General features: G+C 40.4%; 1 protein-coding gene across 2 annotated transcripts; it reads left to right on the top strand.

Annotated features, from left to right (window-relative positions):
* Positions 1–18,029: 18,029 nt before the first annotated feature.
* On the top strand, positions 18,030–49,717 carry Slc30a8 (solute carrier family 30 member 8). Of its 2 annotated transcripts, none has more exons than XM_041672652.1 (8): positions 18,030–18,100; positions 26,617–26,813; positions 35,114–35,260; positions 39,749–39,902; positions 43,804–43,954; positions 46,748–46,853; positions 47,927–48,061; positions 49,440–49,717. In XM_041672652.1, exons 1-8 carry the CDS (start codon positions 18,030–18,032, stop codon positions 49,583–49,585), a joined length of 1,107 nt encoding a protein of 368 aa, XP_041528586.1. In that variant the 3' UTR covers positions 49,586–49,717. The 2 variants fall into 2 exon arrangements, with proteins under 2 accessions (XP_041528586.1, XP_041528585.1); XM_041672651.1 differs by having other exon boundaries at positions 26,614–26,813.
* Positions 49,718–72,089: the final 22,372 nt, after the last annotated feature.

Genomic DNA, 72,089 nt, shown 5'->3' with positions numbered 1-72,089 from the left:
AACCTCGAATTTTCTTAACGCTAATGAGAAAGGAACGACAGCAGCAGAAAGACATTGGATAATGGAAAAGTCTGCTGAACTAAATCAACCGATTTATTTCAAAGATGTGCTGACCTCTCAGTGGAAGCCAGGAGATGTGCTACGTTGGGGAAGGGGTTTTGCTCTTGTTTCCACAGGAGAAGAAAAATTGTGGATACCATCAAAATTAATAAAGTTTCGATTTGAAGAGGAGAAACCTCTTGGAAAGGAGAAATGACAACTCATCCACAACGATGATATTCATACAGGTGGTAAGAAAAACATATAGAATGGGGGCAGGGTTCTGTTCTTATCTCCACAGGAAAACACTCATCTTTGAGAAATTCAAGGGACCCTGGATGTTTGGATACTGACAGATGGAAAAATACCTGCCCAATAGGAAATATCAAGACAACTGAATGGGTTGTGTAAGTAATATTAAACCATATTTCTAAATTTATAAAGCTGGTTTTGAAGTTGGACTCTGGCTCAGTCCCTCTCCAATTCCAAGCCTGTTAGTAAGAGAAAAACCCAGAGTTTCTGGAGTTTCTGTCTCATGTCAAGAGCCATGATATGGGACAGAAAGAAATATGAGTTTAGAAAACATCTTTGCTTCTCTTCATATCTATCACATTTTTCATTGAATATATCTATCATGTCTTTCATTGAATATATATATATATATATATATATATGTCTACATGATTAATGTTTAAGTTTTTCATAATGAACAATGAGTTTTTCCTGAAGTGACATTTGAAGTTTCCAGGAAGAAGATGGGGCCCCATAACAACAACTCCACCTGGTTGATATGACGTCATGATACTGATAGCGCTACTACAAGACCTGCTTTTGGTACCAGCTGCACAAGACAGTTCCAACTTGGTTAGCTGAAATGGTGCACATCTTATACAACATTTTGGCCAGACCTGCACGAAAATACTCAGAGACTATTTGCAATTTTAAAAGACATTATCTTGAAATTTAACCATCATTTTACTTTCACAGGATCCCCCAGAAAGAACGTCGCCCCTATGACAGCTGGAAGTAATTCTAGAGAACGACGTCCCCTCTCCCAGTAAAGTTTGCCCTTGGGTTTAGGGACATCATTTAGGGGTTGATTATAATTAGTATATGATTGAGGGTTGGGAGAGGAATTTTATAAGCTCAAGGATCATTTTGAAAAAAAAAAAAGAGGGAATGATGGGATAATAGATTTATAATTGTGAGTTACTGCTTTTAGACAAATATATTGGTATCAATTCTTGTATATTGAAACAAAGTTAAATTATATGGACTATTGTACGCATGCATGTTTCTACCTCTGTTTAAAACATTTTTATGTATTGACATATATTGTATTGATATATATTGTATATATTTACCATATTGCAGTGTACATTTCTACCTCTGATTAAGATACTTATATAATATTTGTGTATTGATATATATTTACCTACTGCAATGTATATTTGTACATTGTTTATATTTGGAGGTCATTGTCCTCATTTGTTTCACAGTCGTTTATTGTCTTAGTCTTTAAGTTAGATAGATATTGAGAATTATATAGACTAATTGTCATCTAAGTTTGTCATTTATAATTAGACTAATCAGGTTCTTTAGATATATAGAGATTATACTCAGTATAGATAGATAATCTTCAACCTCTTCAAAGAGCTGTAGAATATGGCCTTAATCTAACTCAGAGTTTTGTGATAGTGAGACACAATTGCTCCTGGCAACACCGCTCTATTCCCGAGAGAATGTTGAGCACCAAAAACACTCCACCTGGAGCCTTTCTATTTGGCAGAACTGGCCTTTGGGCAAAGAAATGCCCATACCTCAACCACTGACACAGATACAGAGCGTGCATCAATGGATAAAACAGGACTGTCATATCCTGCCAAGACAGGGTAAGATAGTTTTGAAAAGTTCCTTGCCTTTAATAATGGTATGTCAGTTATGTTAGGCCTTAGCCAAAATTGGTTGACTCAACGTTGCAAACGAGACTTTGGGTGATTGCCCAGGTAGTCAGTTGTCTCTGTCAATTGTTGCACATTTTGGATATATCTCGTTTGTTGAGTAGTGTTTATTCCCTTCTCAGATCTTTGACTGAGTTGAAGATTATATAATTGTAGTTACTCTTTACATTATTTGGACTCCTTGAGATAGAATGTTTAGCAAAGCTTTTGTTCTCAATATTGTTTGTTATATTTATTATTTGTTGTTATTGTATGTAGTTGTATTTGGTTTAGTTCTGTCTTATTTAGACAAAAAGGGGAGATGTAGGGATAAGTCCCGCCCCTTAGGGGGCGTGTTCGCCTCGGGCTAATGTCTGCCTATAAATTTGGCGAGCAAGCTCCGAGCGCTTGCTTCTGCTTTCCTGGTCTCCGCGGGAACGGTGGTTCTGTAAGTCTATTTCTACATTAAAGCTATATATATATATTTACACTCTGTCTGCATTCATTTACGCCGTTACAATTGACAACTGATCTAGTTTCAGTGGCTGTTTATAAAGTCAGGTTACTTACTTATTAGTAAATATCTCAAGTGATGGTGGTGACTTTTGGATAGCTCCGGAGATGCTTCAGTCAGCAGCAGGATCCTAGAGAGGAAAATGCAGTTAGAGACCCGCTTTTTTTTTTCAACATCTAGGCGCTGGCAGCCTTTAATACTAATAATAACATGTCATGAAAGCATGTAGATTCAAACAGTGTTTGAAGCAGTGTTCACATGTTGCCTCATTTAAATATTACAGCTACCCCATAAATGAAATATAGTCAGGACCATTTAACCCTTGCATATAAGGAAACTAAGCTACCTTCCCAAAGATGCGTAACTAAAAACAGCAGAACTGGAATTCAAGCTCTAGGTTTTCCAAAGGCCTTCCCCAATTAACGTGGAGTCTGCGAGTAAGGCCAGTATCCTGTGAGGGCTTCTGGGTCCCACTGAAAACTGTTCTCTTCTGCTGCATAGATATTTACCCCACAGAGGACCTTACTGTCTATTCTGCTCCTTGGGTCTTTTCCTCTACTTAGACATTCTTTAGTCAGCCTTAATGGTGTTCACCATATAGTTCTCCTTGTGACCAGACATTCCTACATATCAGTGAGATACACACCCAAAAGAGAGGGCCTTGGTGGGGTAACTCATTGTGCCCTGAGCAGGTTGGGTAGACAAGCAGGAAACATGTGTGGGTTCCTGGAGAGTGTGTCTGGTTTCAGAGCCCTCAGGCCAGGCTTTATCAGTCTCTTCCACCTTCAGTATTTGACCCTTGTCATTCAGACATTAGCCATGCTCTTCAGGGCCGATGTTTTAATACTTGATAATAGAATACACCAACATTTCAACTTTCTCATTTATTCAGATGACACCGAGACTAAAGATCTACCCCCCAACCAAATGAATGCATGTTTTAAAATGTGACCTCGTTGATTTAATGCAATACATAAACTGACATCAAAATGAGACTAATGGGTGGCATTTGCATAAATCGTCTATCATTACTAAAATAACAAGGAAGACACTTTCAATACAGCATTAATTAGAAACCTGAACTAATTTCACTATTAACCATTGGTACCCTCAAAACATGATCGTACTCTTTAAAATACTGAGATAAAAGTTTGTGAGTTATATTTTATGTGTAGAATAATATAATGATTTAATAAAATAAGGCAATATTTTATTATTAAACTTATACTTTTGTAAAAGAAATCACATGCTTCATTTTGTTATTTTAATAACTTTTTGAGAGATAATTCTTCAATGCAACAAAGTTAACTTGTCTTAAGCATACAATACAAAGATTTTTAGTAAGTTCATAAAATTATATAATATTACTAAATTACAATTTTAGTAGAGAATATAAACTTCTTAATGTACCTCACACATAACATAGCCATTGACTTTAATTCCTTAATCTGTTAATAAGCCAGAGAAAAGACACTGAAAATATTAAGAAGTATTGATGAAGACACTGAATAAAAATTACATTGAATATTGTCTGTAATAGTCACTGTGAGAAAACCATCTTTCTCATATTTTTTTTGCACATTTTCATTATATATTTCAGAAATAATATACAGGCACCAGTAACTTTAACTTGACAGCTTAACACACACACACACTCTCTCTCTCTTCTCTCTCTCTCTCTCTCTCTCTCTCTCTCTTTCGACAGGGTATTGCTATGTTCCTCAGTTTGGTGGTTTGAAAGAAAATGCCTCCCAAAGGGAGTGGCACTATTAGGAGGTGTGTTGAAATAAGAGCGGCCGGGCTGCGTCCCCAGCACCCCAGCAGCCCACATGGCTTATGCCCCGAAATAATTACACGGAAACTGTATTCTTTTAAACACCGTTTGGCCCATTTCTACCTAGCCTCTTCTAGGCTAGCTCTCGCACCTGGACTAGCCCATTTCTAATAATCTATGTAGCCCAAGAGCTGGCTTACCAGGAATGATCTTAGCCTGCGTCTGCCTGGACTGGGAGAATCATGGCAACTCTCTGACTCAGTTTCTTTTTCCCAGCCTTCCGTTCTGTTTACTCCACCCACCTAAGGGTGGGCCTATCAAATGGACCTAGCAGTTTCTTTATTGCTTAACCAATGAAATCAACAGATTGATATATGACACTCCCCCATCAGAGGTGTGGCTTTGTTGGAGTATTTGTGGCCTTGTAGGAGGAAGTGTGTCAAGTGTGTCACTGTGGTATGGGCTTTGATGTCTCCTTTGCTCAAGCTATTCTCAGTGTGGTTCACAGTTCACTTCCTGTCACCAGTGAATCAAGATGTAGAACTCTCAGCCCCTTCTCCATCAGCACCATGTCTGCCTGCAACTGCCGTGTCTTGCCATAATGATAATGAACTGAACTGCTGAAGCTGTGAGCCACTCCCAATTAAATGTTTTCCTTTATAAGAGTTGCTGTGGTCATGGTGTCTCTTCACAAGCCTAACTAAAATAGTCAGCCTGGTCTTGAACTTGTTATCCATGTGCCTTACTAAAGGGCAAGTGTCATTGTTGTGTGTTATCACCTTAGCTTCTGACAGATGCTCACCTCTCTTCTTTCTCCCCTCCCCTCTCCTCTCGTCTCCTCTCTTCTCCTCTCGTCTCCTTTCCTCTTCCTTCCCCTCTCTTCTTTACACTGACTGCATGTTTACAGTATTAAAAATTACATGTAGCCCCTTTTAGTTAAAAAAATGTTCTTTCAAGACAGGCTCTCACTAAGTTACCAGGTTGTCCTTGAGGGTACATTACAGTCCAGGAGCATTGAATTTGTAATCTTCTTATCTCAGCCTCCCGAGGGGCTGGGAGGTATAGGCCTATATCACTTGTCCCAGATTTTGTGATAGACAACTGATGGAAGATATCCAAGGGAGATGCAAGCTGTGGAAGGATGGAAATAGCTATAAAGACTGACAGAGTCACACGAACACCACCACCACCAACCCAAGTAATGCCTTTCCAGACACTGAGAATATCTGAAGACTATGGAACTTTTGAGTGCTAGCTGTCTTAACAGTAAAATCTATACAAGGGGATGGGATCTTTGGCCAGAGGGTAATCAAGGCAAGGAACCGTGTCAAACGTTTATACTACTAATATACTTTATGTTGCAGACTGATAAACAACACAAATTTAGTTGTTTAAATTGTAGCCTCTGAATTCTTTGTAATAAGAGCAGACTTTCTATTTGAAAAACTACCTTGATGGACAGCTGGGTCATAACGTTAACAACTACCAAACAGGTGAAAAAGGAGCGTGCCGAGGGTCTCTGAGTGTGTAAGTTGCATGTCTGCTCTGAATCTATGAAAAGAAAAGGAAGTGTTTTATGAAAGGAATCACGTAGAAGAGGGTAAACCAGAAACCAAAAATAGCAAACATCTCCAATACATAAGTAGAACAACTGAAGTACTTTGGTTCCATCTCACACCATCATCTCACAGGTCACATGATTGCCAGTGAGCACATCCTATGTTATCCCTCCAGTCTCTGTAAATTAACCACATTTAGCAATTCCCCGTGTGCAGAGATTTCTTTTGTGAAGGACCCGAGCTCAGTTTCTTTCCTGGCTTATGGCAATAGCTTGCACGAGTGCTTGGATGGAGACACCATCTCTTTCCCTTTTGTTCTTTCTGTTTTCCCAGGAACACTGTTAAAACATACACACAGAGAAGGCTTTGGGTTTCCATAGTCTATGAAATTCATGGCTAAAGTCAAAGAAAATATGGCCAGAACCTTTTATGAGTTTTGATACCTTGTAAATTTTTCTACTGCTTTATATTTTTGTATTTCACATGAAGGTGTAGGCCGCCTGCTTTTTCAAGACTCTTATGGGGGGCAGCAGAGGAACCAGGAGTCTGCGCCGTTGATTTTCATTGCTATTTCAGGATCGTCAGCTATATGCCCTATAAGAGTTTTTTTTTTTCAGCTCAAGAGTCACCAGATGTTGTTTTGAATGGAGACGTTCTTGGAAAATTTTTATTGTCTGCAGAGACAACATAGAGGGGAATACAGGCTTTCTATGAACAATAATTTTCAAGGCTTTGGAAGTCAGTGGGGCTTGGATACTTGAAAATCAAAAGCCCCCGCACCAGCATTTGCCAGGTGGTTGTGCCCATTACAAATTTCAGTGGCGGCTATGAGAAGGATAAAATGGAAAAATAAATATTTGTGCAATGGCTAGAAAAGCCAATCAGTTCTGCACCAGTGAGGAATAATGCAGAACTCCTCATGTCTAATAATAAATTGGCTCTTTCCGTATATGTTTAAAATTCATGTTTACTGCACAATTTAAGCATCACAGGAATAAGCATAGTTTGTAAGCTTTATTGTAAGATGTAAGGCTATGAAATACCTGAAATTTAAGACTAAGAGTAATGAAAACAGGATCTAGGTCTGTATTAATTTATGTAGCCAATGTCAGAGCTAATTTGTTGTTTTTGTTTCTAAAATACATGAACATCAGTTCTACTTTCCTGTTCCTAGCTGTCTCTCCTTCTCAAGGAAGCATACAAGCAAGAGTTGCTAGTTATCAATATCATTCCATTCTTAATATCCCTGACAATTCCACGTAGTGTTAGGTTTTAAAGATAGAAAAGTTCAATTTAATGTAGGTTTTTCCTCCGTGTTGCTCGATTTCAAAGCTAGCGCTGAAAGTGTTTGATGAGTGGTTCCATATTTAATGACACATCGTTGCCCATTTAATAACAGACCAGTTATGTATTTGAAACGTTCATTTGACTATCATTTGTATAGTGAACAATTACTTAGAATGCTATTTGTAAAATGATTCCTACATACACTATTATATTTAATTTTTATAATAAGCCTAAAAAAGTTTTGAGTAGAAAGAAACCAAATATCGCCCATCTTATAATCAATCATATAAATTCTGGAAGTTTATGGAAGTCCAGTTGGTGATATTTAAGCTTCTATGAGTTCAAAGGCTTTAGCCTGAATCACTGTGCCATGGTGTTGTTCTAGTATTTCATCTCTTCTTCATCCACCCATCCATTGATTTCTATAAAAATGTTCTGCCTCCATGATAAGACAGATATTATTTACTAAAAGTTGTGGGTACAACAGTCGGGAAATAGGCCAGTCCCTGTGTAGCAAGGCCTCACATTTTCATGGGTAGGCAAATGAGGAGGCAAACAAGCAATTAAACAAAATAAAATAAACAACAAAACATATAGCAGAGGTTTTGCAAGGAGTAACTGTAATTTCCTAAAAAGCTGTAGAGGCCACCGGTCATGATCCTCAGGTTTTTATTTGTTGCATTTGTACTGCTTTCTTCCACAGGTGATCATCTTAGCTGAGTGCTGCCTGAATAAAAAACTGGAAAGGGCCGGCCTTGCGGTCTCCTTGTCACAGAAAGACGTGAGGATGGGTCTGGCAGGAGGTAGAGGCAGCATCCCTCTGCATTGTTAGAAAGGGAGTGGTCTAGAAGAAGACACGCTATTTGCAATTGCCTAGCAGTGTTATTTCAAGCCAGCAGAGCCGTACTCTCTTGATTGCCTGTTTTGAGAAGAAGGGACTGAGTATTCCAGGAACGATCTATGAGCAGTGAATGCTACCCTTTCTTTTACAAGAAACTGGGGATGTAGAGAGGTGGCAGAATGCTTGCATAGTATTTCTCAGTACTGGGTTCAGTCCTCAATACTTAAAAAAGAAAACGGAGCAGCAGACACAGTCCTTGGGTTCTTCCCGATCACATTGAAGTCACCACTACACTCATCTTCGTTGGCCCAGGATCTCTAAAGTCTGATTATCATGTGTGCCGCATTTATTTCTGGAACTTGGTAGGATGGAGTCTCTTGCGGACGTTCTTAAGGGAGAGCGATGGCCAACTCACACTTCTAATTAGTCTTTTCACATTACTTAATGTCTTAGCTAAATTGCTTTCTCTTTGGTAGCCTTCCCATTTCCTCTCCTCGGCTGAATAATAAGTTGTTGAGTGTTTGTAAACACCATGCTGCGGAAGAATAACTAAAACCCTCAAGTAAATGAGAGCCTCAATGCGGAGATGCAGGCTAATTTTGCCCTAAGGGTGTTAGAAGAGAAATTATGTCTTGAGAAACTGTCATCACTCCCACAATTAGACTGAGCCAGAAAAGATTCACCTTCTCGTGACATTTTCTAAAAGATAGGAAAATATTTGCATGCATGTGACAATGTGAATGCTTCGTTTTGAGTCATGTCACAATGAAGGATAGTGTTGTTTTAAGTTTCAATGTCTGTCATCTCAGGCGGTAAGATTTCCCCTAAGCCATGCAGAACTGTAACTGTAAGATAATGTACGATGTCTGACATCCTTTTTGATGGAGAGAGTTGGGTTTAATAGCCTGGGGGGGGGTATAAAATAGAAGTTCATGATAGCTACCATTGACATTGGAGGTACCTAGATCGGTGATATTTACTTGTTGGGGCCTTAACTCTTGGCTCCAATTTTATGAATGAATATTATAGACTTTATGGATAAAAGGCTGGCATTCAAGTGACAACTTTGAGATTGCTGGGTGATATTACTACTGAATGCATTGCTTTTCAAGGACAATTCTCAGGAGAAGGTACATGTGTTTGGACTGTTCAATCTTAGTGTGTGCTTGGAGCTTAATCATGAGCTGCATGAATTTCCTCAGGAGTGGGGAGGGTGAGAAAAGTGAAAAGAAGTGGCTGTTTTGGGGTTGAGCGGGGAGCTGAGTTTTCTTCCTATGGCTCGTCCTTGAGTTTTTTTGTTTACTTATTCCCCATCGATAAACAGCTTTTGTGGACTTGTGTGGTTTTCTAGTAAAGAAGACATAAAGTGGAAATGGCTTAGCCCTTGCTCACTCACAGGGAATTATGGAGCAACAGGAAGTGTGTCTCACCTTCCTGGACTGGGAGAGGACTGGCCTGGGAGCCCCCAAGGTATTTGGGAACGCAAATACTCTCCATAGTTACCACTGAACAGTCAGCAGAGAGTAGCTTCAAAATCAACCAGACCTGCTTTTAAAAGATTGTGTGTGCGCACTCATGCGCCTGCAGGTGTGCTAACAACTCTGTGAAAATATTCAGGGTATCTTTTAATGACTGACTTATTCCCAGTTAACTTATCCTTTGATTTCAAAAGAGATACCTTTTTATATTTTAAGCATACTTTGCTATAGCTACGTGCTACTTTTTAAAAGGTTAAATTTACATGACAATAAGTGACCTATTAATATAGAACGTGAATATTTAACACAACAAGCAATTGGAATATATTTTATTCATTGTAAAGGAGCAAAGCTATTATTACTGAGGAAAGTCTTCTTAAGGAACTTTTGTCATTGCCTTCTCTCTGGTAGGAAATTGGAGCAAATTTGCATTGATTAACACACTTAAAAAGAAGAATTACAACTCATACTCCCAACATTCACCTACTGAATGAATTCATCATGAAACTGTGCTCATTGCCTTGGAAATATGAATTATGATGGGTGGATGGACGAGAGCTGCATATCAGATAATTCAGTCCTAAGAAGAATGATTCTCAGGGGTGTAATACACTACTGGTTGGAAATATCTGTCCAGTAAAGAGTTTGAACCAGTAGCCAAAGACCACATGGCTTATAAGAATCTTCTAAAATTTTAATCTGGTTACTCAACCATTTGAAGGGGTGTTTGTGTAGACAGCAAACCCATTGTGTACCAACTCAGACTGGTTAGTATACCCACTTTAGTTGTGAGCCTATTTCTTATTTAAAAGCTATGAAGAAAGGATTATATGTTATGATGTTGATTAAAAAGAACTTTCCTCATTTGTTGGCAACAATATCCATAATTATAATGCTTTATAGAAGTGATGCAAGATGAGAGCTCATTGGACCCTTATATAAACTGCAGGATTTATTTTCACTTCTTTTCAAGTGACCTCTGAAAACACTTCTTAGAAATTATCTTCTATCTAGGAGACAGATTTTAGGCCAAATCCCATTCTAATAAACAACCGTTACATTTTTACATGGATTTATGTTTTATAAGTAGTATTTTAAGTAAGAGAGCATTATCACTGTGTGTCAGACGTTATTTTTAAAACAACTTTGTACAAATCTTTTCTCATTATTCAGTCAAGAAATGTTTACTAAAAATTTGCTAGATGCTAATCACAAAGAATACAATACTAAATTTTCAGAGAAAAATATCAATGATAAAAACATTTGGGCTAAAGATGTGGCTCCGTGGAGGATGTTTATGTGCAAGGCTGGAAGCACAAAGCAAAATGCAAACAAAAAAATAAAAATTATAAACAATGTCCTTCTGAGAGGCAGGTGGATCTCTGTGAGTTCGAGACCATCCAGGTCTATAAGAGCTAGTTCCAGGTCAGGCTCCAAAACCACAGAGAAACCCTGTCTCGAAAAACAAAAAACAAAACAAAACAAAAAAAAACCAAAAAAAAAAACCAAAAAAAAAAAAAAAACAACAATGTCCTTCTGAAGCCCAACACATGGGCACATACTTGCAATTTCAGTGCCTAGGCTGTTGAGGCAGAAGATATGGTGTCTGAGGTCATTCTGGGTTACATACTGACTTTGAAACCCCCCTCACAAGAACAAAACAAAAACCAAAATGTTAAGACTTAGAACTTTGGGCCAGCTTGCAGTGCAAACTTTTTTGGAATCTTAAGTGTAACTCTCACTGTGGGAATGCAGAAGGAGGGCCACATGTTTTGTGGTGAATCAGAGGATAAAACTCATTGCTAGAGATTCTGCATGCCTGAGGGGAATTTAATCCTAGCTACATAAACTTTTATAAGATCCGTTGCTTATACATTGTTTCCAATAATTCTTTGTGTCTTCTTGTCCTAATTAAATTAATAGTTTTGTCTTCTAGAGTTAGCTGGCTACAAAGAAATGGAATCTCCTGTCATTTGGTCCTTGATCAGTATCTGAGTGATTGGATAGAGCCTTGTGTTGGAGTCAAGGATTCCCTTCTCTCCCTTGGATACAAACTCCAAGAACACATCCTCTGACATCAGTGGTGAGATTTGCCACGGTTGAATTAGCGGCACTTGAAATTGTAGATGCACTCTGGAAACAAATTCCCTTATACCAGAAGAGGCGACTTAGCTGTAAAGCCTGCGGTTGTGTTGCCAAGAAGAGAAGACAGCACCGTCATCCCTCCACGCATTCAGGAGTTCACAAGAAAAGCAATGTTCTGCCTTTGCGGGAGAACCTTCAAGGCATCCTTTGTTTCCTGAGAGGTGCTCCTGACAGCCAGAAGCCTCACAAATCCAGGCTTTGGAATTCACAAGGGAAGACGAGCTCTGCTCTCTGGCGGCTCATATGGGGGTTCTGTGAAAATTCTCCTTAAGACAAGTTACAGGCCTCTCAGGCCACCCCAGAGCAGCCAATCCACAGTACTCATGGGGTACTAACCCTGCCTTCCACATATAGTCGAAAGAGTTGTGTCGCTGTGATTTTTAGTTAAAGACATTTAGGGCTTTAGCTTTGGGTGGCTGTTTTGTACACACATAACCAAGGAAGAGGAATATCGGGGGTGTATTTGACCATTTTCTGTATTGTAGTGCCCCAATTCACAGTTTTGGTCTTTACAATTCCTCCTTGCTTGCATATATAAAACAAAGGAGAAAGAAACAAGTACTTGTGGGATTAGAAAGGCTCAAAACAATTGCTTTGAAATTTGTAAGATCAAACCAGTCTGACCTAGAGGGTGCTGGTAAGGGTGAACTAGTTCAAATTTGCAGAGTGCTTGGCACAGCAACTGTCCCATACAGAATAATTGATACAAGGCACTCGGCGTAAACGTGCCAACCAGCTAGGCCCAATATCTTCCCAACTTGTTCTAGTTTATTTTTCTATTATTTATTTGGATCTATGAGACTTAATAACGTGTTTCTTTTATTGTTTCAGTATCAATATTTTATCATGTCTTTTTTCAATAAATACAAATTGGATCTCCTGCGGATGTGTTTCTGATGCTCAGCATCTTAAAAAATGGAAACGGTTAAAGGAAAAAGTTATATGGCTCTAATTTGTCAAGAAAAAAAATAAAATTGAATGGTTTTCAGTCCATTTGTCAGTAATATATGAGATATTGGAAATGACTGATGCTTTGTATATGCTTACTTTAGATAAAAATAAAAGTTTAATAAGGCTGTTTGTAAGACAACCCAATCAAAATTTCAACTTTCGAAAAGCTGACATGGTGGGTAATAGCCATAAAGTCTCCTTGCTGTGGAAACGCTATTCAACTTGGAAATAAGACTGTTATCGTCTGGGTGGGAACACCGAAGCCTGGACTACAGTAGAGACTGAATTATTGCCCTGTTGTCGAAGAGAGCATGTAATGGAGGAACTATATGGAGTGGCATCTTACTGGGAAAGGGGCAGTTAGAAGTGGACGGTAATGTCTCAGTTGAGATGGTTGCGTCCTGTGCCTTTGTAAAATCGAAACTGGGGCTGGAGAGATGGCTCAGTGGTTAAGAGCATTGCCTGCTCTTCCAAAGGTCCTGAGTTCCATTCCCAGCAACCACATGGTGGCTCACAACCATCTGTAATGAGGTCTGGTGCAGGCTCTTCTGGCCTGCAGGCATACATGTAGACAGAAGATTGTATACATAATAAATAAATAAATATTTTTTAAAAAAAGAAAAATCAAAACTGATGTTGATTTCAAGGCCCCAGACTCTTTCCAGTGGCTGCTACCTTCCTTGGGGATGCTTCCATTCATTGGTAATTCTCAGCCTTTTGCTAAGACTCGGACATTATGCTTGAATGTGACTTGAATGTGAACGTATAGTGTGTGATTTTATGTTAGAGATTAAACTAAGAATATACATATATTATATATATATATATAAACTCTATTAGATACTTTTCTCTTTTTTGCTTCAGAAAAACTCTGTATGATGAACTTTTTTAATGTTCTCATTTTCTAGACAAAAACCTGAAAAAAATAAAGGGGTACACAATTTGCTCAAGGCCACACATTTAAGGGAGTGCAGAAATCAGAAATGCAAACTGAGCCTCTCTAGTTTATAAGTTCATGCATTAAACTGATGCCCCTCTTCTGGCCCACACAGTGTGAAAGAACAAAGCATGATGAAAACCCAAATATATGATTGAAAACAAGATTGCTTCTCTTTCCCCTTTACAGGACAGTTACATGTAAACTCCGGCACCAGCAAATGCTTTTGAGATATACATTTATTTGGAAGAACACAAATCGAGAGAACTTGGTAGTGCTGCATCTGGGGTGAATCTGACAGCGCTTCTATTAAACATACATATTCTGTAAAAGAAATATGAAGCAATGTGTGAGTAGGATGTGGTGTTGGGCTGGTGACATGGCTTAGGAGGCAAAGGGGATACCACCCAGACTGACAATCTAAATTTGATCCCTGGGACCCAAAGGACAGACGGACAAGGCCAACTCCCACGATTTTCCTTTGACCTCTATATGCTTGTTATGACTTATATGCCACCTTACTCAGCAAATAAAATGTAGGAAAGTTTTTTTTTTAAAAAAAAAACAAGGATTAGCTATTGTTTGTAAAATCCCAATAAGACAGTGGTGCCGGAAGCAGCCAGCACCAGAAAGCTAAAGTTCCTGTGTCCATGATGTTCTGTGGCTGACAGAATATTTATTCTCAGAGGTAACTCTTGTAAATTGCATTTTGCCCCTTCAGTTGTAGTGAGCTTATGATGGAGAGTGGGTGGAGAGGACAACCTGTAATTCAGGATGCTTGGGAAGCTGGTTGCCTAGGAAACGGAGATGAACAGCAGAATGCCCACCAAAACCAACTGTCAACAAGAGGGGATTTTTCTGTTCTGATCCTAGTTGCTTTTCTAATTTATTCCCTGGGTCTCCTGTGGTATCCAATTAGTACTATTTACCCTCAATGGCATTTTGTGCCAGATTGACCCACATTAGCTATGACAGGGTACAAAACTACCCTCATAAGCGTTGTGTCAACTAAATATTTGGAAGGAAGATGATAGTACAATTAAAAGGGGTTTAAAAAGTTGTAATAAATATGAGAATGTTTTAAATATTTAACATAAGGTATTTAATTTTTTAAATGCTGTTTCTATGTGTACATAGTGTGTATGCATGGGTGCATGTACAGACTGTGTATCCATACTTACACACACAGAGGCTGGAGGAAGAGTCAAGCTGTTTTCTTTTACTTTTTAATTTAATTTTTTTTAAAAAAATCATTTTTCATTTTACATACCAATCCTAGTTCCCACTCTCTCTCCTCTATTCCCTTCACCTTCCCCCACTCCCACCCTATCCACTCCTCAGAGAGGGTAAGGCACATTGCTTTGGGGAAGGTCCCAGGCCCTCCCTACTATGTTTAGGCTGAGCAAGGTATCTGTCCAAAGAGAATGGGTTCCAAAAGGCCAGTACAAGCAGTAGTGATAAATCCTGGTACTGCTGCCAGTGGCCCCACAGTCTGCCCCAGACATACAAATGTCACCCACATTCAGAGGATCTAGTTTGGTCCTATGCTGGTTCCTTCCCTGTCTGGTTAGAGTTGGTGAGCTCCCATTAGCTCAGGTAGACTGTGTCAGTGAATGTCCCCATCATGGTCTTGACCTCTTTGCTCATATTCTCACTCCTCCCACTCTTCAGCTGGACTTTGAGAGCTCAGCCCAGTGCTCCTCTGTGGGTCTCTACCTCTATTTCCATCAGTTGCTGGAGGAAGGTTCTATGGTGACATTTAAGATAGTCATCAATCTGACTACAGGGCAAGGCCAGTTCGGGCACCCTCCCCACTATTGCTTAGGGTCTTATCTGGGGTCATCCTTGGGGATTCCTGGGAATTTCTCTAGTGCCAGGTTTCTTGCTTGCCCCAGAATGGCTCCCTCAATCAAAATATCCCTCTTCTTGCTCTCCGTCTTTGTCCTTCCCCCATCTTGACTATCCCGTTCCTTCAAGTTTTCCTCTTCTCTCCCCTTTTAAGCTGCTTTCTTCTAACTCCCTCCACCATATTCATTGAGTCTTAAACTCACCATCGAATGTGGGCTGGCTGAACCTAGAGCTCCCAATATCCACCCATCTCTGCCTTCCAATGCTTAAATTACAGGAGTGCAGCCACACCTGACTTTGATTCAAGTTATCTGGCTTGCATAATGAGCACTCTTGGCAACTGAGCTGCCTCTTCCAGCAGCACATAAAGGCAATTCTTGATCATAACTTAGCTGTGCCTAAATTTATGGTCATAAAACTTACTTCTGTTTCTAACATGGACGTTTCATTTGCTATTATCCACTTTTCTCTGCTCTTATGCTACTTACATGAGATACTTTGCTGTACAGTAATTATCTTCAAGAATAACACTTAGAAACTCATAAATACTTGATGAAAATGGTCTCTAATTTCTCAATACTTTAAAAATATAGACATTTAATTTTTAATTTTAAATATATTATCTATGTCTCTGCATATTTTATAGCTATGCATATTTAATAAGATCCCAACATATGAAATTTTAGAACCGAGCCTACGACCAGGGTAATTTCTTTTACTTAAATTTATAATTAGATGGAACCAATCCATATTTTCTCGTCTTATTTTGTTTGAGTGCCCCATTCCTGCTTTTCTTATCTCTGCTTCACCGCATCCTCTACCATCACTACCTCCTGCCCCTTCTCCTTACCCATGGGCAATCCACATGGCAAGGTATGTGACCTCTGTACTCACAGAGCCATGAACACTTACAAATATGCCTGCAGGTCCATGTCTTCTAATAACAAAGCATATGGCACAGTCTCAAACTCGTGGGTTGCTCTTTTCTGTTGACTTCTACAGCCCCTGTATTCCAGTGTCATCGATCCTTTCTTCCTCTCGTCCTTAGTGCGTTTCTGCTTGATTTGTACTTGCTTCCTTGTCTTTTCAACGCTCATCCTTCTAGATTTGATTTCTCTCCTCTGTGCCAGAAACTGTTCACCAATGATCCATGCCACAGAGTAGAGTCTGGTGTCAACCAGATGGATTAGTAGCTGCTTTCTGCCTTTTCCTAATTTGTCTCTACAGAATAACTTGATAGTTTTCTCAGGTAACTTAGGGTTACATGAGAAGGAAATACTTTAGTTTTTATTCTGCCGACATTAACTTCTGAGATCTATGACTTCTCCAACAAGGGCAGATTGCCTCCCTGGAGCTATTTTTTTTTTCCACCCTTCACTGTCAGAGCAAAGTTAATAGTAAGACAATAGTGTTCTACACAGAGCCCATAGAATTAATATTATGAATGAGAATATTTGAAGTCTTGTGGTTTGCCGGATGCATGGTTTCCACAGACTAGGGTGGTTTCTTTCTCATGGTCCATTCCCAGTGCCACCAACATCCTACTCTCCTTGTAAAGGAGAACATTGATCCTATCAGGGCATAGAGAGTGGTCTATGCTCAACCAAATGGCATACTCCCATAACATTAGGCTTAGAGGCTATTCTGGAGTCAAAGCCCTTTGACTTTCCAGCAGATGGAATAAAAAGGGAGACGGCCACAAGGGCTCAGTGGATTGGGGCTCTTTCTTCTTCTCTGCTCTGCCTCACAGTTTCCCCCACTAAGTCTTTATAGATCGTTGGTTTGTATTCAAATGGCTGCTATTGGACCAGGCTCTTGATTCTTCTCATCTGTGTAAAGGAAGGTAGTTTGCAATTAAGCAATTTGTCAATCCTTGGAATTTTGTGACTTATTCTTTTGGGAGCAACACGGAAGGCTCCATTCCTGACCAACTGTGACTGATGGCGCCACCTGGGCTGGGTCTTCTCCACTCAGCTGAGGGCGATACAGCCAAGGAAGATGGACTTTATTGTGAGGGGTGTTATTTACCTAGCAGGGAGCTTGTCAAGGAGTTTCAAAGATGCCATATCCAGAAAGGTTCAGATCATCGACCTTGGTGACTAATGACCTTTGCTCCCCATTTCAGGAGGAAAATCCCAAAATGATCCTAGGGGAGGAGAGGTAAAATGGTCTCTGGACTAAACCCTAGGAGACATGCTTGTGAGGAGAAACCAAGCATAAAGGAAAATAAAACGAGGCTAATGTAGAGAAGACAGCAGGTGTTTATTTGCAGCTCACTCGGGTGTGCTCTGAAGGTCAGCGAGCCACAGCAGCATTACCAGGTAATCCCTGAGCAGCTCCACCCCTTAGAGAGCACAGCGAGATCATACATTATATGCATCTGTACACACACACACACACACACACACACACACACACACACACACACGTAAGCAAGCACTCACATACATGCACGCAGACTTCTTATGATTCCACCTTCAAGTCTCTCAGAAAAGCAGTTTCTGTGGCTGATGAATTGAGTCCAGGTCATCTTCGAAGAAGATTAATTTTCACAGACCTACTAACAACACTGATACAGGAGGCCTGTGAACGCAGTAGGGGAAGCTTATGCCCCTCCTATTGCTTGAATATAGGAATCCCAGGGCTTTTTTTCTTCCCAAACTGGACAGTGAATCAAACTACAACAGCAACAGCAACAGCTCCTGTTCTGGGTGCCATGGAGTTTCTTGAGAGAGCTTCCCTTGTGAATGACCAAGCTACTAAGATGTATACCTTCACTCTAGACAGGTAACAAGATACTCATGTCTGTGTTGCTATTTTCTGTGACTTGAGCACACAACAAGCTAACCCATATGATTGCTTTAGAACGGTAAACTTTTGCTTTACAAATTGGGATCATTTTGGAGCATCTCAGAAGAGTTAACTGATTTGTGGGATTCATATCTCAAAACATACTGTAGCCTGTATAGTTGCTATGATTCCTTAAATATTATAAGTTCATAAAAGAAACACTCATTAAGGCATTTTCTTCGTTGGTTTTTATTACAGAAAGCATTCAAGAGCAGTCTAATTGTTTACTGTTGTTTTATTCAAATTTTCCTATTTTTAAGTTAAAGAGTAAACTGTCAAAATTATATCTAGGAAAAAATAATACTTTTCAATGATGGCTCAAAACCAGAGTTACATGTATCTTAAGATTAACTAATGAATGGATTATTTTATATCAGTAGATGTACCTGCAATAAATGTAGCTGGATTTAATGTTTACATCGTTCCAGTTCTTTTAAGGTTTGCAATGGTGTCATGTGTAATATATTCTTTGATTTTCATTTAAAGCAATTATTGACTTAGCATATTTATCTTATGTGCTGTATATATAATTAAAAAGAAAATCTTTCTAATCCTAGATGTCTGCTTATTTAAAACTAAGAGGTTAATATGAATTGTGAATGAGAATGATTACAGAATAGGTATGGAATAATGCTAGAGACATTTAATAAGAATTTTAAGAGAAAACATTAAGAGAAGCTATGGTTTACCTGGGCTTGAGGATGAGAAGAAAAAGTCATTCAAGAAATGATAGAATAAGGACTCAACAAAACAAAACAGAATCGCAACAGATTTAAGGGAAATCTATATAGAAAGTAAGGAAATGGGTGTAAGGATGTAGCTCAGAGACAGAGTGTGTATCTAGCAAAAGGCCCTGGGTTCAATTCTAAACCCTGAAAAAACAAAAGTAAAGAAGAGGGAAGAGAAATTTGATCATAATAAGACCATTGAAAAATAAGTATAGATGTATATACACATTGTAAAGAAAGACATATGTCAGATGAAGAACTAGGTATATATGGGGAGATCATGCCAATGAGGAGTTAAGAGGCTAAGCAAAAACTTGAAATAGACTCAGGTAGAGCAGATTTTAAGAGAAAATGTACTTATTAAAACTATATGTAATATTTTCATTTATTTTGTAGAACCAAATTAATAATCTAAAATAATGTTATATTTGATTGCATCAATATATCAAAACTGCAAAGAGAACTTTCCCTAAGGAGTATCTATAAACTTAGTTTTACAAATGAATGGCCTACAGCATGGGTTGTTCATTATCAAATATTAAAAGAATCATTTTCTTAGAAAATTTGAGGTGCCAGTTATTGATCTCATAAGTACTAAAAAGCAAAGTCTCATATGAGCTCAGGTAGAAACATTGGACAACATGTTGTTAGCCCTAGGAATCCCTCTATATTATTGAAATATCAATAATGCCAATTAAAATCCATTATTGGGATTCTGTAATACAAGCAGTCAACAGTTTATAGTAATGGTCTTGTTTACATCATAGGGTGAATGAGGTATGGTTTTCAAGATATAGTACTTATAAGAGCCATAAAAATCAGTGTTTTCTTTTCAACTATAAAGATTAAATCTTGAAAAGATTAAAAAAAAATCCTGATCTCTCCATTTTACACTGAAGAAAATGAATGCCAAAAAGAGAGCACATCCTTGTAAGGTCAGATGGCTGAGTTGAAAGTTGACCTTATTGGTCAGTTTTACATCTTCGCCTCTCCTGCGCCTCCACTCTGGATGGCCTCAGCACCTAGTCTAACTGCTCCCAAGACAATCTGCATCTTTGTGGATCTCTTAGACCTTCCCCACCTCTTCCAGCCCCCTTACTCATGCATTTTCTTTCATTTCCGAGCTTTTCCTCTTAGCAGTCTTTTTCTTCTCCCTCCTTGAGGCTTTCTCTTACTCATCATGAACTCCCTATTTAAACTGTGATGTGCTGTTGAGATACTTAATCTTGAAGGAAGCCTTGTCTAATTCCATAGAGGCATCGTTTCCAACAGCTGATAGTTTGCAAAGAACTAATCCCAGAGCTGGTGGCTTATGGTACACAGTTCTACGAGTGAAAACTTAGGCATGACTTTCTTCTGATTTGCTCAGGAGCCCATTTCTTTCTGGTGTCTGGACTAGGAGATCCAAATTCCCTTTCCTTACATGCCTGGGGTCTTCATGCTGATGTTTGGCTAGTGTCTTTGTTAGTTTTTCTCTATGTTTGCATCAGCCTGAGATTTTTTTGAAATGGAAGTTCAGGACAGAAGTACAAGACTGGAAGCTGGTAGCTGTCACATAACCCAAGCCCATAGCAGCACCACTGTTCCCATGTTAACAGGCTGTATCAAGCCTCAAGGCCTACATTTTAACATGACAGGCGTTGCTGGGTGCCATCTTTATACATACTTCAGCACAAGAAAAAGGAATGTTGAGTTTTGCGTGTGCCATGTTCACTAGGGTGTACCCTCTCCTTCTGCAATTCTTGATCCATTGTTAAGAAGGGCAGTGGAACTGGGCGGTGGTGGCACGTGCCTTTGATACCAGCACTTGAGAGGGAGAGGCAGGCGAATCTCCGAGTTCCAGGTCAACCAGGACTATACAGAGAAACCCTATCTCAAACCCAAAACCAACCCAAAAGAAAGTCAGTGGAAGCAAGATAAGGTGCTAGAATCTTTTCAACTGTGTGTGTGTGTGTGTGTGTGTGTGTGTGTGTGTGTGGTGTACTGCTGTGTGTGTATGCGGAGGACATTCCTCAGGTGATTCCCACTATTTTCACTGGCCTGCAACTTGTTAAATAGGTTATGTTGACTGCTCATTGAGTCCCAGAGATCCATTTGTTTCTTCTTATCCAGTGTTGAGATTACAAGCACATGCCACACAATTGGCTTTATATATTGTTTCCGAGGATCAAACTGAGGCCCTTCTCTCTGGGCAGGCGCTTTACTGACTGAGCTATCTCTCCAGTGCTTGGCAAACACTTAACTGGCAAGTTTTATGTGTTTGCTGTCTCTGGAGTTGTCCTAAGGGCACATGCAGAAAATGAAGAGCAAAATGTTCACAAAACTTACTGTGTCTCAGTAAGGAGTGAGAAATTGCCTATTTCCAAGCAGAACAACATTGACGAAAACAATAGAGGATTTTTCTTTTTTCTTTTTTCTGTTGAGAAATGAAGCCTGGCCTTGATACTTCTGGAGAGCAATAAACCAGTGAAAGAGCAGCTAAAGCTGAGCAGTGACAGCCAGAGATGTCAGACGTGTAAATCCTTCTGGAGCAGATGCTAACCGCAGACGGGCATCACCTAGTAACCTCGCAGAGGGTGTGTGATGAGTTGGATGTTTGGATTCTCCACGCTCCAAATTCACATGTTTACCCTTGATGGCCCAGTTTGGGTTTCTTAAAAATACATGACTTCTAAGGCTGTAACCAAGTTTAAAGGTCGTTACAGGAAGGGGTGCTTTATATGACAAGCCAAAGATCTCGTTTTCTCTTGTTTTGTGTGAGCAACTAGGAAAATCCATGAGAGGATATATAAAGACGGTCATAATTAAGCCAAGAAGAATGTGACTGATGTTGATATTTACTAGCAAACTGACCGTGAAGGTCTAAGCCCCAGATCTGTGAGAAGACACATTTCTGTTCTGTTCTGTTTTCCATACTGTCGTGCTTGCTTGCAGCTCAAGCAGACTAACAGAAACCCCAAATTTAACGGAACCGCCTACATCGTGGAGTAATTTATATCTTAGAGCAGTTTTGAAAACAGCAGAGTAATTGGGAGTCAATTAAAGAGCCCAAACTCTAGGTGAGAAACTAGCATAGACAGAACACCCAAAGGCTTAATAGTGAGGCCATGGAAAGAGACAAAGAAAGAGGAACTAAAATGACCACCGTACTTGGAAGGTGGGGAGGGAGTGAAGTTATACTTGTACAAAGATGGGACTCCTCAAGGAACACAGGGGATTCACGGGCATGGGAAATCGGAAAAAATGGTTGCTGCTGAACTAGGTAAGCCAAGTCAACAAATAAGAAATAATAATACTAGTAATGAAAAAAACTAAAAAAAAAATCCACATAGGATCAGTATCTAGCATTATACCAATATATATTCTAAATATTTTGACTTTCACCAAAATCACAAGATACAAAAAACATGGAAAAATATACAAATAGTAAAAAAAAAAAATCCATTAATAGGAAGTGCCTTTAAAAGGGTCTAAATGTTGGCCTTAAAGTTCTAATGTTTTAATTGCAGCTACTATAATATATCAAAAGAACAAGCTGTAATTATAGCTACAGAATTAATGAGAGACTGGATGGCAATTCACAAATGGAGGATACTAATACAGAAAGAGAAATTATAACATCAAAATGTAACTTGTAGGGTGGAAAGGATTAATAAATAAAATACAAGAAATCACTCGAAGGACCTAAGAACAGACCCTTGATGTTGACATTAGCTGACAGAACAAAAATTCAGTGTTCTTGACAATAAAGCAATAATTATGTACTCACTGCAATGAAAGTAAGAAAAACGGAAGAATGAACAGGACATTAGAGAAATGAGGCACATAGCCAAATGCATTAATTCATTCGTGATGGTAGTACCAGAGAGAGAGAGACAGACAGACAGACAGACAGACAGACACAGAGAAAAATGCAAATGTCTTTAAGCAATGCCCCTCTAAAATTTGGTGTCTATTCATTTGTATTTCCTTTATACTTAGTGTTGGGAGACCTTGATGGTCAGAGGGGGCAGTCTGTCAAGGTCTGGCAGCACTCTCCAAAGCTTGGCAGCACAAGGGACTCCCTCCCCAGCAAGACTGACCACGTTCTATCTTACCTTATCTGGAGATTGTTTTCTAAGCCCAGAGAACTGACCTTATCAGAAAGCAGCCTCAAAGGCTGGAGGCCTGTCTTATCTCTAGCATGACCTTGGCGTGGCACAACTTCCTGTTAGAAGCCTTCCCCCCTTCCGCACGCGTGGTAACTAAGACTTGCACTAAGACCTTAGCTGTACACTACTGCCACATACAAAGCCTTATGATAGAAGTCTTCCACTTAATGCAAATTAGGGTTTGTTCCCAGACTCCCCAGTCCTGTATAGTTCCTATACTTTGGAATAAAGTTGAACTGCTTCACTGAAGTCTTATCCTGGAGGGCTATGTCCATCATATCCACAGCCATCCAAATCGTGTCCCCTACCCTCATGGACCAGTGGTCAGTGCTCCTGAGGGAAGAAGGAGACCCACACTTAGTGAAGTATAAGAAGAAGCAAGCAGAGGGGCGTGGTGGTGCACACCTTTAATGCCAGCACTTGGGAGGCAGAAGTAGGTGGATTTCTATGAGTTTGAGGCCAGCCTGGTCTACATAGTAAGTTCTGGGACACCTAAAGCTACATAGCGAGATCTTGTCTCAAAAAAAGCAAAATTAACTAATAAAAATAGAAGACACAGGCAATCAGATATATAACCTAATATTTCAGACTAAAATACTTACTTGACTTTTGTGTGTGCCTGCGTGTGTGTACATGTGTGTATATGCACACATGTACCCTTGAGTGTATATAACTGAAGAGGTCACAAGAGGGTATTAAAGTCCTCTGGGGCTGGAAGCGCAGTAGCTGTGAGCTGATTGACTTGGTAGGTAGTTGTGAGTTCTCATGTATGTTTTCAGAACTGAAACCCAGTTCTTCTGTCAAAGTGCTAAGCACTCACGTCCTGAACCATCTCTTCAGTCCAAAAGAGAATCTCCTGTCAACCCCAAAATGGAGTGTTATAATTATGAAGGAAGTCTGACAGTATTCCAGCCCAGGGAGAAGATAACACTGCCCAGGACCGCCGCTTCTAGTCAGCTTTGCACTGTGTATTCTCACCAGAACTTTTATGCAAGAAAACAAAATGAGTGGCATCGGGTTAGAAAGGAAAACTGAAAACTCTATTTGCAAACAATAACATATTTTACATAAAAAAATGTCAAAGAATACACTGGCAAACTTCGGATTTAGTAAGTTCTCTAAAGCAGTGGTAAACAATAAATAATAAAAGTAATTGTTTTTTGTATAGGAATAGCAAGAGCACTAAATATTCACAGGCTGAATAATTAATTCGTGTATATTTCTGACACCATACTAAAAAAAACTTCACTAAAATGGATCATAGGCGTTAAGGTAGGTGCTAACATTATACACTTGTAAATCTTCTAAAAGAAAACACAGGCATAAACCTATGAATTTTGGATTAGGCATACCTTTTTGATAAGGTACTTAGGGCAGAAATGTTAAAATTGTATAAATTAAAAGGCCAAAAGAAAACATGTTGTTCTTCACACCATCATATAGAAACAATGCCTGCACTGCACCAAGTTGGTGTGTGTATGTGTAAAATTTGTTTTCTTCTCAGCTCTAGGAGGCAGCGTGGTTGATTTTAGGCAGCTAAATGTAGTGAGGTCTGAGCTAATAGCCCTCTGGATATAGTAAATGGGTCTCATTTGACACAATTGGTTTACCTCCAGACTCTTGGGGGCAGTTTTCAGAGAGAATATTATATTGGTTTTTTTCATTTCTGTGACAGACACCCATGAGAAGCAACTTAAGGGAGGAAAGATTTAGCTGTGGAAAAGCTTTCCTGAGATTTCAGTCTACCGTGACATGGCAAAGTAGCTCCCTTGTGATGGGAGCCTGCACCTGGGGCTCTCATCATTTTATCAGAAGCACAGAGAAGGAGACCAAAATCAAGGAGTGGCTACAAAACTCATAGGTTGGTCCTAGAGCCCACATATGCAGCCAGCTCCCATACTTGAAACCTCCAAGACAGTTGCGGAGGCTGGAAATCAAGAGTTGAAACTCATGAGCTCATAGTGGGGTGTATGGCAGATAACTTCTCCACTTGCACAACGAAAACCCAGGAATATAGCTGATAAACTCTGACAACCCTTCCAGGCCAGGAAAAAAACCAGTCTTAGGATCAGAAATGGCCAAGAAGGAGAGAAGAGGCTCTGGGGCCCTGTGCAGACAGTGCTTGGGTTCCTCTAGGTGTTTGATTGGCAGAATCAACAGTTTTCATGTATTAACTTTTCCATATGATTTTTGTATTCTTTACATACTTCATACCATTCTAACTAATATTGATTCTCACTGTATAAAAATATCTATGATATCTAGCAAGATATCAATAATTGTATTTTGGGGGTATGATTACCAGTGATTTTTCTCTGCTTTGTCCTCTTTTTATAATTCCAGGTTTTCCATAATGATATGTAAATATTTTTTTCAGAAAAATTCAAATATGACCATAATTAGAGTGCTCCTAATACTTATTAGACAAGCCTAGATCATCAGACTTTTAATTCCAGATGGTGATCATCCAAATGAAATAAGCCCTCAAATAGAAGCTAATTTAAATTTTTAACTTTCAGAGCTCTAATTGTAAAAGCTTCAGTTCTGAGAACCCAATTAGTGTTTTCAAATAAAATTATTGAATTTAAAAAATCCTATTAGTTCAAGATCCATGGACGGTGTCATCTGCACTAGCAGATTAGGTACACTGATATTGAGACAGCAGCTAGTCTGAGGCGTGGTGGGAGAACAGTGGGGTTTTGTCGTCCTGTTTTGGCATATTTGACCTTAGAAAGTCACATTGCCTCTATGAAACTCACTTACCCCACCCAAGAAACTATGCATTTGAGGTAAATTTTATCAATAGTCCCCCATCTATGATCCCAGGGGAGTCCTCAAATTAAGCTTTGTGTTTGAGCAGGAATAATAGTTACTGTTTTAGGAAGCAGAAGAAGGATCTAGTTTTCATCTTGGCAGTGGGTATTTAGTAGAGGTAATGAATGATGAGGTGTCTGAGGGTCCCCAGGTCCCTCAATACTGAACAAGCATTGTGGCCTACTGATGTTTATTTGCTTATGCCTTACAATCTAACATGATGATGGTGGCAGGTTCTGTCCATATGCAGAATCTTTTCATAATGAAACAATCAGAGCTCATTTCCTATGGTGGGATGTAATGTTCAGTCTTAATGCAGCGGGGAGGGGCTTGGTCCTGCCCCAACTTAATGCGACAGACTTTGTTGACTCCTCATGGGAGTCCCTACCCATTGGGAGGAGTGGATGGAAGGTGGGCTGGGAGTGGAAGACAAGGCGGGGGGGGGGGGGCAGAAGGAGAAGTCAAGGGAGAACTGTGGCTGGAATGTAAAGTGAAATTAAAAAAACAAACAAAGAAAGACTGGCCCTTAAGTATTTCTATTTCTTTCCTTCTGTTTCCATCTGTTCCCTTAGCTCCACAAAAGTAGTGGTTGGGAGCAGTTGTGAACCCAGAAGGAAATGTAAGGAGAACTCTGAATTCTAACTCCTTTGCTAGTTTGCCAATGTCCTAAGAGCTACGTTGAGAGTGAGAAGGGCTGCCAGGGAGGTGCATGCTTGCCACCGTGTTCACCTCTTGCTCCTGTCAAAATCGTCCTCAGCAGAGAACTTCGACAGAAACTTGTGAATAAAGATGGGTGTCCTGGAGACAGGCCAGAGCAGCCAGAGGCAGAAGGCATCTATCACTGCCACAGCAACGCCAAGGCCACAGAGAACGGCTCAAGCAAGCAAGTGCATGCCAAGAGGAGACTCTGTGCCGCTTCAGCAATATGCTTCATCTTCATGGTGGCAGAGGTGGTCGGTGAGTACTGCCCAGGAAAACTCGGGCAGAACCCTGCATCATGATGGGAAGGACAACTAAGTTGTTCTTGAAAAGAAATAGTTAATATCTTCTGCATGTATAGAATGACAGTAGGCACATAGTAGTCGAGTTGCAAAATAAAAGAAAAACAAAATCCATTATGCAAATGATCACCTCTTATAACACTGCGGGTATTTCCTATAGTTCATCTGTGCACAGTGCTTGGGGTTTTTTTCATTTACATAACTGGGATCATGCTGAATGCTCTTGTCCATTTTATCAAACACCATTTAAAAATATGTTTATTTCCAAACAATACATTCCACTGTAAATCACATTTCTCTATTGATAGAAATTTGGAGGAGATTCTACCTGCTTCTGGACTATACAATGAAGAAAATCTTAATAAAATTCTGCCTACTCTTCTAGTTAATTTCTTGAAAGGGATTCTAAAAATGGAAATAATTGATTGAAAGACATGAATATTTTTTTCTTAATTCTTGAATCATTTTGTCAAACCTATGTTCAGACACTTGAAATGATTCATCAGTATGGAAGCCTGTCATGAAAATGATTTTCCTTCCAACTCCTCAAAAATCTTTGCTAGGATTAGAGAGATAGTTCCATGATTAAAAGCAATCCTGTTCCCTCTGCTACCCGTCACACTGTTACTGACATCTTAGGTGATTCCTTTTTATCCTGTGTTACAGGGGGCCGCTTGTTCATCTCGGCCCCCCGGCTAGCTTAGCCTTAAAATAACCACACAGAAGTGTATTAATTAAATCACTGCTTGGCCCAATAGTTCTAGTTTTTTATTGGCTAATTCTTACATCTCAATTTAACCCATTTCTATTAATCTGTGTATCGTCATGTGGCAGTGGCTTTCTGGGTAAAATTCCCAGTGTCTCTCTCCGGTGGATCCATGGTGTCTCTCTGACTCTGCCTCCTTTCTTCCAGCATGTCTTTTAGTTTTCCCCACTTACCTAAACTCTGTTCTACCCAATCAGGCCAAGCCAGTTACTTTATTCATTAACCAATAAAAGAAAAACATAGACAGAAGGACCGCCTACACCAATCCTGTTACCAAAAGAGAAGCCTAAATGAGTAAGGAACAGAATAGAGGAAAATAGGCTTTACCGATTTCCTTTTTGCATGGTATTTTCTAGCTTCCAGAATAAGTTGTGTTGATTCTAGCTGTGGAAACTTCTTTAGACTTTCATAGTTTTTAAAAATCAGATAAAACCTTAGAATAAATCCAAAACAACCAAAGATTTGATGTACAGCATTTTAGTCAAAATTTATAAAAATAATCAGTATCACACAGTTTCTATACCAAATGCTACACATTTTGAGGAAAGAGACTGAAAATGTGATGGAGTTGCAAAATAATTTGATGAAGCAATAGGCAGTTCCAGTCCTCTTTAAATCCACCATCTCACAAAAATGCACACACAGCGTGTATACAAACATGTACGCACATATACACATGCACATATATCTCTAGAGTATATTTAGATGTATAAATTGAAGAAGGAGTCTACAAATAAAAATTTCACTCCTTCCTTTCCTATTGGAATACTTTCTATTTCTTTGTTTTGTTCATCTGGTTAAGGTCTCCAGAGCATGCCAAATAGAAGTGGCTAAAGGGAATTCCTTGGTTTGCTCTTGATCTCAGAGGAAGGCCGTTCCCCTCTTCCATCTTGTGTAGTATGAAACTGTGTCACTTGGAGCCTTCATTTCTTTCAGCTGTGCTTCTACGATTCCTCCTTTGCTATTTCAAATGTTTTGTTTCAGAATCAAAATGTTTTGAGTGCGGTAGACATGGGCAGCTCTCCGCATGGAGCCCCCCCTTCCTCTCTGATTCCTGGGCGTCCAACTGTGTGAGTTCTACCTTCAGTGTCAGAAGTGATTGCACCAGGAAAGGGATATAATGGATGCTGACTGGTCCTTGCTGAGTTTTGAGCTGTATCGATATCAAGCTGATTGTTCTAAGCGTGGCTTTTAGCATCCTACATCCATCTTTAAAATTGTCAGCATTCTTCTTTGGCTTGAAATGTTCTTGAGCACGGGGCTAAAATGACAAGAGCGTGTGCCTCTGGAAGAGACTGGTTCAGAAGCCGCTTCTGTGCTCAGCTCCACTCTGCTCTCCTTCACTCTGGCTCTCCCAAATGAAAAGAAATCAATAGTTTGGAAGTTTCTGTTATTTAGGGCAAGCGAAAAAAAAATTCTGTCTTTGGATTTTCAGATACTCTACAATCAGTCTGCCATATAAAGTATTAATACTTTTTCTCTTGCTGTATCCTTACATAATTATTCAATTCTAACTCAGACAGACTTTTCATTCCTTGCAAAATAATCCTCATGTTTTTAGGTTAAATATAAACGTCTTCTCCATGTTCCATTCTCATCAAAGTTCGAGCCATCACTCAAGATCCCAGTCCACAGCACGCCTATTCCCTGAAGTCAGATAAAGAAATGGTTATTATCAAACCTTTTTGGAGAATCTGGGAGGTCCTTCTTCAGGATACAGATTCTGAGCAAGGCCTCGAAGCTTCTCATATAAAATGAGAAAGTCCTTTTTTGAGAGAAGTCCAAAAGTGATGCAATTATGGTTTAATTTAAAAAATTATAAAACTAACAAAAGCACAATGGAATAGCTCATTGGTTATTCTTGGGGTCCAAGAGGTGGTAATTCTCAGGCCCTACATTCAGATGTCCCTATGGGTCTGTCTGAAACAAAATAGGGCATGATACCCTTAGAGATGCAGGCACAGTAGCTTAAGGGAGGCTGACACTTCCGTTCAGCTTGGTTTCTCACTGTCCACCATGGCTGCAAGCCTGGGTCCGCCTGGCCTGAGGACCCTATACTCAGAGTCTCTGGCCTTTCTTTACATAAGGAGACTGAATAAAAACTTACACTCTCTCCTGCAAAACTATTAATGTGGAATGATGTAGTCCCAGAGCCCCTCCTATATCTTATCTACCTTCGTCTTTTGATCCTTAGACTTAAGACACACCTGCTCAATTATCCCCATATTCGCTTGTATTTATACGAGTCAATAACTAAAAATCTTTCTGTTGTTTAAGCTAATTTAGTTTAAGCTTTTTATGACTTAGAAGCAAAAGAGAATTCCTAAAGTAGATTTTGTCAAAGACATAGCTAGAATGGTAATTGGGGGTTCATCTGGGGGAACAGGTCCTTTCATAGAGCTTGTTTTTAGAATAGGAGCGAATCAGGCCATTGGGCTGCGTTTAGGGAGACGACAGCCACAGTGTGCTCAGATGAGTGGCAGAAGAACTAAGGAATGACAGAGCCAGGCACAACATGCCCACTCTTGGGCCTTTGGAGCTGTCAAACTGGGACTGGTTTTGGCATCTTGTAAAAATTCTTCTTTGTGTGACGGCCATAAAGGGGGAGTTATGTTGCAGATATGAGCACACATCTCTATTTGAAAAGATGAAATGCAGATACCGAGAGCTCAAGAAAATAGGCTCAAGTGTGTCACCGCTAGAAGCAATTGAGAATAGGCAATGAGAGGCATCTGAGGTACCATATTCAGGGTTATGTAAGGATGGGAGAGATGCTATTGCCTAGCAGTGATGGAGAGCTGAAGCAAGCTGAGGAGGACAGGAAGTGAGAGTGAGAACCTTCTGTCTTCCTAAGAGAAAGATGTAGCTGTAATGTGTGATACCCACACGTTTGGTTACTAGTTTCTTTTACTTGCTTTGTTCTGTGGTTACCATAGTGACCCAGGTCACAATTTTTTTTTTTAACAAGGACAAAGGGAACTGTGTCCTGGCTGCCCTGAGAAGGGAGGGGACACTTTCATTGCCTGTTAGTTCTTTTTTAAAAAATTGTCTTTATTGAGCTATATATATTTCTCCACTCCCTTCCCATTCTCTCCCTTTCCCTTCTACCCTCTCCCATAATCCCCATGCTCCCAAATTATTCAGGAGATCTTGTCTTTTTTCTACTTCCCATGTGGATTAGATCCATGTATGTCTCTCTTAGGGTCCTCATTTTTGTTTAGGTTCTCTGGGATTGTGAATTGTAGGCTGGTTTTTCTTTGCTTTATGTCTAAAAGCCACTTATGAGTAAGTACATATGATATTTGTCTTTCTGGGTCTGGGTTACCTCATTTAATAAGATGTTTTCCAGACCCATCAATTTGCCCTCAAATTTCAAGATGTCATTGTTTTGTTTTGTTTTCCCTGCGGTGTCGTACTCTATGGTGTAAACATACCACATTTTCCTTATCCGGTTTTTGGTCGAGAGGCATCTAGGTTGTTTCCAGGTTCTGGCTATGACAAACAATGCTGCTATGAACATAGTTGATCACATGTCCTTGTGGTACAATTGAGCATCATTTGAGTATATACGAAAAAGTGGTACAGCTGGTTCTTGAGGTAGGTTGTTTCCTAATTTTCTGAGAAATCACTATACTGATATCCAAAGGGGCTGTATCAGTTTTATTCCCCACAAATATTTTTGGTTTAACAATTTTACCCTTTGAGAACTTTATACATGAGCACAAAATTTACATCACACTGCCCCCTCCATTTTCCCATCCAACCCCTCCTATGCCTACCACCTCAATTCAGGTCAAAGACATTTTTTGAGGTTCCTGCTATTAGGAAAATTTTAAAACAGAGCCATGAAACCTGTGGTATGTTTTAAATACTTGCCAAATAATAACTCAAAATTTTGGCGTATCATGCTAAATAGTATAGTATACTAAAAAGCCACCCATACAATAGCTAAATAATTCTTAAATATGAATTAACATCATACAGTGATGTAGCCAAGTAGTGGATTGCAAGGCTGTTTGGGGGTACTTTTCTATTGCCAAAATAATACACCATGGCCAAGACAATTTGTAGAAGAATGAGTTTTCTTGGGACTGACAGTTTCAGAGGGTTTTAATCCATGACCATCATGGCAAAGAAAATGGCTGCAGGCAAACAGGCGATGCTGGAGCAGTGTTTGAGAGCTCACATCTTGAGATACATCTATGAGGCCAGAGAGCTAACCAGGAATGTTGTGGACATTTGAAACCTTAAAACTCACCTTCAATGACACACCTCCTCCAATAAAGCCACACTTCCTAATCCTTCTTTAACAGTTCCACTAACTGGGGAGCAAGCATTTAAATATAGGAACCTTTGAGGGCCATTCTCATTAAACCCCCCACAAAAGCTAATATCATCCGGTGAACCGTTGTTTTCTCAGTACTGCCAATGTATTTCATCTTCCAAGGAAAAAATTCCACGGGAGTTTAAACTGTTTAGATCTGGGGGAGCCTATGACTAGGAGGTGCAGGTCCAGTGTTCTACTGTCATCTTCCCTGCATGGGGCTCAAACGATCCTTTTCCAGGCCTGTGGCCTGCCTGTGCCTATGTCCCCTTAATCTGAGTTCATTCTGCATCTATCTTGCCATGGCTAGGAATAGAACCAACAACACTCTGCTCCCTGCCATCACCGGAGTTTCCCTTCAGCAATTACTGTTATATATTTTTTAATTAGCATAAAATTATTAAGTTTCTTTATGGCATTCTGAAGCATTTCTGTTGCTGTTTTTGATCTCTGGTGCCCTCTTCACTGTTGGGACCATTTGGAGTCCTGGCCTTCAGCTGCTCTTGCCTGCTAGAGATCTTTACTTTCCTCCTGATTTGAGTTACTAAAGGCTGTGTCAACGTTGTTTACCAGCTCTGCTTCACGATAGCTTGCCTTGAGGATCAGAGGATAAGGTTTTCACCTGTTGGCCCACGTGACTGTGTTGGGTACATAAGCCTCCGTGGTGCTATTGAATAGAGGGCTTCTTACCAGTGACTAGAGGTCCGTGTCTCTGTCTGAGCTGTGTCTGTCTGTGTGTGTGTGTTTCAACCTCCAGCCCCTTACCCAAAGCTTGCGAACTGTATGTTAGTGCATAGAGCGCAGACAGCTGTTGTGTGCTGCACTTCATCTGTTTCTGTTCTCCACTTAGACCCTTCAATCTCTACATCATCCTCTCAACTCTCTTGTCTTGTTTTATTGCCCTCTTCCTCAATAATTCTTTGTCTCTAATCTCATGTTTTCTTTCTAGTTTCATAGCTTGTGCCCATTTACACCCTTTGTGACAGACACATACACACACATGCGTGCGCGTGCATGCGCGCGCGCACACACACACGCACTAAAAGCTAGGATCCACATATGGGAAAGGTCACGTGATGTTTGTCTTTCTGAGATTACATCATATAATGGTTTCAGATTCATGTGCAGTAATCACCAGCTTCGTGTCCCTCCAAGTCAGCCTCTATATTGCTAGCAAAGATCTCTCTCAAACACAAATCTAAATATGCCTTGGGTTTGCCTAAAAATTCTAAGTAGGTCCCCTCAGCTCATAAATTAACCTTCAACTTCTGTTTGACACGGAATACATCTCCAGTTGTCTCTAGTCCACCACTGAGGTCTCATTTCCCATAGTTCTCTGATATACGGTGTCTCCTATTTTTACAGAAAAATGGTGCATTCTTTTATTTCTGTTTCCATGTCCCTGTTTACTCATGAAAACCCACTACTTCCTTGCTAATTCTCAGGACTTCTTTGAAAAGTTCCAGAATACTGCAGTGCTCTCTGTTCCCAGCCCAGTGGCAAGTCTTCAGTGCAGTGTTAGGAGATCGCCGGAGAAAGGGATTGTAATTGTTTATCTTTGTGTACTTTGCTCACGCTCCCACGCACAGCAAGGGCTCAATAAATGCTGACTGGATAGTTGGATTAATGGTCAATAATACCCCATGCTTTTAGAAGCAAATACACATGCTCCCTTTGGCCAACTGTTTGCTGTGTAGCATTCAGGAGCGCCCACGGTTTTCTGGTTTTCTTATTACCAGTCGTGATGTCTGGAAAATGATTGTGGGGTCCCGAGTCTCCACATTAACATGACTCTTCTAAAGCAAGCCTCTTTTCTTCTCAGTTGCCTGCAGACCATCTGAGCCTGCTTAAGGAATTCCTCCAAGACGTTCTTCCTTTGACTTAAGGGCAATTTCAGTGTGGCACACAGAATCCTCATCACTCATGGCTGAAATTGCAGCATGCTGCTTATCTGCATGTAGTCGTTCTCCGGGCAAGAAATAATGCATTATTAACACAGCTTTATTATCAAGACCGCGTTTGGCAGATAGAGGAACATTAGAGGATAATTGGAAGGACAGCTGATTTGTTAGCAAAATGTTGCCTTTTGGCTAATGAATCATTCCGATTTTTGCCCCGACAGCTCAGTAACAAGCTTGAAGACTCCTTTGCTTCAGACCATTAAACTCTGACAAACCAGTTATTAAGTACAGCTCGAGCCACGAGTCTGTGGGGAGTATTGCAATTACGAGCCATCTAGGTAATTTTTTTTAATCATTAGGCGAGACAAGGTGAGTGTGATGATGGAGAGTCGGGTGACTGACAGCCTCCGCCGCTGTGCGGTACACAAGGCAGTAAACAGCTGCGGGAGGACTCATCAGTCAGCACACGCTCTTCGCTGGGAAGAGGTGGCAAGAGTAATAAAGGTTATTGCTCTCAAACAAGAAGCCCTGTTCCGGAAGGAAAGGACATGGTTTTTCTTTATTTCTTATCTGGAGGCTGGAAGTTTTTTCAAAGGAGAAACAGAGGGGAGAAACAGGGATGTTACCAATGCCCAGAAAAGCAAAGTGGGCTCACGTGCTTGGGGTTCCCTATCCTATGGTTGTTAGATTGTTTTTGCTCTTGGTAGGCCCACGGCACTGGGCCTCCGTTTCTCCTTTCGGCTCTGCTCTCTCGTTATTTATAACATGACTATCGAGGGTAGCTAGGTAGCATAACTCAACAGAACAAAGGAGGCAGTAAAGACTACGCTAAAACTGCAAAATAGATAACAAGGCTGTGGGCAGATCCAACACTGTTTTCCAGGTAGAAGGGCAAGTCTACAGTCGGGATTATGAGACCCTGTGAATCTAGCCAACACCTCCGCAGCCATATGTCCTTGGAGACCTATTCCTAAGGCTTCCTGCCTAGTGTAGTTGAGATGCTGTCTCTATTTGCCTCATAATTCCTGTCTCTTTGTTCCCACAGCCTCAGAAATGGCCCCCTTAACATTCATTTTTACATGTTCAATTTTATTTACTTTTTAAGGTCCCAGTTATTTTTCAAATTGGGGAAAAGGTGGGTTAATTTGACTTGGATCGCTTCTTTTTCTTCTTCCCAAGTTGTGTAAGCCAACAATGTGTAATAAGCATATGAGTTGAACTGCACTCTGGGCCTTCAACCCTGTGTGATATTGTATATCTCACAGGTGGACACCTTGCTGGGAGCCTTGCTGTCATCACCGACGCCGCTCATCTCTTAATTGACCTGACCAGTTTTCTACTCAGCCTCTTTTCCTTGTGGTTGTCATCACGGCCTCCCTCCAAGCGGCTGACCTTTGGGTGGTACCGAGCAGGTAAAGTTCCGCGCTTCTGCAATGATGAATGCATACTGCAGCAGAGTCAAAACAGAGGGGAAGGGAAAGAGCAAAGCCGTGTTCAAAAATTCCCACCGGGCCACGAGTTTGGTGCTCAGGCTAAAATAACCATGTGGGAATGTGTACTCTCAACATTAATTCACCTGACAGCAGATTAATAGAAGTAGCTCCTCTCCTGTGGGACTGCAAGAGTATGCGGCTCTTGTTAGCAGCTCCGCCATCCCCAGGGTCTCTGCCTAGCAACTACGAGGATATGTTCTCTCAGTTACTCTGAATCCATGAGAGAGACGTTGACAGCAAAACTTCTGCCACATTGCAAACTTAAAGCTCCAGAGTCCAAGAGAGTGGTGGGAGTGAAGGATTTCTCCCCAGGGAGCTGGGCCTGAGATACGGGGCTTTCTCAGTCACACACGGCCTTTAATCATTCCTATAGCTAGATTGTTACCTGTGGATCTGATGCTGGCCTTTAATGACTGTTGGCACGGTGTGGGGGCGCGACTTCATTAGGTCCTGAGAACTGTGCTCTCGTTAGTGGGTCCATCCTGTTGTTGTGGGAGTGGGATCCCGATAAGAAGGGTGAGGTCAGCATAATTTCTTCCCCTGGCCTCACGCACAAACACTTGCTTGCTTTTTTATCACACCATGATGTGGCATAGAAATGCTTGCCAACTTCAAAGAACATTGGTCTGGTACTTCCCTGCATCAAGAACTGTGAGCAAAAAATAAAATTAAATTAAAGATAAAATCCTTTCATTATAAATTACCTAGACTGTAGTACTTTGTTAGAGCAGCAGAAAACGCACTAAGACAGCCAGTCAGCGAAGGCATGGCCCAGCTGAATACTTGTTCATTAAATCACCACCAACAACAGAGAGGAAGAAAATGCTGACAACATGAAGCAAGAGGAGACATAAAATCCACTGTTTCATCATTTCTCAGCGCTGCTTCTTTCGCTGAGCGACTGCCTGCTCTTGCCCAGGAAGAGGCCAGTCTCTGGGAAATGTTGGCTAAGGTTCTCCATACAGCATCCCCTCACCCATCTACACCTGGCCCAGCTCGATCTTCCCTCTCTGCTGGGGGAGCTTATCTGTTAGCTGGAAGAGTTTCTGTTGGAATATTTTGTGCCAGTCTTGGAAATACATAGTTACAGCTCTTTGATTTCACACTGCCTGAGAAGTCAAGGCTGAGGTGACTGGGCAGGAACGCCTGGGCAATTCAAGGATAACCTTCACAGTGAAAGACGTGGGTGGCCACAAACCACAGCTTGTTTACTGACAAGGTGAACTATCTGTGTTTGAGGTTAGGATACTAGCGAGCTTGTCTTCAGCAATTTATTGGTGCAGGTGTTCGGAATTGGCTTACCTTCCACATTCGGAGAAATAAACAACAACCAAGCTCGTGAGAAGAAGTTTAGAGAACACTTCAGCTGTCACTGCATGCTTGGGAGCCTTGTGAGTTTTGTCACGCTCTCAGCATTTATCAGCACAACTTTTGATTGTTGCTCAACACTTTCTGGTATTATTAGAATGGTTTGTTTCTCTAGAATGGTTTCTTTTTAAGGGAGAGTAGACTCAGAATTTTACATCACTGTTTAGACCAGTCGTTCTCAACTCCTTTGTGTGTGTGTGTGTGTGTGGTGTGTGTGTGTGTGTGTAGGGGGCGGGTGTCGAAGTATCCTTTCACGGGGATTACATATCAGATAACCTGCAAAGAAGATATTTACATTACAGTAGAAAATTTACAGTTATGTAGTACCGATGAAAATAATTTTATGGTTGGGAGTCACTACAACATGAAGAACTATATTAAAGGGTCACATCATTAGGAAGGTTGAGAACCACTGGCTTAGCCTGTGTCCCCTTGACTGTAGAAATCTATGAGCCCTAATAGTCTGAAAGATCAAGAATGTTCAATACAACTCTTGCTATTAGGTAAAACATTTTGAAATAAGGTGTATGATATAAATATTGAGAACTCTAAATGTGACTAGTATGACATAACCACAACATTTTAAATATTATCTAATGTTTAGTTAAATGGCTGTGCATGATTGGTGGGTACCATGTGAAGCACCGCCTAGATATATAGGTGGGCCCTGTAAATGCTTACTAGCTGCTAGTCTGCCTGTTAATGCTTGACGTTGGTGTGAGGGCTTTATTGGCCAAGCTCATCTCTCACTAGACATTTGCAAACCGGGGCTTAGGGTAGGACATACTCAACTTGAACATTCTGATTTAGATGCCCCAGGGATGGGAACTATACTACTCACCATCTGTGAATTCACTCTCTGTTTCTGGCTAAGCAGAAAGTTTTTTAGCCTGAGTCTCATTAATTTCAGCAAAGGGAACTTTAAACAATCTAACTAATTAAATCGTAATTCTTGAGAGTTTGTTCAGTGGTGTGTGTTTCCCTGAGCTGTTTTAGCACCATGGTTCCAACTGGCCAGCTCAGAGAGACACTGTCTCAGAGGTCTAGAGGAACAGAAGCAGGAGATAAAGGCATGAGTGAAGTTGCCTTCTTCTGAGGTCTGTCAGGGAAAACATGTTTCCTAACTCTCTCAGAACTGCTGCTGGTTTGTTGCCAGTCTTTGTTGTTTCTTGGCTCCAATATCTCGGCGTTGATCTTGATGTCGTCTTGCACTCTGTGTGTATTTGTGTCTATTTTCACCCTTCCCCTTAGAATAAGCAAACCAGTCATCTTTGATTATAGGAAGACCCTATACCATAATGATTGCATCTTAACTAGTTGGGTGCAAAGACACCATTTTCAAATGAGTTAACAATATGAGTTGCGAAAGAATAACATTTTTTACACGCAAATCTTTGAGGGGTAAAATGCAAGCCACAACACATTCCGACTTGCCTTTATATATTGCTTTAAAAATCTATCTTACAGAGAAAGAAACTCTTCCCTGTATAAAACCAGGTAAGTGTCATTGGTATGCCATATGGCTGTGATACTTGAAATCAAATCCTAAATATCAGCATCAGCGCTTCCTTTAGTGTGAAAATGTTCCATAGACGAACCATCAGATGTCTTGACTGTTGCATGGGCAGTAATCACATATGCATTCTATTATGCATGAAACATAAACTTGTAATTTATGGCTAACTTTTTAAAAAGAAGCTAAGCATAAATATGAGTTAATGTGAGAAAACACAAAATGACTAAGGTAAGTGGTACATGAATATGGCAAAATAATTAAAATTGTATATGAATGACTATAAAGGTCAGGGAAGCAGTAGCCATATAGTGAGTAATAGTACATAATTCTGCTTTTCAGGACTTAATATAGAGGAATAATGGAAAGGGAGTGTCGTAGTTGGTGTTAACTGTCATCTGACACAACCTAAAGCCACCTGAGAAGGGACTCCCAACCGAGGGATTGCCCAGACCAGATTGGTCTGTGGGCATGTCTGTGGAGGATGCCCTTAATTGCTGTTGGGCCCTGCCTACTGTGGGTGACACCATTCCCTAGGCTGATGGTCTTGTGTCGTACAAGAAAGCTAGCTAAACACAAGCTGTCAAGCAGCATTCCTCCACTGTTCCTAGTAAGTTCCTGCTTGAGTTCTGGACTTGACTCCCTTCAGTGATAGCCTGTGGCCTGGTAGTTATGCCAAATGAACCCATTCCTCTTCTAAATTGGGTGCTTATCACAGCAACAGACTGAGGCAGGATCGAGAGTAGAGAATAGCATAATGGAAATTTGCCTGACCAGTGGCTCACAGTGTATGTCTAGACACTTGTGGGTTTTAAAATCTCTCTACAAGGCTGAACAGGGTGAGGTATTAAGGAAGGCTCGCATGAGCCAAAGGGCTTTGTTTCTTAAACAAGCACATTGAGATCGCTCTTCAAATATTCATGCAAATGTCTCCATTTTGATGTTTCTTTTCCTTGCAGTTGCTCTTAAAAAGCCGTTGGAGCGAAGAGAAACCCTTGAGTTCGCCTCTGTGTTTACAATATGTCCGGTTGGCAAATGAAAGCCATTTGCGTAAACCACACGCTGAAGCCTTCCCTTTTTCCTAGCTTATTCCTCTAAAGGTGCCAGCGCTGGCAAGCTGTAAATGTTTTAGGGTGAAATTAAGAGTTTCTAAACACATTTTACTCATTGTATCTCATTATTTCATTCCCTAATAAGCTTCTATCATTTTAGCACCTGCGTAAATTAAAATCCCCAAGGAGAACAAGGGAGGGCAGGCAGCAATTAATATGTTCTAAAAATTTGCTGGAAATTACTCAGTAATAGGAAGCATAATGAATTCTGATGTTCGTGCTTTATGGATGGAACGCTAAAGTGTCTCATCTCAGTTCTCAAATCCATTCATACTTCTGCTTCATGAATCACGGAACAAAACAGTATGAAGCCATTTTCACAGGCAAGAGGATCAAAGAATCTATGGTCCTCTGGTGGGGAGTGGGGGATGTGAAGGTGATACTAATAATGCTTGCTGTGAATTTGACTCACAGAGATCCTTGGGGCCCTGCTGTCTGTCCTCTGCATCTGGTTGGTGACTGGTGTCCTGGTATATCTTGCCTGTGAGCGCCTACTGTATCCTGATTACCAGATCCAAGCAAGCATCATGATCATCGTTTCAGGCTGTGCGGTGGCAGCCAATATTGTGTAAGTCATCCCGCCGAGTGTCTGTTGGGCTTATCTTCAGTCCTACTGCAAGAAATATTATTAAAAAGAAAAAAAATCTCCTGGGTCTGTGAAGATTCTAATGTTCTGACATGGTATTTGGGTGTCATTAAGACTTAAAGTAGTATTGGTCACTATGGATTAAGGAGTTTTAAGCATTGACTTTCACGAGCTACCACATTTGAAAGCTTCCAACACGCCAGAGGGTGGGAAAGGATCTCGCGATACACACACATATCAAATTGAATTTTGCCGTCTTCCAACACCATCGAGTGTGAAAGGGAAGCTCAGCCATGTTAAATAGGGAGTGAGGCATTAGGATTTGAATCTCAATCCATGCATTTGGAGTAGAGGTTCCCTCCACACACTACTTTCTCTTGTGTGTTAATGACCCCATGGAATATGGCTTCTAAATGGTTCAGCTCTTGTTAGGTAAGTAGATAATGAATCCTCAGACAGCTGAGTTGACAGAGACCTTAGGGATGACTTCCTGTAGTGCACAGTCTGTGTTTAAGGTCACTTTTGCTGTATCTTTGTAAATGGGCCATCACCTTCGTCTATTCAACCAAAGCAAAAATGGAGGTCTTTTTCTTCCATCAAATTCTATTTTGTCCTTAAAACATACTGCGGCATGAAAAGCTATTGGGAAAAGGAAACCCCTCCCACAATTGCCTGCAGAAAGAACTCAGTCTTCCAAACCTACTTCAGACTTCTCACCTCCAGAACTGTGAGATAATGTTATTTGAAACTCCTAAAGCATTGTGGTAGTTTATTAATTCAGTAAATTGGAAATAATATACAGATTGAGCATTCCTGATCCAAAATCTAAAATGTTCTGAAGCCTGAAACTTTGGAGTATGCTTTAGGCTCAAAATTCAGGACCTTGGAGCATTTTGAATCATCAAATCAGTGTTATTTAACTGTTAATTTTTATGTAAAAATTTACACACACACACATTTAATTGGTAATTTTTTGTAAAAACTCACACATATATAAAACTTCAAAATTTTACACCCTTCTAATACCAAACATATCATCTTCCAGTCTTCCAGCACACACTGATGCATATCCTAAGGTAGATTTGACATCAAAGACATGCAGTGGTTGAAGAAATAAAAATGGTACCTACAGCGTTCTTTTAAAAGAGAGAGCGTGATGGAATCATCACAACTTATAGGTGTACTAACTTGTACAGTAGGAAAATGTTCCCTCGGGTTGTTCTAAGAGTCTTACATGTAGACACCTCCATTTTTCACTTCCTAGTTTGTACCCAACATAATGAAGCTGAAAGTTAAAGACAGCGATCTGCTGTCATTGCCTAGGTCCCACCCACAAGAGCTCTCTTGAAGCTCTGCTTCACATGGGAAGAAAGAAGGCAGACAGATGAATGTTCATCTCTCTTCCCCAGAAGATAAACCCTCAGAACATGTGTCCTGCTCATGCTCACTGGGGGTAAATGCATAAGGAGAAAGTATGTCCTGAGGGCAGTAGGAAGAATGGAGGTTTTATTTCCAGAGTCATATATCAAGTAGGTTGTGTCACTCCCATGCAGAGACGGTGGATAATGTAGCCACCTGCTATATTAACCTGGGGCCTTAAGGCGGGTCTTGATCATCGCAAAAGAAACTATTCGGATTTTCTTTTTTTTTGCAGCTGCTTGTGAACATTGACCTGACCATGGCTAGTGCTTTCCATCCTTAGAAAGACAGCCTACTTGGTTGCTCTGCCTTCCCCAAGCAAGTGAGCAGGTGGTTGTTTATGGAGAAAGGGACAGAGTGACTAAATGTTTCCTCCAGGAACAGAGTAGATAGGTTTCAAGGGCTGCTAGATACTGGATTGTTGGAATATGTAGAGCTATCTGAACTGAAATTTGGGGTAAGTCTCCTCCTTGGGAACTCCAAACCAGGACAGAAAGCTCCAGCAGCAACCGTGAAGAGTCATTGATAAAAGTTGTAGACAGAGCCCTGAAGCAAATATTCTTCTGCAAAATTTGTGAATTCAGCCCAGTTGCTGTATGTATCTAAACAAGACCCTCTTCTGGTACCAACTGTAGTGGCTATTTTAGTAGACATGAACATAAATGTGTGTGTGTGTGTGTGTGTGTGTGTGTGTGTGTGTGTGATCCTTGCTATCTCTGCCACAAATGCTAGGGAGATACCATGCCCAGTTTATAATACAAACATTTAACAGTGCCTCAATATGTGCTCCCCATCATCTTAAAATAAAACAAGAAAGAGAATGACTGACAATGTGATGAGCATAAATAACAGATCTGGAAGATCTATAGACTGCCTGCCTATCAGGCCATCTGGGGCATATGGAATGGTAACTCACAGTTGACAGTGAATTTCTATCCAGATACTGACAGTCTGAAAACTGTGCCATGGAATGATCAAATCTGGGTAGGTATCTTGATTATGCTTTTGGTGATGACCTGAGATTTAACAGATACATTGCCCAAATATATTTATTTCAGGATGCTTGGAAGTGTCATGCTAAACTTTGCAATACATTGCAATACGTATATATATATATATATATATATATGTGTGTGTGTGTGTGTGTGTGTGTGTGTGTGTGTGTATATATATATATATGCCTCCCCGCCTGGTGCAGACCCGGTGGGTGTTGCCGGAGAGGCAGGCCTGGCTCTCGGGGGACCTCTTGTGTAGTATGCTATATATATATATATATATATATATATATATATATATATATATATATATGTTCTTTATATATATACTATATATAGTATAAAGAACATATATATATGTTCTTTATACTAGAAAAGATGAACTCATTCTCTGTATGAATACGCAGACACAGCATTCTCTTTATTGGCAATTAGAAAATTATTCATAGTTCAAATAATCACTCAAATGAACCAAATTAAATACAATGAAAGATTCTAATTTTGGGAGGAGAATAGATAACTCAGTCAGTAATATGCTTGCATCGTAAGCATGTGAACCTGAATTTGACCCCCAGAAGCCACAGAAAAAAGCTAGGTATAGTGGTTTGTAATCTCAATGCTGGGGAAACAAAGACAGCAGTTTGCTGGTCAACTTGCCTAGCCAAATCAGTGAGTCTCAAGCTAATGAGACTCTGTCTCAAAAAATAGGATAGATAGCTCCTGAACCAAGGTGGTTCTCTGGTATCCACATGCACATGTACACAAATTGATAAATTCTCTCCAAAAGCCATAGACCATATAACAAAACACCAGTATCAGACAGAAGAAACCTCCTTATGAGTGTTGGTCAAGGGAGACATAGAGATGCCTCAAGAATTTCAACTAATGCTGTCCTCACTTGACTCCCAGAACTTGAAGGTAAAAACTTATTGCTGAAGTACCACATGCTTTGTACGAAGGAGGACCTGATCTAGAATTGACCTGGCAGCTTCCTCCCTGTGGACTAAACCTCATAGTATTTGAAGGTTCTATGTAAGCTGCCAAGGGAGATAAACAGCCAATAATCTGGGACAGCTAGAATGCCTGAGAACCAGAATGACAAGCACAGCAAGATATACTCAGGGCTGCAATAGTGGCACATTGGTGACAACCAACAGTCCTCTAATTGGACCAAGATTTGGGTTTCATGAGAGCAATAATGCTTCCCAGTTTTACTGTGGAATAGCATAGCATTATGTTGATAAATTACCCAGAAAATGGAGGTGAATTTTTGAAATATTTTGAGAGTTTTTTAAAGTTCTAAAATAGACTAATAATCAAATATAAGTCCATCATGATGCACCTTAAAACTCTGATATTTTAACTACCTAACAGTTTGAATAATGAATGCTACCAGTCACTCCTCCATCGTGCTGTGTATGTTTTTAAGACTTTTTGTATGTGTGTCAAAACATTGTGATCTCTTTCAGACTAACTGCAATTTTGCACCAACGGCACCTTGGTCATAACCACAAGGATGCACAAGCTAATGCCAGTGTCAGGGCAGCCTTTGTGCATGCCCTTGGGGATGTATTTCAGAGCATCAGTGTGCTAATTAGTGCTCTCATTATCTACTTCAAGGTATGTGTAAGTAATGATAGTAATTCTATGAATACAGTAACATTAGCAGCCCGTGTTTGCCAGCACAAACCACCTTACAACGTTAAAACTAACAAATTCTGAGACCTTAATATTCCCTATATTCCAAAGAGCTGTCTTTATCTGTTTGGCTTTGAGTCTTTAAGAAAATTCAGTTTGACATGGTGTTAAGATGTAAATCAGTGAAAGTGTGACCATCTTGCATTTTTAGATGTAAGCAGTAGATAAGATCTCTGGCTTATTTAAATTATATTAATGGGCTAAAATTTATGGAAAAAACTCAGAGATAGAAATCAAGGTAGAAGTAAGGGCACATTTTAGTATCTATGGGTATTATGCTGAAATAAATATGTCGACTAAAGTATTTTCTGTTTTTATCATTACCGAGAGTCGTATTTCTTAAAGATTTATTTGTGTTTGTTTGATAAATTAGTCCAATAGTAAATGAGAATGTGCACATGAGTGCAGGTGCCTGACCCACAGAGGTCAGAGGAGTTGGATTCTCTGGAGCCCTATGTGAATGCTGGGAAGTGACCTCGGGTTCTCTGCAAGAGCGGCACTCACTCCTAACCACTGAGCTATCTCTTTAGCCCTCGGAGAATCACATTTCTTGGGAGGGTGTTCAGTTGACTGAGGTTGGGACTTGTGTCCACTACTTGGCTGGGAAAGGGTAGAGCACTTGATTCATGGACCTGATTATATTGTTCTCGTGTGGAAGGAGCTTCTTTTCCCCAAAGCAGAGATCTCAGGCAAAATGAGAATGGAGAAGGGTCTGCCACACTAAACATGTAAGTGCTCACTAAAATGAGGATGGAGAAGGGTCTGCCACACTAAACATGTAAGTGCTCACCGACAGAGATGTGTGTTGGGATAGAAAGAGTGGAGCATGAAATAGCATTCAGCTCTTCCTCTCTCTACCTATCATGCTATTATGATTTTTCAATTTGGAGAGAATTGTGGTTTTCCCCTAAAGTGTAGCAAAACATAAGTCAAAGTAAAAGAATTCTGAACTCAGACGGAGAAAACGCACCTTGAAAGCTTCAAGTCAGTAAATAAATAAAAACTTTTAAAGTGAAATAAAAGCTTCAAGTCAAAGGCAAAGACAATTTAAAGTCATAAATACTAGTAGTTTGAGTTTGCCAGAGGGGATGGAGAATACCCATGAAACAAGGCCTTCTAAGCCCAGTAGGACCCATGTACACGTTAACTTGCATATGGCAGCAAGTACATGGCCTGCTCAGATCTGGGCCTGATATGGTCCCAGTGCTGAGAGGGGACATGGACACAAGCCCACATCCCTAACCCAGAAGCTATTTTCCATTGATTCACTCACAAATAAAAAGTTAGTGTTCTCCAATGGAGTCTCACCATTCTTGAGGACAGGCCCCTGCCAACAGTAGATACCATGACACAATGAAATCGGTGGCATTTGTCTCCTAATGCTTTGTCATGGAACTTTTCTCTTAATGTTACAGGTCCTGTGTGTATGTGTGTGTGTGTGTGTGTATACTTCTGGTTTTGTGCTTTTATGGGATTTGTGTGTGAATGTGTATGTCTCTGCATCTATTTGTGTTTCTTAAGTTTTATCTTTGGCTTTTTTCCTTCTGTTTTTTTTTTTTTTGTTTTGGCCTATTCTGTTTGTTTTATTTTATCTGTTATTATTATTAATTATCATTATTATTATTTTAGGTGCCTGTGTGTTTCCTAATGAGAGGGGAAAAAGGGTGTGGATTGGGTTGATGGGGAAGTTGAAAGGCTCTCAGAGGAGATAGGGGAGGGGACACAATAATTGCAATACATTGTATTAAACAAGCTATTTCAATTAAAAACACTTGCAACCCTGTATTGAAAATGCAAAAATAAATAAATAAACTTGCAGGGCATTCTTAAGAGACCATGAGCGTTCACTGATCCAAAAGTTAAGAATGTCATTAGATAGCATCTGAGATCTATAGTAGGATTTTCCCAGCTTTGCTGTAACCACATAGCCAGGGCCCGCACAATGTAATTGGTAAATACTTTGATTTATGACTTTCTTTGCTGTGTAATTAATAAAATCTCATGTAGCAACTTTAGAAAAAAATAACTCGAGTTAGGTTGATGTTGCGTTTCCCAAGGGAAGTGGAGCATTGGCATTTCTGTGCCCCTGAGCTTCACTACAACACTAGAATTAGAATGACGTGTATTTCTCTCCGATATCAAGATTATCAATCAATGGAGGGAGGGAGAGAGGAAGATAGGGAGGGAGAGGGAAAGAGAGGAAGAGAGCTGGAGATATATAGAGAGATAGGTAGGGAGAGAGATGGATAAAGAGGTAGAGAGAGGGCTCAAGAATCAAATCATGTCTGGTTTGGGCTTTAATGGCGGAAATAAATGACATCCCCCTTTCCTCTGTCATCATGATTAAGGTTCAAAAGGGTTGGTTGGTATGACCATCTTTTCACACATTCCCATGACTACAGTGTTCTCATATTAATTTGAGAAAATTAAATCAGGTATGTTTTTTAGAGCATACTTAAGAATATGTTTGAGTTTAATTCCTAAGTTATGGGGAACACATTTAGAAGCCTCTATTCCTTAGTCACTAGAAATTTAAAACTTCTTTGGTGACTGAGTCCCCAGGAACAGCATTCTTCCATTGAGTTGAATGCCAAGGATCAGGAAGGAAAATGGGAAACAGAGAAAGAAACGTTCCGAGAGGTTTACTTAGTTTATTAACCAGCCTTCTTGACAGAAAGGTTGAAATCAGCTAACCAAAGCTGCTGTGTTTTCCAGCCAGACTACAAAATTGCAGATCCAGTGTGTACATTTATCTTTTCCGTCCTGGTTTTGGTCAGTACCATCATGATCTTAAAAGACTTCTCCATCTTACTCATGGAAGGTAGGAGGGCTTTCATCATTATTCCTTGGATTGATGCTTCTTTCCCCCTCTGGTCATAAAGGGATGACTTCATGGCATGTTCTCTGCTATTTGTATTACAGGGCAAAATCAGAGTGATGATAAAGACTTTTAATATTTGATTTTGCTTGAATGAATCAAATAGAAATGGTATACATATATATATATACATACACACACAATTTCGATTTGTATATATATGCATGTATGCATATATGTATTTATAAGTATGTATTTATATATACATTTATACAATTTCTATTTGTATATTTATATAAACACACACACATATATATTAAATTGTGTCTCCCAATGTAGTAAAGATATCAACATAAACACTAAACACAACATTAGTGGCAAATATTGCAAAAGTTATAAATATGTCCCCAAGAATACCATTAAATATCTAATTCATTTAGAACGAAGAGGGTGACAGTGAACCGTGATAGTCTGAGATGCAGAAGTTGTTTCCTGACTTGGGCAGCTGAAACAGTGGGAACTTTGCAAACCAAATGATAAGATATCATTGCAATGTTCCTCTTAGCACAGTTCCTAAAGAGACTTATTGGACAATCCACATTGCATAGCATTATAGCTTACAAAGAACAGGCTTGATTCATGAAGTCCCCATATCATTCATGATCTAGCATTGCTCATATTGCCCATATTTTACTATGTATATGATCAGAGAAGCCTCATGATTTGAGAAAATTTGCAGTAACTATTGTCAGAAAGCAAACCCAAGATTTATGATGCCAACCTTATGTTGTTCATTATGTATGATAGAGTGTGTGCAAAGACAAAATCACTGTTAATTAAATGTTATTTTAGGGATGATTACTATTGCTAGGATGCTGCCTAGTAAATTTGTGAGTCTTTAATCTGTGGACTGGAGATTGGTGACAAATCCTTTGACAGAGTCTGATTTTTAAACATTTGAAGTACAGAACCAAAGAAGGGACTGATGGCAAGTTGGTGTTCTGGTGAGCCAAATTAGCCTTCATAGCAAGCGCGGTTATATTAGTAACACGAGGGTCCTATTTTTCCTGTGTCAGGTGTTCCAAAGGGCCTGAACTACAACAGCGTGAAAGAGCTCATCCTCGCAGTTGATGGCGTGGTGTCCCTGCACAATCTGCACATCTGGTCGCTGACAGTGAACCAAGTGATCATCTCTGTCCATGTTGCTACAGGTCAGTGAGTGAGCTCTGGAAACACCCCAGGCAAGATTCTCTCCATACCCTGAGAACTCAGTCATTTTTCTTCCTTTTAGAGCTGCCCTTACTTATCTATTGTCTGTCAAAACAACTGTAAAATGTGTTGCTCTAGCCAGCACCTCTGAAAACCAACCCACTTATCAATGTTGTCATAGCAACAAGGATCCCAATGGCATCCTCTGGGCTGATTGCATACGGTAGAGAGTTAGTACAAACGGCTAAAATATCTCCCTAAATTCAAGCCCTTGGCCTCAGAAAAAAAAATGACTTTACCTGTTTGTCTGGGTACCTCTTCAGTCTAAATAAGAGGAATGAATTTGACAACAAAAAAATTCAATGGATCTCCTGTGTAAAAGATAGTTTTCTGACCCCGAATACAACAGAAGGGAAACGGAAGGTCAGCTTTGAAATTCCTACAGGCTAATAGATGTGCTGAAAGACGGTCAGAGATCCTGTGGTCATGTAAGACACTTCATAGAATAGAGTCAAGCCTGCTTCTTTCAAGTAGATGGGGATTATGTCCATGATAAGTTTTCAGACTGAAGGAATGGGAGGTAGGAGGGTTTTCTTCCTCTTAAGAGAAAGCTCGGGCTAGGGAGAGTATGTAAGGTTGTTAAAAATGACTAAAGAAGTTACTTAGAGGCAGGGGACGGGAACAGCAGTGACAGTCTGTATTTTGTCAGTTGTCCTCATCTTCTCCAGGGGGCGCAGATAGGACTCCAGGAAATTTACAGCATCCTCTGTACAAATATTTCACCCCAAGTGGAAGAATATAGTAAACAATCAGGTTATGATGGAGGAACTTCGCAGCCAGGAAAAAGGATGGCCATGAGGGTGGATGCTCTAGGGGGAGGCCTGTGGGGAGCTCTAAAAGCTTTCTTGTTCCTGCCGCTTGTCTTGATATAAATTCTAATTAAATCCAAGGGCTACAAAAGGGAGGTTCCTGGGGGCTGGTGACCAGGGCTCTGTAAGACACAATAGCTCAGCCTGGTTGTGCTTCTTAGCAAGTCTTTTTCTCTCCTTCCCAACGAAGCTCATATGACTGCTAGACTACAGAGGTAATTGGGCAGGAAGATTATGCATAGTGAGGGATATTTTATGTGCAAGTTCCCCCACCTTGTGTGGACAGAGCTCAATGTTGGAGCCAAAGGCTTCTTTAGAGGGCTCTGCCCTCACCTCACCCATCAGGCAGGATCTAACACTTGAAGCTGAAACCAATCAGTTCCTGCCTCTCTCTCTCTCTCTCTCTCTCTCTCTCTCTCTCTCTCTCTCTCTCTCTCTCACACACACACACACACACAGAGAGAGAGAATGCATTATCTGTGTTAATCTCCCTGTGTTTCTTTATCCACAGCTGCCAGCCAGGACAGCCTGTCCCTGCAGACAAGGATTGCTCGTGCCCTCCACAGTTGCTTTGATCTGCACTCTCTCACCATTCAGATAGAATCTGCAGCAGCCCAGGACCCTAGCTGCCTTTTCTGTGAAGAGCCACAGGACTAGCTCCGTCACACTGCCAGCTTCCTGTGTTTCACGGGCTATGACAAGCTGCTGCAAAGTTTCTGTAACACACAATTAAGCAACCAATGGAATAGATATGAGCAAGTCAGGACAGTGTAACGCGCTCATTCTTGCTTGTTATTTATCTCCATCTACCATGAATGAAGATGCATGAGATACATCAGTTTCTTGGATTCTTTCATAATCAGTAGTTGTGTCCAATTATAGGAATGCGTGTATAGATTACTCCTAACAAGGAGGCTGAAATAGCAGATGCTGGCAACCACAGATAATAAATGGTTCGCTTCCCTGCAATAATGGGTGTAGTTGAATTCAGGAATGCCTCTCCAGGAGTCCTTAGCATAAGAAACAAATATTTGAAGAGAATCTTGAGGCATTAGAACTCGGCTTTTCCCCCATCCCCAATGAGACATACATTATTTGTGAAATGGTAGAATTCCCGCTTTTAATATTGTAGGTAAATTATGGTGTGATGTGTGTAAGCTATTGAATTATATTCTACATGGCTACAGTGCTCTATGTTAAGCTACTGAATTATGTTTTAGTTCTCAGTGCAAAGGGTATGGGAGAAGGAAATGTTCTGAAATTGCTAACTTTTGAATGCTTTCATAAAGTGTAAGTTAATAATGCAAGAAAATGAGGAGTCACGAAACAGGATGTTTCTTATCCAGGTAACATGGAAAGGAATTCAAAGAATTAAGATGAATGTTAAATATTGCACAATATTTATGGATCACTGTTGTTCAATAGCTATATTGCATTTTCTAATGGCATAATTTTTAGAATTTCATCTTAATACTATTATTATGTAGATAAAATAAAAAATCAAAGAGGATAAAGTAATTTAAAAATCTTATTTATTCACTCATTCAAAAGATAATATTTGATGTCAGACTTGGAATGAGGACTGGGGAATAGCTTTGTTTTTTATTTCTGTAACTAAATTACAGTAGGTAATTAAAAAGAAAAAAATTATATAGCTCATGGTTCTACAGACTGGGAAGCTACACATAAGTGGTTGATTTTGGGGATGGTAATGGAAATTTGCAGCGTCCTTAGAAAAGGCAGTGCATCACAGGATGTGAGGACTGAGCATCCCGGCTTACTTCTTGGCTCCTCTTCACTTAATGTCACAGTCCCACTGAATTAGGGCCCCATCTTTGTGTTCTCATTGGGCATTATTTCCCAAGGGTGCCACCTCCTCCCAAACCATGGAAACCAGACTAGGATTCTAGCCTCTTAGCTAGCCCACTAGGGGCATTAACTTTCAGTGTTAGTAACTCTGGATCAAGAGTAAGGTTTGCCTTGTTGAGAGACTTCAATCGGAATAGTGGTCTTTTTCTTTATAAAGTCAAACATCTTTTTAGCAGCACTGTTCTTATTTAAGGCAGAATCATTCTTTGTTGTGGGGAATGCTGTCTTGTGCTTGACAGTGTATTTAGTTCCATTCCCAGGACTTAGTTACACATGCTGGTTGCGGATGTAGTACACACACACACACACACACACACACACACACACAGAGAGAGAGAGAGAGAGAGAGAGAGAGAGAGAGAGAGAGCAGGCAGACTTACAAATCATCAGGTTAAAGGTTGTGGAGATTTGGAGTTTGAATGGCTACCATTGAACAAGAAGTCAAGAGGGTGCCTTTCATGTTGGGTCTACTTCTATTTATTTTCTAGATCCTTAATTAAGGAGACAGGATATTTAATTCAATTCATCTGAAACTAGAACATACATTGGCTAACTTTAGATATTTTCCAAAGTTATGCTGTATTAAAGTCAGAGAAACTCAGGCTCATATGGTCCTCTCTATTCCCCTTGGTATATAAGGTAGATAGAGTATGTCTCTGAAAGCCAGCACAGGTATGACTCACTCCATTCTCTCCAACTTTGGTGAGCATGGGTTTAGTAGATAAGAACAGGTCCTCTACAAATGTGCCCATTCATCTCTCATTCTATTGTCTGCATAAGAAGATTGAATGACCTGGTCTCAAGACTTAAGTTGAAACCACAGAAAAATGGATGGTTTATTTTATATTATTTTATATTCTATACTCTGGTTTCTCTTCAGATCGTATAAATCTTTCGCCTTTTATATTCTAGTACCCAAAATATTTCATGAGGTTATTGGATACTGACTCAAATATTAATCAAGTGGCATTTTGATTTGTAATCTGTTATTTATAGGTTTTCTCCAAGGACCTCCTCAGGAAGAAGGACAATTGGCAAGACAGGTCTATATCATTCCAATTTTTTGACTATATAATAATCATATAATTCTAAACACTGGATTTATTTTAATAAGAAGAGGAAACATGTTCTATTTGAATATGTTAATTATGAAGGTATAAATCTGTGAAAAGTTTTTAAAAATTGGTCACAGTCCTTAAGATAGATAATTTTTTTCTAGTCTGAATTTGGACATGGGTATAAATATACAAAATCATTTTCAAGTCATTATTCCTTTATCATCTTGGCCATAAATCCTTTCTAGCTTTAAATTCTAACCAGTTTATTAATAGGTTATTAGTTCATGAAAATTTTAAAGATATGCTATTCAAAAAAGAGTATTCTTGTCTATCAGAGTGTTTATATCTTGGGACCAACCAAAGAAAGGGTTTGCTGAAAAACAGAGAGCTCCAAGAAGAGCACACAAAAACTTTGAAGTTGATTCTCCACGCTGTTGAGATAATTAACCTAAAAGGAGAAATCAAAATTCAGTGACATCATTGATTCCATGTATGCTCTGAGCGCTTGCTTTGCAACAGGCATTGTGCTTGACAGTTGGGTTATAAAGAAGAATTAAACACAGTATATGCTTCGAACCCACAGTGGTAATTCACTCTTTGTCTGGTAATTCAATTAAAATAAAACTGTGCAGGCCGATGTCTAGGAAATCACAAGTCAGTAGTCATGGTTTATAACCTCTACTTCTGCATTTATGTAAATACTTTAAGAGGACGCTAAAGAAGAGGCACAAACTGGAAGCCACAGAGGAGTGTCAGATACTTAGATAACTACAGCAGATTCTCCCATTATAGGATGAAGGAAGGCATGAAAGGGAATGGCGAGAGTTGCCTGGCGAGCATCAGGATTTATGCCATCGTGGTAACAGGCTGGACTTTGAATTTTATAACAGGGTTCCAAGCAGCTAAGAACAAGCCATTCTAGACAAAGGCACAAAAGTGAGAAAGACACTTCCATTTAAAGAGCAGTGAGCATATGGGAAAGAACTCTTTCAACTCTGTGATTCTTAACATCATATAATTGTGCAACCTTATGGATTTAAATCTATAGATCATTGCCAGGCTCCAGTAGGATGCTAGAAACCCAAAAGCCATTAATGAGGGTTGGGGCAATGCCTCTAAGTCTAGAGGTGGACCATGTCATGGCTTTTTCATTTATATTTGTATTTTTCTGGAATTCTGAAGGCCAAGAACACAATGATTTTGACATAGGAGGTCACATCTCTTCAGATCAGTCAGCTCCACTGACATGCTGCTTAGCATTCTGCTGACAGCTGGTCCTTCTCCATGGCGACAAATCGATGTGTTCCCCTCTTCACATCCAGGCAACTGTTCGGGTTTCTCATGTCTCAGGACACATCTGGCTTCCCCAATGTCTCAGATCATGCCAATTTGCTTCCTATGTCTCAAGAGCCATGGGGTGTTTTTTTATTTTTGTATTCTGTGCAGATCAGAGAACTAACAATAAAGTGACCTGGCAAGCACACTGGTTCTGCTGCAATTTCAAATCATGGGAATATTTTATTTTATATAAAATGCATCATATCCAAGGCAACCATAGAGGTGAGAGAGTGATATGTTTACCAAAGGAATGTCTCATGGCTTCTACTTAACCCTCGAAAATGTTTATTTCTTGGAAATTCAAAATCTTTAAATCAACTCACTCCAACGATCCAGATGGTAAGTTGCAAGACAATTTAAAATGACGATTTTAAAGATCTTAAGATGAAGAATCAAATGTTGCCAAGCATGTTTCCATGCCGTCTGTCCATTCTGAAGTTTTGACTACTCACCCCTTGCCCTTTCCTTCGCACTGTCAGAATTCTGAGCCCTTGAAGAGAGTGGAAAAGTATAGGCCTCTTTGCTTTGAGACATTTTATTCCCCCAGCTCTCAAAACATCATTTCTCTCAAAGCATCACGCCTCATTCTTCTGAGTGCTGAAATCAGGTCAACTTCTCTGCCATCTTCATCCTTAATATGCTTCTCCATCATCCAGCACAGGGTGGAGACTCAGATAAGGCTCTATGGGGATGTTAGGGCTCATAAAAGAGATTTATGTGTTCCATCTGTTTGGTTGAAGATGGAAAATGGGAATTCTGAAGGACATGACCGAGAGAATGCTTCTGCATGGAGCCTCGATCTGGAAACTAGATTGCCTAAGTTTGGATCTTAGCTCTTTATCTTATTATCCCTGTAACCTCTCAAGATAGTTACTTAAATACTCTGAGCCTCCATTTCATGAGTGGCAAAACCTTTCTATCTAGATGTCTGAGTAGCTAAAACATTGGGACAGTTAGAAGACGTAGATCTGTGTGAAGTGTTTGGTGATCATTCAGGACATATTAGCTATTATCACTTATATATGAAGGTGAGTATGTGAGAATGCATGTACACACATGCATATGCACACACACGCATGTACACACACACACACACGGAACAAACACAGCTTTAAATCATCCAGCACTTTAGAGGCTCTTAAGTCATCACCACAAATACCTCCACAGACAGGCAAAATGGTTGGTGAAAATTAAACAGCTTTTCCATAAGAAGGCCTAATTGAGACTTGCTGAGATAAAGGCGTTTACTGAGACACCTCTTCCTGCTGAGGAAGTCATGGACTAATTAAATCAGCCCGACGTCTTCCTGTCAGCCTCTGAAAATTTCTACTCTCATCTTTGAAGTAGAAGCTGAATTTGTCTCTCCAGGTACATTTATTAACAAAAGGTTATAAGTGCCTAGTTCCAAGAGGGCAGTCATAACTTTCTAAAGTCTTACACAGTTCCTGTGAAATATCACACTATGTCCTCTCTCTTTCTCCCGATCTCTCTGTCCCTACTCATCCCCCTATGAATGTTTATTTATTTATATTTTGTAGTGTGTGTATGTGTGTGAGCATGTGTGTGACCACTGTATGTGCTTGTGTGAATGCTATTGTGCTTGCCCTTGTGTGCTTTTTGGAAGCTAAGCAAGGAAAACTGTGCATCCGATTCTATCACTCTTTGCCTTACTCATTTGAGACAGGTTCTCCCAGTGAACCTGGACCTGGACTGGCATCCAGCAAAGCCGCAGAGATCCTCCTTTCTCCACCCACTGTGGTGCTGGGGTTATAAGGACAGGCAGCCACATCTTGCTTTACACGTGGGTTTTGTATCAGATCCTCATGCTTGCGTGCTTAGTCTCTCTTTTAATTCATTCTCTACAAGTACATCTTCTACTTTCTTACTAGCCAATTTTAGAATGAGATCACGTGAGATCCTCACACCAACAAAACCCTTCATAGTGCTCTGGTGTCAAAAAGAAAGAGGTGTATTCTCAGGCACATATATTTTATAGAGTCCTGGTTGCTCTCCAGCTCCGTTCCCATCTAATAAAACATGATCTGAAGACCCCTTCACAGAGAAAAGCCTTGTCTTCCATATTAAGCTCAAGAGAAGCCCTCAGGATATTATTTTCTCAGTTCATCTCCCTGACTCCCCCAGTTCTGGATCACAGGGCAATCTGTTTAAGTGACTAATTACAGACATCATTAAAATCACCAGGCAAATGTTGTCTGTGAATACCCACTTCCCAAGTTTTGCAAGTCTTTTTTGGCTTGACAGTGATGAGGCCACTTAACAGGCCATCGCAGGCGGATGTTTTAAAGAAAAAAAAAATATTGACCATATGTGATTTAGTTTCTTAACTTTCAAATTTCACACTTAACGCTTGTCACTCTGTTACTGGGCACCTGTTTAAAATCTATTTTAAAATGTTAATATATGTTGTTTAGAATAAACTCAGGAAGAAGAGTGTTCAGGTTAATTTGTCCTTTTTTTTTTTTCAATAACCAAAATCATGGTGGAAATACTTTCCATTACAGCAAGGAAGCCTGCTATGAAAGTTTCTTTTCAGCTCTCAGTCTTTTATTGATGTCTAATTGGTAAACAGATTGGCTTAGGGAAATAGACACTGATCTAAGAATAGGAGTCATTTTAAAATTTATCCTCGTCAAAGACATCAAAATCCAGTTGGAAAGGAAGATGGGGGTCGGGGTAATGTGGTAATACTTGACAGTTGTTAGAAACAACTTCAAATGTAAAAGCTGGGGGGAGACAAGAGATGTCTAAGTGTACCCCTTTTAGGAGTATCAGTCAAACTCCAGAGATGATATATCAACAGAATTGTCCTATATTTCCTTTCTTCAAAAGCATGGATGACTGCTAGTAACATAATTGTTCTATTTACAGCCACCAAAATGATATGGCCATGGCTCACAGTCCAATGGTACCATCAAATATTATTTTCCTAGATTTATAATGCTTCAGTGTGGTTGGAGATATTATAGATAAGGGCATCAGACGAGTTAAAGATATTAAATGGAAGTAAGTTAGCCTGCACAATGGAATGAGGATGATGTGTTAATTTGGTCCAGGTCTGAAAGTTAACCTCATCTTCCAAAGGGGACTTAGTAAATTATTTCCCTGTTCTCATGCACTCTCCTGTGTTCAAAGACATGAAGGAGATGTTGGAGAGAACTGAAGAACAACCTCTTGCTGCCCTACTTTCACTTGAAATTGCCTGTAGCATTGCAAACGTTCACAGTAGAAAATGGAATGCTACATACATGTTGGCATTTGCTTAGAGCAGTACTTGGACAAATAGTGACCTTCAAAAATAAGCCCTCTTGTGACGTGGGAGGGAGTGTCAGAGAATCTAGCATCTTGAAGCAGTTTGCATGGAAAAGGACAGTTCATATGTCTCAGTTATTAGTAGCTCATAAACAAGAAGCAGCCCCTCCCCATTGAACCTAGAATTCTTCCTGCACAAGAGGCCACAGAGGGTATTTTCAAGATCTTGTTGGATCATCTTTCACAAGGGTTATAAGAGAGTTCAGATGGAGACACTGGGTCACAAGGACAATTTTTTTCTTCCTTTCCTTATTGCTATCATTTTGGTACTTTTTCGAGTGTCCTAGAATTTGCTACTCATCTTTCGAATGTGATTGTCATTTGCCTCCACAGAAACATTTGTACAACAACAGAGACATGCTAGTTATGTGGGGTTTGAAAAAAAAATAACCTAATGCTGTGCCCTGGTAGTCTTCATTTAGTCAATTCATTTGTTCACTTGACCTTTCCAATACAGATAAACTGCAAGCCAATCCCAGTGGCAAGGATAGCAGTAATGCTTTAGAAAAATTGATACTCGTCCGAAAGATCCCTATTCACACCCAAGATTAGAAACTACTGAGTATCTAAACTCTCAGGGTCCTCAAAAACAAGCCTCATATTTGTATGCTAGGCATCAACTCTGAGAAACGAGCACACCTGCACTGATTCTCCCCCGGGAAATAGATTGCCTAACAGAATTGCTCATGTGCAATCAAATCATGGGACCAACCGCATGCATTTCCTGATCTCTTCTTCCTGTTTACTCCCAAACAGGGAAGTGCTTCACTGCATTTTCCTTCTTCAGTTACTAGAATTCAGTGTCTGCATTGTTAGGAGCAAATGTGGGCAGTGATATGAATGTTTAGTTTTGAATGTTAGTGCTTGGATACTGCTCAGGAGTAGAGTTGAGGAAGTCAAGAGGTGTGAGTGGTGTGTGTGTGTGTGTGTGTGTAGTAGTAGTAGTAGTAGTAGTAGTAGTAGTAGTAGTAGTAGTAGTTTGGACAAAATGAGGAGTTTGTTGGGGACAGAAGCTTAATCCAACAGCTGAGAAATTAAAGAGATTCATTTATGTGAGTATGAGCTAAAGCGAAAATAAAATAGCACTCTTGATGTCTCCACACAATCAAGGATAGATAGGTAGGTGTACTCTGCTCTCTTAAGTTGAAGCCTCAGGTCAGACGGAAGGCAATTGGAGAAACACTGGTTTTAACTCTACATTACACTTTTAAATTATATTATCTTCAAAATGACCTTTCTCAAGTCTGCTGAGTCCACTGGCCACACCACCTACACGGTGCCATCCTAACCAACCGTGAACTGGTAGATGCAAGAAAGCTCATGACTTATGAGCTAAGTGAGAGAGGAGAGAATTGCTGAAATAGCACGCATCAGTAAACAAGGAAAGCCCAAATCTGATGAATAGCAGTGAATTCAGTTCTGAAGGAGCATCTATGCGCAAAACAGTCTCCACAATGAGAATTCTGCTAGCAGATGGGGAGTTTGGTGGACTCAATCCAACACTCTCTTTGGATTGATTCGTATTTTTTCCTATGAGAAACGGGAACTAAGTTCATCAATTGGGTGTATCAATGAAGGAGAAGACACTGAGAATTTGAAATAGGAAGAACAAGAATGAAACAGTCGTCTGGAAGAGTAGCTAATGAAGAGATGTAATGACAGCATGATTGCCTGGTGTGCCTAACTGATGTCTCTCAACTCCTTACTTGTTCATTCTATGCTGGCTTCAAGATACTGGGGTAGAGATGAGTTAACTGCATTCCTCCTTAGCTTGCTGCTTCTTGCAAGCAGGCCCTAGGGTGAGACATAAACCAGAAGCCTGGACTGAGAAAAAGAGAGCTTTCTTCTGGTTTAGGGTCCTACTTGGGCCTCTTTCAACAGAGCCAGTCCCGCAAAGAATTTTCACCCTGGCAGCAGAGTTCTTTCTTATCCTCTCTCTATTTCCATTCTGAGGTTTGCCCAACATGCAGAGAACCAGTCTCAAGCATCTTCTCCAGAGAAGAGCACCAACTTGCTGCTAGCTCTCTTGAGAGAGCTGGGCGGAAGCTCCATGGCAGTCCCTTGCAGACTGAGACATCAGCACAGAGACGCGGTTCCTCTCCTCAGTCCCTTAGGGTTTAATGCTTGAAGCTCCTGAGCCCTCTTCATTCTCTAACCATAGCAACGTTGCCTCCCACCTAGACTGTTTCAGTGTTGCTTCCTCACCTCTTTGCTTTTTAATTCTTCAGTCTACAGCTAATATTTTACATAAAAATCAAATAGTTAGCATGACCTTGTAAGGAACCCACGTAAACTGAGACTCTAAGAAGACCAGCAAACAGTTCTATCTATCTCTGTTTCCATTCTATTCTTGACAAAAGAACTAGAAACAGTCACTTTTTGTGTAGTTGTGACTGTTAAATGAGATATTATTTGTAAATCATTCAGCAAACAGCACCTCTTACAGTAAGTTCTCAATAAACTCTAACCATCCAATCTCAAGTTACTACTTTGTTGACTTCTGGTCCAGTGCTAGTCATCATTAGTCACCACAGAGCAATGGATGCTAGTCACCACTAGTCATCACAGAGCAATCAATGCCAGTCATTACCAGCAACAGAGCCATCCCTCTCAATCCTTTTCCGGCTGCTGTGTTACTATCTTGGAAGAAATTCTGTTGTTTTTTTTTTTTTATCTCTTTTTTTTTTTTCTTGAACGATGAATTTCTATTTTGTTTTGTACTTTAGCCCTTAGCACAAGCCCTTGGCAGAAAGTAGCATTCCATGAGTTGCCTTATTCAAAATGAAATAATCTTGCCTGGGAGATTATTCTCTTATGAATAAAACAGTGAGTCTCTTTAATTCTTTCGTGTTTAATTGTAAACACAGATATCTGCATTTGGTCTCTAGCCTTAGATTCATTCACTCTACCCTGCATGAGACGTAAATTTTTATTTCGAGCTGCAAGATTTTTGGACAGATTCTGAAACAGTTTAGTTGCTCAGAATTAAATTGGGATAATGGCATCTATGCCACAAGTTTGTTATAATCATTAGGTGACTAATGTGGCTGGAACATAGCATAGCCCAGGGATATGATTGCTTGTTTCTGTTTGAAATATATCCCTGCTCACAAATGTGAATGTGTGGATGGCAAGGATAGAATATATTGAAGAGATATATTATGAAATCTAGAGATTTATAGTCTTATTTGAGGAATTAAATGATCAAAAAATGGAAAAATGATCACTCCTGTCATAGAACCTTAACAAGTAGATTGGATGCAAGCAGTACTGTGTAGCCCATTGACTCCACCACAGTGTATTCAATGAACTCTTCAGGAAAAGTTAAACAAGGAGAGTGGATTGAACGTAGAACTGTTTTAAGGATTTGATATAAATAACCAGGAGATTGAGAAAATAGAAATAAAATGTTTAAAAAGAGAGTGATGGAATTGTTATACAAATTTTATTGGTGTGTATAAGGAATTTCACTCGGAGATCATATTTAGGAAATGCTTAGTGTGGAGCCTTGTGGGCTCCTAGATATTATTCTAGATGATGGGATGAGGGTATGTGCTCTTCCTTCCGCGCACAGCATGCACAGGAAGAGTAGAGGTATGGGATGGAGAAGGTGGTGGAGTTGGAGGAAGGGTAGGGGGGTAAGGATAATGTGATACAACTGACTCCCAGTTACTATATCCTGAAGTGAAATGGAAATGGCGCTGCACATGACCATGTCGTCCTACACCTGGAACAGTCCCATAGAGACTTAGGTGCCAGTGGAGAGCAGACCTTAACTTGTCTTCAATCTGCCTCTGCTTTCTCATGAATATGCTTATTCACTGAACATCTAATGAGTACCAGTTTTGCAGACAGCCCTGTGGTACATTTGAGTGTCCAGGCAATACACTGGCAATCTGCAGTCTAGCGAGGGACACTATGGTAGTTTGAATGAGCTATCCCTCATACTCTTGGCTATTTGAATATTTGCTCTCCAGTTGGTAGCATTGATTGGGAGGATTACGTGTGATCTTGTTGGGGGCAGAGGTATGAACCTGAACAATCAGGGTGTTAAATTCAGTAATTTTAGCTCCCAGCTTCTAGCTGCAACCGCTGTACCTCTACTCTGCCATTGTGGACTCTCATTCCCCTGAAACTGTAAGTCCAAATAAATGTTTCTAGAAGTTTCCTTGGACATAGTGTTTTATCACATCAGTAAACATGTAACCAACACAGATAATAATAATAAATAACTGAAGATATGAAAGAGGCATTTGGGGGCAGTGACAAGAAGAATAAAATGGAGCCGTGTGATGTAATAATGATTATGAGTACGGCAGAGGAAGGCAGCTACACAGATAGCAAGGTCATGGAAGTCCTATTGACAAAAGGGTGAAATTTGGGTTGAACCTGTACAGCAGGAAGGTCCAGTCATCTAAAGAGATTGAGGAAAAGAAGCAAACCTTCAGGGAACTTGAGGAAAAGAGTAACCAGCATGTGTAAAAGCCAAAGTAAGAAGAGCCTGCTATCCCAGAGAAAAGACAATGAAGACAGCGTGTTTGAGCATTGTGAGCAAAGGCTGCACAAGTACAGTTATCTGAACAGACAGGGGAGAGCCAGAAGGCAAAGACTGGCACCGAGATATTACTGTAAGTGAAAAACCTTTCTCTGATGGACAGAAACCACAGGAAGATCTGGCCATGCTGCAAGTCTTTAAGGTACAGTAGTTTGAAATGTATGTTTCCAAATAAATCTGTTAAATATTTACCAAGGCCCACAAATGTCTCATAAAGAAATGTTTCTTTTTCCCCAAGTTCCCCTCATCCTTCCCTTCTACCTTTTCTCTCCCCATATCCCCTTACCCCCATCCCACCCCACCCCCAAGATCCCAATTTTCTCCCCGGCCATTTTGTCTACTTCCCATAGCCAAGAGGATAACTATATGTTTTTCCTCGGGTTCACCTTCTTACTTAGCTTCTTTAGGTTCACCAATTGTAGACTCCGTGACCCTTATTTATGCCTAGAAACCAATTATGAGTGAGTACATCCCATGTTCATCTTTTTGGGTCTGGGTTACCTCACTCAGGATAGTGTTTTCTATTTCCATCCATTTGCATGCAAAATTCGAGAAGTCATTGTTTTTTACCGCAGCATAGTACTCTAATGTGTATATATTCCACACTTTCTTCATCCATTCTTCCATTGAAGGGCATCTAGGTTGTTTCCAGGTTCTGGCTATTACAAATAATACTGCTATGAACATAGTTGAACAAATGCTCTTGTTATATGATAGGGCATCTCTTGGGTATATTCCCAGGAGTGGTATTGCTGGGTTCAGGGGTAGGTTGATCCCGAATTTCCTGAGAAACCAAAACACTGATTTCCAAATGGTTGCACAAGATTGCATTCCCACCAGCAATGGATGAGGGTACCCCTTCTTCCACAGCCTCTCCAGCAAAGGCTATCATTGGAGTTTTTTATTTTAGCCATTCTGACAGGTGTAAGATGATATCTCAAAGTTGTTTTGATTTGCATTTCCCTGATCACTAAGGAGGTTGAGCATGACCTTAAGTGTCTTTTGGCCAGGAGCCCAAGGAGATGTCCCCAGCTAGTTCCTTGGGCAGCTGAGGATAGGGAAGCCGAAATGACCCTATCCTATAGCAATACTGACGAATATCTTGCATATCACCATAGAACCTTCATCTGGTGATGGATGGAGATAGAGACAGAGACCCACACTGGAGCACTGGACTGAGCTCCCAAGGTCCCAATGAGGAGCAGAAGGAGGGAGAACATGAGCAAAGAAGTCGGGACCACGAGGGGTGCACCCACCCACTGAGATAGTGGAGCTGATCTATTGGGAGCTCACCAAGGCCAGCTGGACTGTGACTGAAAAAGCATGGGATAAAACCAGACTCTCTGAACATGGCTAACAATGAGGGCTGATGAGAAGCCAAGGACAATGACATGGGGTTTTGATCCTACTTAATGTGCTGGCTTTGTGGGAGCCTAGCCAGTTTGGATGTTCACCTTCCTAGATATGGACGGAGGGGGGAGGACCTAGGACTTACCACAGGGCAGGGAACCCTGACTGCTCTTTGGACTGGAGAGGGAGGGGGAGAGGAGTAGGGGAAGGGGGAGAAGGGTGGGAGAAGGGGGAAGGAAATGGGAGGCTGGAAGGAGGAGGAAACTTTTTTTTTCCTTTTCTCAATAAAAAAAAGAAATGTTTCATTAAATATGTATTGTTTAATATTTATAATTAAAAGAAACATGTGGGAAAATAAAGCAGGGCACATGGGAATGACCCACAGGAAGTCATAAGAAGAGTTGAAAAGTAGGATGGATGCCTGATAACCCCGTCCTCACACCTCAGAGAAGTATCTCCTCATGAAAACTCTCTGGCAATCTGTCGTCACCAGCATTAAAACAGGATTATGGCCCAGGAAGTCCACACATGACTTGAAATTCATCATTTTTGTTTGGTTTTCCTTTTTTTACTTGACTTTCTATCCAGGGTCTGCAGGGGCAATCCATTTTCTTCGTGTGGTCACCAAGGAAGAACTGTGGGGTCCAGTTACTGTGTATCTGACCACAAGGCTTGTATTCTATCTACATCTGTCATGGAACAAGCCTGGGCTTCTGGAGAATCTCAACATTGATTTAGATGCGATACTTATTTTGATTTTGTTGTCTTCTGAAAATTTATTTATTTTTTTTAGAAAGGGAATAGGAGTTTACTTGGGCACCATTTTGAGTGACTCTGATCCTGGGAAACGCAGATCTAGGTTACCCAAGGTCCATGTTCCAACATGGAAGCAGTCTCATGAAGGCTTTGTCGTTTTAAAGAACAGAGAAAGTCATAAATTGAAGCTTCCAGATGAAATGATGACCTACTTTGTTCTAGTATAATAAAAACTCGGGAGTCAGAAATTGAGATAAAGACCTGAAAAATGCAAGGAAATCTGAATTATTGGCTGATCCTCTCTCCACATTCTCTGGAACCTCAGTACTGGAAAATCCCACAAACTCCTCCCAAGTCTCTTCCTGTCCTCTCTAGCTGCCCTACAAAGTCCTCCAAGAACTTTATGGATAATCGTGGTCAGTAAATCACTGTCTCTGTCCTGGATTCAAGGTTGCTTTAGTGACACAGTCAATTGACTGTACGGACAGGTCTCCTGCAACAATAATCAAGGCAAGTTTAAAATACATTGATGGGGTGGTGGTATAAATAGGAATGGCCCCCACAGACTTATGTGTTTGAATGCTTGGCCTATAGGAAGTGTCTCTATTTGGACGTGTGGCTTTACTGGAGTAGATGTGGCATTGGATGAGGAAGCGTCACTGTGGAGGAAGGCTTTGATGTCGCATATGCTCAAGCTACACCCAGGGTGGAACACAGTTACCTCTGCTGCCAGTGAATCAAGATGTAGGACTCTCAGCTCCCTCTCCAGCATCATGCCTGCCTGCCTGCTGCCATTTTTTCTCACTATGATGATAATGGACTAAACCTCTGAAATTGTAAGCCAGTGCCAATTATAAGAGTTTCCGTGGTCATCGTGTCTCTTCACAGCAACACAGACCCTAACTAAGACAGGTGGATATATCAGAGAGGCAGTTATAGAGGGATGGGGGAAGCTTGCCTGTATGCTTCCACGTGTCTCCCCATGATGGTAATAGACTAAACCTCCAAAACCATAAGCCAGCGCCAATTAAATGGTTTCCTTTTTAGGAGCTTTCGTGGTCATGGTGTCTCTTTACAGCAACAGAAACCCTAACTAAGCCAGGTGGGTATATCCGAGAGGCAGTTACAGAGAGGTGGGGGAAGCTTTCCCATGGTGCTATCTGAACTTTCGTGTTGGTGTAAGTTAGTTGTCTCCTTTGTTAATAGATTCCAAAAGTTGTTCAATATGTTAGTCACAGGATATTGGTTCTGACACACAGGTAGGGAAGGAATGGCTGTTCTAGGGGCTAGAACTGGCCCAAGATAAGGCAATTAGCTTCTGGACCCGCAAAATTCCAATATCTCCACAGCACTGAGATTCTAATCAGTCAACCTGTCTCTTCAGACACAGCTTCTTTTCAGGAGTTTTGCTCACACTTACCCCTGTTTGACAAGCATCACATAATATATGACATGCAGAAAAGCTATATTACTGATACTATTATTATTATTATATTAATATCATGAGGTCCTTCATAGATTGGAAGGCTCATTCCCAGGATTTGATGCAGATGAGGTTTCGTAGCAGAATCTACATAACAGATTGGATTGAAGCTAGATTTCTACTTGCGGGTCACTCTCCGTCTGTCCCATCACTCTCCTCTCATCCCTAATACAGCGAGCTGTCTCATTTTCACCAGCTGCCAATGCTCGTTCCCGGCTCGGTGCCTTTGATCATTTTCTCTCCCCGGAATACACTCTCATCTCTTCCTTGCCTTTTGTGACTTAAAATCTCCATTAACCTTTTAAGGCCCTGCTAAAGATCAATTATTTCTGTATCTTCTCTGGATTCTGGCTCTTCCTTCTGTAACATTTTATAGGTATTTTATCACATTTATTATTTTGACTCTTTCAACTAGAGTTTGAGTTCTTCAAAAGCAATGAAATCTTTTTTTACTTTGTCAACTAGATTGGTATTTCTAACAAATCAGTAATTTTTCACTTACTCATTTTTTTCCTCTCACAGAAGCTATCATGGATCCTGGGTTCCAAGTTATCATTGGAGGATTTTCTGAATGATAAGTTATACAATATTGTCAACTCTTAAAGTATAGACTGGATTTACTAATCTTTGATTAGACTCTTCGGGGAATGGTGTAGCTGGAGCATGGGAAGACAGGTGACAGGAAGTACAGCAGGATAGGTACCAATATAACCAGTTCTATCATGACAAATTCTTCCTCTACAAAAGTATATTAGAAATAAGAATCCACATCTTCATTATTTTCTTTAATTTCTATGGAGACCAATGAGATTATCATAGGTGAAAGCCCTTTGTGAATTGCCAACCATCACATGATAAGGAGGTAATATTCTTATTTTTAACTGTGATGCTGTGCATGGTAATATATTATAGAAACTATACAACTAGTCTACCTCTTACTTTGGCAGTATAGATGTCCCTCCTCCCTTGTAGCCACCAACATATTGAAACATACACTTGATTGCTTGCTTGGCTGAAGACAATTTTCTATTAATCGATCTGACTGTGAGGAGCTGCCTCCTGAGAAGTTCCTGTGACGCTATTTGATCTCAATGTTTGGAAGAAAATTTCAGTGGAAATAAGGGAGAAAATACAAATCCATGGGAGAGGAGAAGTGATCACAGCAGCTGTAACCAGAACTGTGCCTGCAAAGTCAGAGTAATTGCAGTGTGAAGCATGGGGTCAGGGCTGAACTTTTACCCTGCATTAAATAAAATAGTTCAAGTTTGTAGTATAGCATTTTAGTAGGATGATCTTGTTTCTCTTACCATTGGAGCACGGACACCATCAGACTTCTCCAAATGCCATTTGCCTGGGCTGGAGTCACGTAATAAAATAAAGAAAGCAATTACAAAGTGTGTTTCCTGGCTTAAAATATAATCCTAGTTAACCTGTGGGGCAATAGCCTCTGGGCTAATGTTTATTCCATAATGCTAAACACCTTTGACCTTTGAACAAATTTTAAGAAGGCAAGAGGTCAAGGGCTAAGTGATTTTAGAAGGTACAGTTGGCTTAAAAATCCTGCAACTTTTTTTCTTTCTTTTTTTTTTTTTTTTTTTTTTTTTTTGCAAAGAAGGAACCTGGCATGAATTCTCAGAGTAGTATTAGTGGGGCAGCTAAGCCGTAAGCTCCAAATTGTGTTGAAGCCTCTTAAAGTGAGAGTTTGGCAGGGGGTGTTTATTCAAATTAGGGTTTTCCTTATTTAGAAAGAAGTGTCTCTTATTTTCTAGTTTATCAATCCCGCTGACATAAGTGAGACGAGGCAGAAGAAAACAGCAGCCTGATTGATGTGGGCTTCTGTACCTCACATGACTCCTCAGGAGAAATGAGCATTCCAGACAGGAGGACTTGAAGTATTTAATGTTAAACTGATTACAGTCCAAATAATGTGGTCTAGCCACAAGCCCCCAGATTCCCTTGGAGCTGGGGCTGAGATGGTGAAGGCGGTCTTTTTGGCTGTACAGTTCTCAGTCCTGTCTGACTAGCTTCAGGCTTTCTGCTCCGCTGAGGGTAGGAGAGGCTGCCCCTGTCTCTGTTTGTGTTCCCATAGAGCTGTGCCACCTCAGCATCCAGTAACTACTGAATAATCTACATGTCAGTAACAGCGTGAGCTTGGCATACTTATCCAATAGCCTTGGACAGGAGATACTGAGCTAGCTGCTGGAAGGAAAGAATGGCGTCCAACCTTCCTTTTTCATAAATGACAATCTTAATAACAAAATGTTAATAATACAAGAGCATTAATATCAAAAAGACCAACCAGCAAGGTGGACTTGACAAACATATTTCTCATTCAGCTCTCAGTAAAACATGACGTATGTATAATGGCTTCCATACGAAAGACGGGAAACAGAGATTCTGACTTACCCAAAGCTAATACATAATAAAAGTAAGATTCAAACCTGGGCATGTATTAGTCTACAACATGGGCTCTAGCACTATCCTACGCTCCTCCTTAGCCCATCTCACGGATGGCTGCATGAATAGCATGGCAGGTGATGTGGAAGGACAGGCAAGCTTTGAATGCCATAGTTGGAGGCACAGGAGTGAAATTCCTCAGTAGTGCAACACTACAGGATGAGGGCCTGGAGACTGCTGGGAGCACTCTGGAAATAAAGTAATATCAGGTGTTTCCCCCCACGTATCTCCTAACCGAACTGCCCCCAAGAAATCCTGAATTGTGCCTCATTTGAGAAATTCAATTATGTTAGTCACATCCCATTCACATAATGGTAATGATGATGGCCACGTAGCTTTAGGAGAAAACCTCCCAGCTGTTGAAGAATGCAATATTATCAAGGTTCATTAGCCATAGAAATGAAACTGCAACCCCTACATGCTATGTTCTGTAACCATCAAACATCCTAAAAAAATACTTTTCAGTTTTTGAATAGGCCTCAACATCTTCTGCTTAATAAATAAGAAATTCAAATTTTGTACAGCTCATTATTGAACTAGAAACTGAAATGCCTTTGTTTGACAAAGTCAACCTCATATATATTCTTTTTTTAAATTATGAAGGAAAATAAATGGAGTGGAGAAGATTCAGCCCTCATACTCCACTTTTGATCACACTGGGGATGAGATATAGTCCATTGATTCTATTATATACATAAGGCTTTTGACGTTAGATAGAAATGGGAAGGATTGAGAGCCACACAGAGGTATCCAATAGAACTAGAATTTAGGTTCCAAAAAAAAAACAGATTTGAAACTTTTACTTCAATTAAGTTGGGGATCATTTCAATATTGCAGAAACACGATTTGACAAAATTGACACCTTTTCACGAAGAAGAATATTCAGCAAACCAAAATTCAAGGTAAATTCCTCAAAATGATGAATTTCATGTGTGCAAAATCTAAGTTACCTTTGGGGTAAAGGTGGAAGACCGAATGCTTTCTCTCTAGGATTTGAAATAATACAAGAACACCTAGTTTTATTATTCATTAAGCATATTACTGTGCACTGTTGCTCATACAAGAGAAAAGATTTGTAAGGCATACAGCTGATAAGGAATGTTTATACAGAATATATAGAGTTCTTAATATTCATTAATAAAAAACATGTGTGTGTGGGTAGCACAAATTAGACTCAGGCTGGGTCACTCTCTCTTCCTACTGCCTGTGGATCTGGATGCAGAGTCACTCTCTCTTCCTACTGTCTGTGGATCCGGATGCAGAGTCACTCTCTCTTCCTACTGTCTGTGGATCCAGATGCAGAGTCACACCCTCTTCCTACTGTCTGTGGATCCGGATGCAGAGTCACTCTCTCCTCCTACTGTCTGTGGATCCGGATGCAGAGTCACTCTCTCCTCCTACTGTCTGTGGATCTGGATGCAGAGTCACTCTCTCCTCCTACTGTCTGTGGATCCGGATGCAGAGTCACTCTCTCTTCCTACTGTCTGTGGATCTGGATGCAGAGTCACTCTCTCCTCCTACTGTCTGTGGATCTGGATGCAGAGTCACTCTCTCCTCCTACTGCTTGTGGATCTGGATGTAGAGTCACTCTCTCCTCCTACTGCTTGTGGATCTGGATGCAGAACTCTCGGTTCTCTTCCCCCACCATTGATTGCCTGTGCACTGCCCTTCTCTATATTATGATGATAATGGACTAACCCTCTGAACCCGTAAGCCAACTCCAATTAAGTATTTTCTTTTATAAGAGTTGGCATGGTCATGGTGACTCTTTGCAGCCATAGTAACCCTAAGACAGAGAGTAAAGATTTACATTTGAGTCATGGTATCAGATCAAGGCAGGCTGGCTCTGTTGCTGCCCACCTATGACAAAACAGGAGGAAGGCATGACAGAGCAAAATCATTCACCCCATGGCATCAAGGATTCAGATGAAGGAAAGGGCTAGAGATCAACCACAACCTAGAGAGATGACCCCTGTGACTTGCTCCCTTCAGTTTCCCCAAAGAGTGCCACCAGCACAAAGCTTTAGTGCATGTGCATATGGGGGACAATTCATGTTAAAATCATAGCACAATCTATATACTCAGCAGTTAATGAATGGAGACATCAAACTCTGGAATATTACTCCTCAATAGAAAGACTAAAAGCTGGCACATGCAGAGACAAGGCTTGAAAATAAAAATAACAGTGAGTGAAAAGATCTAGTCACGAAGGACACAGAGCATGATTCCAACCTAAGCTGAGGTCAAGAACAGGCAACTTTATAGAAATGGCACCTTAGTGTTTCTTATAGCGGAGGAGGGAAAGCTGCGGGGAGCAAAAGGGAAGCAAGTATTAAGGTGTTTTAGGTCTTTCTTGAGATGATTAAAATCCTGATTTCTGCAGTGGCTATACAAGTTTCCAGTCCCACCAGCCACAGATGAGTGTACCTCTTACACCACTTCCTAGTCAGCATGATCTGTCTTTTGTTTGATTGATCTTGTCCATTGTGATATAAAATGAAATAGTGAAGAAAGTTTGATTTGGATTTCCCTGTTGAATAAGGGTGTTGAACATTTCTTTAAGTGCTTCTCAGCCATTTGAGTTTTATCTTTTGTTTTTTTCTTTATTTTTTCTTATTTTTTTTAGTTGTTGAAAAAAATTTCCGCCTCCTCCCCATTTCCCATTTCCCTCTCCCTCCTCCCACACTCCCCTCCCCCTCTCCCCCCCCCAAGTCCATTCCCCCTCCCTCTCGAGAATGAAGAGCAATAAAAAATTATAAAAAAAATTGAAATAAATTAAACTATGGTAGATTTTATGGCTAAAACAAATGTTAGGTTTAAAATTAATAACAGGATTAAACTCCAAAAGGTTCAGAACACTGGAGAAGTTTCGTGACTAGATGTGAGATGACAGGACGGACCATATTAGAGGAAGGGCAGGGTTTTGGCTAACATCACTAAACCCGTCCCAGGAGCATGTGCAAGTATTATTGCCCTTACTCCTAGTCAGCTTCTCAGTTTTATGGGTAGCTGCTCACACACTCACACACATACACACACGCATGCACACACACGCACGCACACACACACTCACACACTCCATGACTTTTCCATATGTAGGGATGTACAATTAACACTTTACAAAGCTTTTTCTATTTTCTCTCTTGTTTCTCCCACTTTGAAATTGGGTGCAGCTACGTGTTATGCAGAACTTCCAGAAAAGGTCCTCTGCATGAGGATGCTCATCACCATTCCGCTGCTAGAAAGCTGTGGGTGGTCCGAGAGAAACAAACCTCAGCATGTTTCCGCCCTCATTAAAGGTTGGCTGCAGTCGCTGAATGATTCAAAACCACCCAAGGGGCCAAGATCTGGGTTTGACTCTGTACCTCTCATGTTAAAATGATTTGATTGTGAGATCAGGAGCAGAATACAGGATGCATGAGGAGGTGAGAGGAGAAAATATTCACTAAGTAAAGGTTTTATTAATCCTCGGCTCACCATATGGGAAAAATGCGAAGAAGGCATAAGACAGGTTAATGGAGTGTGTGAAATATGGATCGTTCCCCATCTTTGTAGGGCCTAAGTGCAAAATGTCCACATGTGCTGGAAGTGCTTCTGGTGATGGTGTTCACATTTGTCAAAAGGCCCCTGCTTACTGTTACGGAGCAATGGCAGATAGATGCCCAGCGATTTCTCATTGCCCTTAGTCTACTGTTGCTTGTTGACAGCCAACTGAAGAAATATAAATGGTTCGTACTTCCTAGGCCACTCTCCTCTGAAACACAGAGCTGCTCAACAGAGAACAGTTCACCTGGGTACTGGGGACAGACTGCCTGGGTAGGAACCCAAGCCCAGTGTCTTCCTGGATGTCTGACATCAACTACTAAATTTTTCTAAGGCTGAATGTTTGCCTCTGTAAAACAGGGGTCATCTAGTCGCCCTGCTCCTAAGATTGTACCATTCATGTATGGACAGCACTGCTGAGAAGCCCTGGATTTTTATTAGTATATTACACCCCACATTTAAAACCCTTCCCCTGACTTCTCAGTATCCTAGTACAGTCTTAAATTAAAAGTAGAGATGACAATGCCTGCCTCATAATCCGCCTCCCTTCCTTCTGTTTGCACCCCAGTGACTTTCTCATTCATTAGAGTCCCCAACTTTTCTCTCATCATGAACTTTGCACCTACTATTTTTCTGCCTGTAATTGTTTACTTTTTTCCTTACAGAACAAGTCCTGAATTGCAGTTTAAGTCTTGGGCTAAATGACATATGGTCAGGTCTGGCTTCCCATCTCTTGTATTGTGTCCTCATGATATCCCCAACCTCTGTGTAGCTTTCTTCACATAATTAAACATCTATTCCTGCTTCTTAAGGATGTCTGGTTGTACTGATGATATTTAATAACACTGTAGAAGCATTGACTGAATAAGTACACGAATGAATAAATGAATTAATATAAAACCATCTTGCTGTTATTAAGAATCTGTGGTACAAAATAAAAAGCATACTCCTCAGTTTATCAATATGGGTCTGATATCACATATCTTTGCGGGCTACCAGAAGGTGTTATTCACATGTGTTAACATAGAGTCCAATATTTGCTTTAAAAACCCACCTAACAAGATTCCATAATCCTCCAAGACAGAGCCAATGGCTTAAGCATACCAATTTTAACAAAAAGTCTATATAAATAAACTTAAAAGAGCAAAGGGGTGCCGATGCCGTATTCTACACAGCTCCCTGGCCTGAGTGTAACTATTACATTGTACAAATGAATCCACCTAGGGGTTGACACGTAAGGCCGCTGTTACAAAGAATTATCTGAGTGATGATAATGTCCAGGGTTATGAGCACAGCATCTGACCCATCTGTGCTACACTACAGATAAGGTGTTTTGCCTTCCACTGGATGTCATCTGTCACGTTGGTTTGCTCTTTTGCCCTGCCACTGCCGAAGTGCTTTCTGCTCAGAATCAGTCTGAGT

The sequence above is a fragment of the Microtus oregoni genome, unplaced genomic scaffold, assembly GCF_018167655.1.
Source record: "Microtus oregoni isolate MIOR12 unplaced genomic scaffold, Mior012 000022F_ref0000154, whole genome shotgun sequence".
NCBI lineage: Eukaryota > Metazoa > Chordata > Mammalia > Rodentia > Cricetidae > Microtus > Microtus oregoni.
This window is presented reverse-complemented; position numbering and strand designations above follow the sequence as displayed.

Bases quoted from the DNA above. Each gene is read 5' to 3' on its own strand.
- Slc30a8 (XM_041672651.1), top strand. From the start codon at position 18,030: ATGGAGTTTCTTGAGAGAGCTTCCCTTGTGAATGACCAAGCTACTAAG. The intron at 18,101-26,613 runs GTAACAAGATAC...AATCGTCCTCAG, and splicing joins TATACCTTCACTCTAGACAG to CAGAGAACTTCGACAGAAAC. The intron at 39,903-43,803 runs GTAAGTCATCCC...GATCTCTTTCAG, and splicing joins GCGGTGGCAGCCAATATTGT to ACTAACTGCAATTTTGCACC.